This window comes from the organism of the source record quoted next, unplaced genomic scaffold (assembly GCF_019419815.1).
Source record: "Pyrus x bretschneideri cultivar Hongxiangsu unplaced genomic scaffold, Pyrus_bretschneideri_v1 Contig29, whole genome shotgun sequence".
In the NCBI taxonomy this organism is placed as follows: Eukaryota; Viridiplantae; Streptophyta; class Magnoliopsida; order Rosales; family Rosaceae; genus Pyrus; species Pyrus x bretschneideri.
Window position 1 is genome coordinate 3,716,603 of NW_025999601.1, and position 72,089 is coordinate 3,788,691.

General features: G+C 37.4%; 2 protein-coding genes and 2 pseudogenes across 2 annotated transcripts; 2 read left to right on the forward strand and 2 right to left on the reverse strand.

Annotated features, from left to right (window-relative positions):
- LOC103929874 overlaps positions 1 to 1,005 on the reverse strand; it is a 1,637-nt pseudogene extending 632 nt beyond the window's left edge.
- Positions 1,006 to 29,100: 28,095 nt separating this feature from the next.
- On the forward strand, positions 29,101 to 30,998 carry LOC103929862 (annotated as a pseudogene).
- Positions 30,999 to 48,118: 17,120 nt separating this feature from the next.
- On the forward strand, positions 48,119 to 53,303 carry LOC103929863 (glucomannan 4-beta-mannosyltransferase 2). Its single transcript, XM_009339120.3, has 9 exons — positions 48,119 to 48,525; positions 48,679 to 48,777; positions 48,966 to 49,218; positions 50,607 to 50,717; positions 51,162 to 51,298; positions 51,424 to 51,537; positions 51,644 to 51,843; positions 51,942 to 52,184; positions 52,644 to 53,303. Exons 1-9 carry the CDS (start codon positions 48,196 to 48,198, stop codon positions 52,804 to 52,806), a joined length of 1,650 nt encoding a protein of 549 aa, XP_009337395.2. The 5' UTR covers positions 48,119 to 48,195; the 3' UTR covers positions 52,807 to 53,303.
- A 12,773-nt stretch (positions 53,304 to 66,076) lies between these two features.
- On the reverse strand, positions 66,077 to 67,204 carry LOC125479456 (zinc finger BED domain-containing protein RICESLEEPER 2-like). The gene has a single exon (XM_048588739.1). The coding sequence runs from the start codon at positions 67,202 to 67,204 to the stop codon at positions 66,077 to 66,079; it is 1,128 nt and encodes a 375-aa protein (XP_048444696.1).
- Between the last annotated feature and the right edge of the window lie 4,885 nt (positions 67,205 to 72,089).

Sequence of the window (72,089 nt, forward strand, 5' to 3'; positions counted from 1 at the left end):
GTCACTACTGCATAACAAACACATAGTCCCTTGAACATCTTTCCCTTCATTGGTGGTGCTAATACTATTGTTGCCTGTTATCAAAAGGTCATACAATTATTAGTTCCTAATCTAGCTTTAGTCCATTAGGGCGTGTTTAGTAGTGCTTTTTGGCCGTTATTGGCTGAAATATAGACATAAATGTTTTTCGGTTTGATTTTTGGGACCTGAAAACACTTTTCTAGGAAGCGGTTTTAGGGTAAAATATATGTAAGAAGCACTTGAATTTTTATAAAATAACTTATGTGATTCTAACAAAATACTGCGAAACAAAACACTTTGTTGGAGAGCAGCACTTTCGAACAAGCCTATAGTGCTTAAATTCTAAGAATATGAGAGGGAAGTTAAAGGACAATTGGAATATTTTAAACTTGAATCTCAGGAATGATACCATTGCCAAATGTTGTAGCAATGATGGCATTGACATTAATAAAGACCCCAAAAACTCGACTTTGAGTGTTGCCATTCAAGTAATAGTCCTTATGTGGCCCTTTGGAAGAACTTCCAGACAAAAAAGATTTATATTTTATGCTCGGTAAGTGTTCATCTGATTCAAACAAATAGATTACGTCATGTAATTAATTTTTATTTTGTTGAGACGATATTCTAATATATTCTAATTACAAAATGAGTAATTTGAATTTGAGTATCTACGGGTAACACACTTCTCAAACCAACTTAGCTACGCCTAGATATGTCAATTGAATGCATTTAACTTAAGCGACTGTGTCTCCTGTTTCTCAACGGAGCTAAGATATTACCAATGTAGATGCAGGCAGTAATGGTACAAGCACTATATGCCAGGCAAAAAATAAGGACAAACACCAAGTTGATGTGCCTGAGTGAGTGAAAAGATGGGATTTGAGCCAAAACCAGCATCAAACACCCAAATATGATCACAAACTCGTATAGCTTCATAGTGCCACTTGGGTTGGAAAGCAAGTAAACTGCCTGCGTGTGAGTTTATATATATATATATATATATATATATATATAAACATAACAACACAATAATTATAAATTGAAATAAACAGAGATGAAGTAAAGGATAAGTAAAGACGACAATGAAAAATGATAAAATAGGCACAAAGTAGGGAAGCAAACTCACATTAATTTATTAATATTCAACTTCAATGTTACAGGATAGCACCAAAGTTGCAAACAGACACAATACTCAAACACTCAATAATATAGTTCACAAAGCAAAAGTTCTTCGTCGTGATTACAACTGAGCTCGGAGGCTCTATAAATAGAAAACTAAAAGAAAACCCAAACGCTAGGTGTCGCACAAGCAGCGGAGCATAAAAAAGCAGCCTACAATAATGATCGGCATCTTCACTTTTTGCAATGACACTGACAGAGCTACACGTGGAGCAACAAAAAAATTCTTGAAAAAAGCACATACCAACAAGCAGCTATAGGAACCATATGACAACTATTCAAAAAGGAATAAAAACTAACATCTAGATTTCAGATAGATATCATTTTATCTTTTTTTTTTTTTTTTTTTGGAGAAAAAGCATTTCATGCTTTATTTCTTTGGACGTATAGGAGAACATATTTCATAGTAGTTGTCCTCATTATCATTTCCATAGTCTTCATCCATGTTATGCTGAGATGGCACGTCATCAGATCTCATTTCTTTGTCATCTAGGTCATCTAGCTCAAGGATTTTGAGAACCGTTTCTTTTAGGTCTTTCTTCAGACAAGATGGGCTGGACTCAATCAAAGATTTAAGTTTTTCAGTCTTTAATGATGATGATGATGATTCAGGGGAAGAACGGGAAGGTTTAATAGCACACTGCCTATCAAGCAAGATTATTCTGGCCTTGAAAACATCTGGCTTAAGATGATCCAGGTGAAACTTGTCCCACCAACGGATAAAGAGCTGTCTTTTAAGCTGGGGAACGAAATCCCAAGCACCACCATCGTCGTCAACAAAGCCATAGTCCTATTTCAGGATCCAAGGGAGTTCATAAAATATCATGAACCAGAGAAACAACTTTTTTTTTTTCCAGGATAATCAACATTTTCTTTACTAGAATTATCTTGAAAAGAATCAACAGTTACTTGGGGCAGAAAATCCAAATTTGGACCTTAAACAATAAACCATGTTCTAAACCAATTCGGAATCTCTTTCAGACTTCTAAGATGAAAGTGGATGAACCAGGTGTGGGAATAGCAAACGTTTTGGAAACATAACACTACATCCTAAGCTTTCTGGTAATCCCATAAATTATACCCTCTTGGACTCATATCAGGGTTGGAGTGTAGATGCAAATGATAGGGGCTATTTCCCCATTCTTCTAGAGAGATAATTTCAGTATCGTAATTTTTGAAAACGCAATCATGTTGTTTGTTTCACTCCTGTATCTGTGAACAACATCGACTGATTTGGTCTCTATCAGAAGTCTTTCGTACCAATATCTTGGCTTGAGAAATGGATGAATATGATCTTGGTGGTATTTTTCACCAACCTATCTTGGAGATAACAGTAGATCGGAATCCTCTATGTTCATAAGAGGAATTGCAATGATGCATCTGAAAAGATTGTCAGCTACAACCTTCTCCCTGTCTTTGTTATAAGGGAGAGCATCTTGGGTTTGGATTTTGGGAGGACGAAGGAGAACCTCTTTAGATCGAGGTAGAGCCTCATCTAGCGAGGGCTAGATTATGCTCCTTCTTTCTTTGATGTGCCTTGCAAAAATTCACGAGTTAAGAAATCAGGCAAAGAGTTACATTCACCCTTAACATGTTCAATATTAAAATCAAATGCTAACAGAATCCCTTGCCATCTGGCAAATATTTGTTTTAACGCTAAATTTTTAACGTCTTTCAACAATATATCATTAGCAGCCTTACAATCTACCCTTATTAGGAACCGCTTGTTAAAAAGATCGCTTTCAAATTTAGTAATTGCATGGACTATAGATAAAAGTTCCTTCTTAACAGTTGAATAGTTCCTCTGGGCTAGTTTCCAGATACCAGAAATGAAGAAAACTAAGGCTTCTTTGTTGTCTTCAGTTTTTTGTTTCAAAACCCCTCCATAGCCCTCTTTAGAAGCGTCAGTTTCCACTATTTTGAATGCTTCCAGATTTGCCAATGCTAAGTACGGGAGTTCTTTGACATTTTTCTTCAAAAGTCGTACAGCTCGGGTTTGTTCCTCTGTCCAAGGAACATGATTAATTTTAGTAAAGAAAATGATGATTATCCTGAAAAAATGAAGTTGTTTATCTGGTTCATGATATTTTATGAACTCTCTTGGATCTTGAAATGGGACTATGGTTTTGTTTGATGATGATGGTGCCTGGAATTTTGTTCCTTAGCTTGAAAGACAGCTCTTTATCTGTTGGTGGGACAAGTTTTACCTAGATCATCTTAAGCCAGATGTTTCAAGGCCAGAAAAATGTTGCCTGATAGGCAGTGTGCTATTGAACCTTCATATTAATCCCCTGAATTATCATCATCATTAAAGACTGAAAGACTTAAGTCTTTAATTGAGTCCAGCCTATCTTGTTCGACGAAAGATCTAAAACAAAAGGTTCTCAAAATCCTGGAGTTGGAGGACCTAGATGACGAAGAGATGAGATCTAAAGAAATGTCATCTCAGCATAACATGGATGAAGACTATGTAAATGATAATAAGGACGATTGCTATGGAATATATCCTCATATTCGTCCAAAGAAATAAAGCTTGAAATGCTTTTTCTCTGGAAAAAAGAAAGGATAAGATGATGTCTGTCTGAAATCTAGATGTAAGTTTTCATTCCTTTTTTACTAATTGTCCTATGGTTCCTGTAGCTGCTTGTTGGTATGTGTTTTTTTCAAGAATCTTTCTGTTGCTCCACGTGAAGCTCTGTCAGTGTCATTACAAAAAGTGAAGATGTCGCTCATTATTATAGGCTGCTTTTTGATGCTCCACTGCTTGTGTGACACCTGGCGTTTGGGTTTGCTTTTAGTTTTCTATTTATAAAGCCTTCAAGATCAGTTGTAATCACGACGAAAAACTTTCACTTTGTAAACTATATTATTGAGTGTTCGAGTACTGTATCTCTTTGCAACTTTGGTGCTATCCTGTAACATTGAAGTTGAAGATTAATAAATTAATGTGAGTTTGCTTCCCTACTTTATGCCTATTTTATCATTTTTCATTGCCCTCTTTACGTATCCTTTACTTCTTTAGACCTTCATCTAGATTGAGATTATTGATTTTCTCTTTCATTCGACATTGAGGTCTCATATGTCCAACTTTTCCATTTGTAGCAAACAAGAGGTTTTTTTATCTGATCTTTCTCTCCCTTTTTTTGTTTGCGAGATTGAAAATTTCGCTTGCGAAATGACCTTGAAGGTTTTGAGGATTTATGGGGATTTTCTGAGAAATTTTTTAGTTTTCCGAAAGGGTTTCTTGGAAGAAGATTGTCCTTTAGGTTCAAAGCCAAATTGTTTGTGAAATCTCCCATTTCTTTTTATCTTAAGGTTCTTTGCTTATCAAGTTGCATTTTCAGCTTTATATCATTACAAAGTGCTAGTCATTCAACACATATTTTAGAGGTAAGTTCTCCATAAGTATACCTATCATAAGGTATAACTTTTCCAAATTTTTCTCTTATCCGACTTCGCACTTTTTCAGCAAATAGAGGATGTAATCCAGAAAGAAACTTTTCTTTCTAAAAATCAGCATTACAATCGGATCTAAAAAAAGCCTTGGCATAGAAAACATATTTATACCACCTAAAATGAGACAAATTCGAACATTTTAAGTTCATTAAGAGTTCTCTAGACCTATCTTGTTGTAGCTTAGTAAATCCAACAAAGTGTAGGGTAATGGTGTAGATTAGAGTATTCACCGCATCTTCTTGAGCTATTATTTGTCCATTGATTTCTCCTACCTTCATGGCAGCAAGGATTTGACTCTTTGCTTCTTCACTTAGGTAGAAATCCCACCATCCACGCGGTTGACCTATAAATCCTACTATTATAGCCTGTGCAATGGCACTATCAGAATTTACTTGTAATTTATGTCTCATAGTATTGATTATCTTCCATCATACTGGACCTTTTCACCCATATCATTATCTTTAAATTGAAGATCTACAGGGGTTGGCCTAGGATAATAGTTCTTCAAGATAGGTGTTCTCGTAACCTTGTGTCTTTGTCTTATCTTATTCCTTTTTGGGTCTAGGGTTGATTCATCAAATTGCTCTTGCAAATTGGCGATTTGAGTTTCAGTAATGATTGAGACATTTCATTCTGATAATTTTATTGATGGATATTTATTCTCAAGCATCAGGTCTATTAATTTTCAAAAAAACAGTATTGCGTTCAGTGGTAATGTGGCGATGAAGTTACAAGTACAACTAGCCTCGTTTTTAGGGTTTAATCGAGTTGAGAGACATGATCGTTACTTCGAGCTTCCTACCTCAGTGGGGCGGAACAAGAAGCAAACATTCTCATTCATCAAAGGAAGAATTACCAAGAGGCTTAATGGGTGGAAAGGCAAGCGTCTAAGTAGTGTGGGACGAGAGTTGCTTGTCAAGGTTTCTGGTAGGCTTATTTCAGATAACTCTCTATTGGCCGCCGAGGTTGGGCATTTCTGAAGGAAGATTTGTGAAAAACAAGTTCATTTGAGCAACATCAACAACATGCAATTAACAATTAAAAGGCGGAATCATGTTTATATGCACTCAAAAACAAAACTTAACCCATGAACTTCAAAGCCTAGTAGATAGGTGAACCAAGACTCAACTCAAAACAAAGTGAGTTGAGAAATCAATACCTTTGTAGATTCCTCTTTGCATAAGCAAAGGCTAATCACCCAAAGAGAGGGCCTTCATTCCTTGCATCTTAGATCCATGGATTTGGATGGATGAAAAGGTTTCTCCAAGTTCCCAAAATTGAGAACCTCTAAGTCTCCACACCAAGGCATATTGTAGAAGAAATGAGTGACCTAGAGGAAGTAAGATTGCTAGATGTTTTCCTCTAGGGTGGCCGGCCTCTTTGAGAGCAAAGGGAGGTTTTTGTTCTCATATTTACTCCTAAGAAAACCCTAAGGATGAAATGGCTATAAAGATGTCTTTATACCACCTCACAATCGAGTGGCAAACTTGCAATTAAGCCAAGTTCACTACCCTCCTCTAAATGGCCGGCCATATGGGATTTATTGGGCTATTTGGGCATTTGTGAATCATTATTCATTAAGTTGTCATACAACTTAAGTCAATGGACTTGACGTTCGAAGCCCATTGGGCCTTAAGGTCCAAAACTATCCCGAGGTCTTTAACGAACTTATTCGTTTGATTAATTAACATATTAATTAATCATTGCCATAAATAATTAAACCATTTAATTATTCTTACTCATTTCCGTTGAATCTTCAATCTTTACCTTACACGGTGTACGATCCATTAGGTTCCTTTTAGCGAGGCAGTGGGCGATTCAAACTCTTTCAAATCGATTGTGAATTGGAACTTACTTTCAATTCTCCCGTTAGTGATAATACACTTTTAGGGCTTCCACAAACCATGGTTGACGCCTAGCAGCATGTCATGGTTACCCAAGCTAATCAGAAGAGGTGGAGAACCTATTCAGTTTTAGGATTACAAATGCAATACGGTCTTTCTCTAATACAATACTCTTGACCACATTGTTTGGTTTGATAGTTTATTCATGTCTACTATCCAATGTGAATCTTGTGCTTATATGATTACCTTGAATGTGATCTGGAACGCATTCCAACATCTCATTCATACTCTGGCCAGAGATTCTAAATCATATTATAGAGTATTCTCCCTCAAACAGTTTGAAGGTTAGAGATCCCTTGTTGCGCATTCACTTGTCTCCATGGCTAAGTGGCTTAACCCCAACGATGCCGTGGACACCCTCCTGATGGAGTGACTTTGACATAATCAAAGATTAAGGACCTAACCACAAGACAACTGTGATGCCTCAGGTCAAAAGACTAATTTGCATTATCCCAACCATAAGTTCTCATGTGACATGAATATGAGAACTCTTCGTTGATCGTGTTCAGTGAACTCATTCTCTATTGAGCACCTACGTACTTGTCTTGATGTCACACACACCAATGACTCGAGACTAGTCACTCTCCCTGAGAGAAGACATAACATGTACTGATCTTAACGGACTGTCAATGCCCAATTGACAATCCTATGATCAGGAACGTTTAGGATGTGTCAACGAAAGAATGGTCTCATGAATCTAACTTCTTTAGATCGCATTCTTCCAATCACATATTCCTTGGACTTATCGTTTAAGCATATAACATTTATATGAGATGGCTTAAACAATAATCTTTGCCCTTAATATTAAACTAGATTAGTTTAACATGTGAAATGTCCATAAAGTATCATCATATGATTGGTTTTAGGGCACATTTCCAACAATCTCCCACTTGCACTAGAGCCAATCAGCTTAGTCATCAGTGATGATACCTCTTCTGTAGTCATTTCATAAATGGCTGAGTAGTAGGCCTAGACAACGGATATCTATATGTTATCCATAGAAGCAACCTTGAGAATAACGACATCACCATTATACATGATTCTCAATCATGTGGTTCAGTCTCTCATTTGAGTTCGGACCTTGATGAGACCTTGATTCCCTGGCTTGAGTTATCGCCCCATTAGTGTCATACACTTTCTGGTTGGAACCGAATGGAGAGTTCATAAATGAACTTTCCCATCCAAACAACAATGTTGTAAGCTTCTATATGGCAATATATTTTGCATACATGATGGAACACATTAAAGTCATTACTTTTAACGTTTCCACCCAAATATCTCTTTAGTCATAATAAAGAGATATCTCATTATCACTTCATTCATAATGAAGAGATATTCTATGATGGATTAGATTCATAATCTAATACATTTACGCTTCCATTACGTTACTCTAATTCTTCCTCATTCTTGAGGAATCCATCCTTAGTATTTCTTAAATACCTAAGGATTCACTTGACAGTTGCCATGGTTAAGATCCTGGGCTTGCACTGATATCATCTTGTACCGTTCTAGGTACAACTTATATCAATGTTTTCATACAATATGAAATACATAAATCACCTTTCTGCGTATGCATAAAGGATTCTATTTACGCATTATTTCTTTGGGAGTCAAAGGGTACATTCCCTTTGAGAAGAACAACTTCCTAGTCTCACTAGAATTGTCATTCTAATTGAAGTTTATCATCATATGAGAAACTTCCTAGCATCTCTTGTCTATTTTAGGGATTGATATAATCCAATTATATCTTGAAATATATCATTATAGATTTCCATCCCATAGACTATATCTCCCATATACATTCTATCGTTTATAGAATGTTTAAAGTCATAACTTTAACGAAGAAGTATCCTTTTATTTCCAAAATTAATATATCATATATATATATTTAAATTTAGGAATATGATTAACTCCCACTAATCTTTTGTAAACTCAGTAAACAAAAGATTCATTTACATCTTTATGAGAAATCAAACGATTTGATCTTTCTTCATAAGACGCTTATAGCTCCCACTAGCTTGCTAAGATTCATGATGGATGGATCTCTACAACTTACATGTCTTGTGATTCATAGTTTTAGACATATATTATCAAGACTATCTTAATAATGGTTTCGGAAACCCATATTATGTCCAAATATTGAATCACCATTTAGTTGTATCTAGCAATCTTCGAATTAATTGAAACTAAGACTATGTCAAAGATGGTTTATTCAAAGTCAACCATCCTCTTTGAGTGTAGTCACCTTAAGCTACCAATTAGATATTTAAGGTTTCATTATTTCGAGTTAAATGGTACTTTACCATTTCCTTGAGTATATATCGTATATACACTCAATGCAGTCATAAGGATTTTCATTCTTATTTCTTTCGAATTAAGAGGTGTAACTCCATGACATAGTCATAAAGTTCAAACCATTCAACTGAGACGGTTTATAAATCCTTCTCGACTACATTGGAGCTTGTGGTGTAGGAACTAGGTTGTTATATTTGTTGATCACTTTTCTAAACAAATATTGCTTATTAGCACACAACCCCAAATCTTAACATACTTAAGATTTGTCTTTCTTTCCAACTACATCTTATGGAGTTATGAAAATTTTGGAAGATCTTCTAATTGACAATCATATTGTTTTAGAAGTATATATATCCTATATATGGGTAATAGATAACATCCAACGAACTAAATCTTATTCAAGTTCGTTCTTCTCCTAATGGAGAAATACATTATCATATGATGCTATTTTCCTTGATATCTTTCAAGGAAACTCATCTAAAGTGTTACTTTTCCTTGGATCAAATCTAAGGAGGTAAATTCTTTAGACGTCTTACTCATCAACTTACATTTCTTGAATTCTTTGAAACCTTTTGGGTTTTAAGCATCATCGTATTCTAAACAGTTAAACTACCACATCATCTCTACTATAGAGACAACCAATTAAATTACAATAATCTAATTATTGATTAATAAAGAACAATGTTTTGTCAAACAAAACATTTATCCATCTCTACTATAGTGACGGATTTAAGTTCCTTAAAATTGGAATGTAAAGACAATCTTTAGTATTTTCCAATTTCTTTGGTAGTTCATATGAGGAAGTAAGTACAATCCGCTTTCGCAGGGATCTATATTTTATTCACTTTCTGAATGTGAAGTACTTTCTCTTCTCTCATTAATCTTCTACTTTTTATTAGCACACTTTTACAACAATTGTAAAACATAGTTGCTAATATAGAATCATGTATTCAAGTAGAAGAACCAACTGTTTTGAATTATTCAAGAACATTTTACAACACCTTCGAAAGGTGTGTTCTTGACACTTGCAAGACATTTCTTGCAAATACCCCTTCCAATGTCCATCATTTCATAAAGAAAGTTTGTTCCCTTGGAGTTATTTTGCCTTCTTCATTTGACTTCCCTTTTGACTACAATAGTCATGGTCCCTAAACTCCCACTATCTCTCTTGAAACTTATTTCAAATGTGTTATACACATCAAACGATTTGGAGAGTGTGCGGTTATTGTTCACTATATAGTTTACAATAAACTTAGTGAACCATTAGGATAGGGACACAAAGGTGAAGTCCTTGCCTAGTTTCCGTCTCGTTAAGTGTTTTGACACTTCAACATTTAATGATTCAAAATCATCATAAGTCCATGTTGATGGACTATTTTTTTCAACCAACCATTATGTTCTCAACATAATTACAAACTTTTAAGAGTTGTTCAAGGCAACTCTCATTTCTTCATACAACAATTTGTAAGTGAAGAATCATGGCACATAAAGTGTCCATGCCCTTGTGCTTACTTCTCAAGTTCCTTGTTCGTGTAACAAAGAGACAAGCACTAGAGTTTGCATTGTCCTCTTCATGGTAGACTTATCTAACATGTTCTTCCATTGATACATTATCAATAGGAAGATTGTGAGGATGAGACTACTTAGGCACTTTTACAATCCATTCAAGACAATCTATGGGATTGTGGTACCAAGTTCGGAAACTAAAGCGTTCGGTTTTTCTTTGTCAAGTTTTGGATAGCGTTTTGCAAATATATTGGTAAACAAATACATAACGAATATAAATTGATTGATTTTAAGCTATTTGATCCGGGTCTTTAAATCAAAATAGCACCACCCACTATTTTTAGCAAATTCCATATCCCTCATCGGAATTCGAGAGTTTTGTTGAACTCTTAGCGGGGTATGGGAGACTCACCATTACCAAGCCCACCTCACGATGATACGATATTGGTTAGCAAAAATAATGATGAGAGAATAACACTTTACTCATTTACAACTCTTGTAATTACCCATCTAGTTTGGCCTCTAGAGAATGTGGCCTCACGATGATACGATATCGGCACCATTGCACTTAGTTAAGTTATTCCCACCATGCTTAGTTCATGAAGGGGTTCAAGAATAGCCTCACAATGATATGATATCGGCCATCCTCGTTGCCTACACTTACCTCATCATATGTTTATGGACTCCTCCTGAGTGTAAGCATGCACTTTGTACTCCCCCATGATAGGGTGAAGCCGGTGTACAAGTCACAAACGATTGGAGCCCACCACGGTGGAAGGCCACGAAGAGATATTCAAAGCATCTCTCGCTTATCAACTTAATAATGGTTTGTTGAGGGTTTTAGGTCTCATCACATATAAACATACATTTTAATCCAATTAAAACATTTTGGTCCTATTACAACTATTGGTCCATATGATTGATTTAGTAGTATATAATACTCCCACTATGCTTTTAAAACGGTTTTTAAAGTAAGACTATATGGTACTACTAACATAAGATTTGCATTCATTGATGGACTATATAGTTGCCTTAGGGCCTTAGGATGACTATGAACCTTTGATTCGATTCAACACGAGCCTAGTGTTGAATCTCGGTCTAGGGATGGTGATTGATTTTAGTTACGCGTTTAATCACATTAAGGCGTGTTGTCTTATTGGGCGTTGGACCCAACTACTCCAATTTCATGCATATCGAATAAAACAAGAAATGAGTACTTCAAAGTAAATAAGAGCTTATGCTCTTTTACAACAATTGATCAAATCAAATTACTTTAAAGTAAAGAAGAGCTTATGCTCTTTTACAACAATTGATCATATCAAATTACAACCAAAATTTAATCTACACATTCCCATGGTTCAAACAAATTTGAAACAGCCTTTCACATAGCTCAATTATAGTAGGCTTAGGTTCATAATCACCCTTTCTTTAATTAATTAACGCTTTAACTAATTAAACTTGAATGCAACATTTTCATTTGGTTTTTGTATCCATAGAATTGATTTAAATGGAGCTAAATGAAATGAAAATCCAATTCTCATTTAAAAAGACAAAACAATTTTTGTTCTCATTTTGTTTTGGGCCAAAAACAATGACCACAACAATTTGGGTCACTATGTTAAAACAAAAACTTTTGGGGTCACTTTGTAAAAACACAAAAGTCCACTACTTCATGTAATTACAACTAGAACCCAAAAATTTCCACAAAAGCTAAAACTTCATTAAAGGAGCAAAACAATTTGTCCTTTTAGTGATTTTGGACCTTTACGTAAAAACGTAAACTTTTGGGTCAAACTACAAATACACAAAAGTATCAAAACTTTATGTAATTGCATAAAAGCCCCACAAGGACCCTAATTGAGTAGGGTGGCCGGCCATTGAAGCAAAGTATTTAAAAAAATTTCAAAGTTTTTGTAAGTGGGGTGGGTGAAATGGAATAAATCATTACACACCTACCCACTAAAATTTCTTTAATTTTTCAAAACAAATATCTAAGATATTTAAACATAAGAAATATTTCAAAACAAAAACTTTATGAAATAAATCAAAACTTTGAATCAAAACACTAAACCTTTTGTTCTTGGCAAGAACATATCAAGAACAATGAAGAACATCCATGAAAACCCATAAGAGCTCCATGAACATTCTTCACCCAAAAACATACCAAAACCACTCAAACTTAAGGGAAATAACATACAACCATACTAGGGTACATAGGGGTTCCAAAAGTCACTTTAAAACACTTTTAACAAGTCAAACAAGAACCCAAAAATCCACCCTTTGGATTTGGCCGAATTTCCCAAAAAACATGGCACCAAAATTTAGCTCCAAAATTCATGCTCATATGAACTACATCTACAACATTTGAGATGGCAAATTTTCTAACAAAATTTACATTCAAAGAAGCAAGAATAAAGCTTGTAACAATTACAACATTCAAATCACAAACTATGAACTACAAAACCTAAAAGGATTCACCAACTACTAGACTTAGGCTCTTGATACCACTTGAAGGAAGATTTGTGAAAAACAAGTTCATTTGAGCAACATCAACAACATGCAATTAACAATTAAAAGGTGGAATCATGTTTATATGCACTCAAAAACAAAACTTAACCCATGAACTTCAAAGCCTAGTAGATAGGTGAACCAAGACTCAACTCAAAACAAAGTGAGTTGAGAAATCAATACCTTTGTAGATTCCTCTTTGCATAAGCAAAGGCTAATCACCCAAAGAGAGGGCCTTCATTCCTTGCATCTTAGATCCATAGATTTGGATGGATGAAAAGGTTTCTCCAAGTTCCCAAAATTGAGAACCTCTAAGTCTCCACACCAAGGCATATTGTAGAAGAAATGAGTGACCTAGAGGAAGTAAGATTGCTAGATGTTTTCCTCTAGGGTGGCCGGCCTCTTTGAGAGCAAAGGGAGGTTTTTGTTCTCATCTTTACTCCTAAGAAAACCCTAAGGATGAAATGGCTATAAAGATGTCTTTATACCACCTCACAATGGAGTGGCAAACTTGCAATTAAGCCAAGTTCACTACCCTCCTCTAAATGGCCGGCCATATGGGATTTATTGGGCTATTTGGGCATTTGTGAATCATTATTCATTAAGTTGTCATACAACTTAAGTCAATGGACTTGACGTTCGAAGCCCATTGGGCCTTAAGGTCCAAAACTATCCCGAGGTCTTTAACGAACTTATTCGTTTGATTAATTAACATATTAATTAATCCTTGCCATAAATAATTAAACCATTTAATTATTCTTACTCATTTCCGTTGAATCTTCAATCTTTACCTTACACGGTGTACGATCCATTAGGTTCCTTTTAGCGAGGCAGTGGGCGATTCAAACTCTTTCAAATCGATTGTGAATTGGAACTTACTTTCAATTCTCCCGTTAGTGATAATACACTTTTAGGGCTTCCACAAACCATGGTTGACGCCTAGCAGCATGTCATGGTTACCCAAGCTAATCAGAAGAGGTGGAGAACCTATTCAGTTTTAGGATTACAAATGCAATACGGTCTTTCTCTAATACAATACTCTTGACCACATTGTTTGGTTTGATAGTTTATTCATGTCTACTATCCAATGTGAATCTTGTGCTTATATGATTACCTTGAATGTGATCTGGAACGCATTCCAACATCTCATTCATACTCTGGCCAGAGATTCTAAATCATATTATAGAGTATTCTCCCTCAAACAGTTTGAAGGTTAGAGATCCCTTGTTGCGCATTCACTTGTCTCCATGTCTAAGTGGCTTAACCCCAACGATGCCGTGGACACCCTCCTGATGGAGTGACTTTGACATAATCAAAGATTAAGGACCTAACCACAAGACAACTGTGATGCCTCAGGTCAAAAGACTAATTTGCATTATCCCAACCATGAGTTCTCATGTGACATGAATATGAGAACTCTTTGTTGATCGTGTTCAGTGAACTCATTCTCTATTGAGCACCTACGTACTTGTCTTGATGTCACACACACCAATGACTCGAGACTAGTCACTCTCCCTGAGAGAAGACATAGCACGTACTGATCTTAACGGACTGTCAATGCCCAATTGACAATCCTATGATCAGGAACGTTTAGGATGTGTCAACGAAAGAATGGTCTCATGAATCTAACTTCTTTAGATCGCATTCTTCCAATCACATATTCCTTGGACTTATCGTTTAAGCATATAACATTTATATGAGATGGCTCAAACAATAATCTTTGCCCTTAATATTAAACTAGATTAGTTTAACATGTGAAATGTCCATAAAGTATCATCATATGATTGGTTTTAGGGCACATTTCCAACAATTTCTTACATAATAAGAGAGGTGGTAGAGAAGGTTTCTTAGCTCTTAAGTTGGGCCTCAGTAAGGTGTATGATTGAGTGGAGTGGGCGTACTTAAACGGTTGGGATTTGCGAATGCTTGAGTCCAACTCATTATGACATATATGTCATCGATGACGCATTCTTTTATGGTGAACAGAAAAGTGAAAAGATATCTTATGCCTTCGCAGGGGTTGAGATAGGGCAACCCTCTTTCACCATATCTATTCATTCTTTGTGTGTAAGGTTTGCCAGCTTTAATTATGAGGAAAAAGAGGGAAGGGGTGCTTAATAGGATTCATATTGCAAAAATTACCCCATGTCTACACCATTTGCTGTTTGCGGACGATAGCTTTTTTTTTTTTTTTTTCATGAGCCTTGATAGAGGGTTGTAAGGTGATCTAACACATTCTGGATATTTATTTTCAAGCATCGGGTCAGGCTATTAATTTTCAAAAAAGTAGTGTTGCGTTCAGTGCTAATGTGGTGATAGAGTTACAAGTACAACTAGTCTGGTGTTACGAGTTACGACATTTGGCACATTGAACGTTGAGTGATTTTATGATTGGATACTCACAAGTGAGTTTCAGAGTTCAGCATTCTGACGGCCGAACTACATTTACCATTAAGACGTGCATCTCCTTTAAGTACTTGTGTCCATATAGTCTGGTGTCGATTCGACGTGCTTATACTTTCACGATATAATCACTGTGACCGAATCCGGCACCGACGATTCGTGAACTTCGCAGAACTAGCAGCCTTATCTTCAGGCTTGAGAATCCAAAGGCCGAGACTTGTTCCTTCCTCGTCCGCAATCGCAAGATCAAGAAGTCAGCAACGCGCTCAACATGACATCAACAAATTTTATTCCTCGGCCAAGCTTGGCTGACAAGTTAGCACGCCACGCATCAATCGAATGACGTAGTTAGCTCATTAGTTACTCGGCATGCGCACCACGTAGGCTTTGTAATTTTTAGGGTTAACATTTTGGCATGCCTAGTGGGACATTGTGCTAGACCCTCGGAGTTCATAACCATTGAGACATGGTTCGTAAAAAAGAAAACAATCATGGGAAAGTCAACAACCGACTTGCCAGTACAAGGCCCTGGACAAGATTTGTCACAGGTGCAAAATCCCTTCATTGTTGTGCCACCCAAGGTGGCAAATGCGACACACCGAAAGAAGGAAGTTTGTCTCAGCGGACAACCTTGCAACCCAGAAATTCCTAACCAAACTGCAGGCATTTTCATCGAAGGAATAATGGAAGATTGCAACGAAGATGGTGGGGAAAACTCTGATCCCCAACTAGGTCGTTTCTTCGAAGACGACTTGATGAACAATCTCGGCAGGTCGAGTAGTCGATTAGTCAGAAAATGAATAATTTGCTCGAAGCAATACAAAGCAATAGTAATACACAGACCAGATTGCTTGAACTATTGGTCGGTAAAGCCTTCAAAGATGGCCACGTCGGCAAACCTCGACAGCTTATCTTTAAGAATGTTCCACTACACGCTGAGAAAGGATTCGTTCGGTTCCAACCAATCGACTTGGAAAAAAGAAGAGGATCAAGCAGTAGATCAGACGAACCCAACCAGGGAGTGGAAACAGCATCTGTCAATATGACCGAGGTCCAAATGATGATCGATTCGGCCTAAAAAAAAGGGCTGAAGTTCCCAAAGTTCATCCATCTAAACCCGGCTTATGTAGAGGAGTTCGAATATCCTAAAGGCTTCAAAATCCCAAATTTCAGTCTTTTTGCTGGAGAATCATCCTTATCTTTGTTAGAACATGTGGCTCGGTTCACTGCGCAATGTGGAGATGTTAATAGCGACTTCCATAAACTACGACTATTCAACTTCTCACTAATGGGTTCAGCATTTGCTTGGTACATAAACCTCCCACCTAACTCCGTCCAGAGTTGGGAGGAATTGGTCAAGAAATTCCATGAACAATTTTACCGACCAGGGATGGAAATGTTAGTTTCATCATTAGCTAGGATGGCTTAAGCTTCAGACAAATCGCTAATGGAATACTTAACAAGGTTCAAGTCGGCCAGGAATTGGTGCCGAGTACCTCTCCCTGAAGTTGAATTTGTCAGAATCGCTCTAAACGGCCTGGACGTGGAATACAAAAAGAAATTCATGGGGGCAAATATACGAGATATGTACGAACTGGCTCATCACGTTGAGCAATGTGATTATTTGCTCCAAGAGGAAAAGATTTCAAAGTCCCCGTCCTGGGGAACGATATACAAGAATCCCACGATTAGCTACGCATTGGCTGAAAGTGAGGATCCCCAATACGCCAATGTGGACGCGGCTGAAATAGTAATAGACAAACTATACGTTTGTAAGGCATTAGCTCATATCAATCCCAAGGATGCCAAAACCCGCTCGGCCTCTGAAAACACGATTAAAACATCAAAAGTTTACACTTTCGATATCATCAAGGCTGATGCAATTTTCGACCAGTTGTTGTTAGCAAAAATCATAAAACTTCGGCCAGGACATAACATTCCTAAGGCCAAAAAGTTGAAAGGCAAACCGTATTGTAAGTACCATAATTTGAACAAGCATGCTACCAATAATTGCGTCGTGTTCTGTGATGTGATTCAAAGTTGGATTGAAAAGGGTAAGTTAAAATTTCCTAAGAAACAGATGGCGGTTGACGTCAATCCTTTTCCCTCGACAACAATTGGCATGATGGATGTTCATCTACCTAAACACAAAGGAAAAGGGAAGGCCGAATTCGTCCCAGTGCAATATATCTGTAAGCAGAACGGTCAGTCGAGACTCAAGATTGATTTATTTTCAAATAAACCACCCACGGAGTTTTCGGGACCGGCCATAATCGAACCTATGTCAGGTTCTAGTTCCAAAGAAAATGAATCAATGGTTTTATGCGGCAGTTATAAAACACAAATTGCCTTAACTGAACCTAAAGAGAAAACACCTCACGCTCCAACTTCATGTCAGCCGTGCACGACCACAGTAAAACCTCTGAAGAAACTCAGTGCCGGGCAACGCCGACAAGTGTTCAAGAGACTCAGCCTACATGTACGAACAAAAGATCCAACCCCAGTCAGACGACATCTTGACTTTGACGCGCCATTCTATAATGAGGATTACTACTCGCGTAACTCCAGTAGTTTGAGTGCATCGGTGGGTCAAAAAACCTTCAAGCCACGTGACCAACGTTGGTATAGTTACAATTCTCCAGCTGGTATGTATACAGCGTTATCCAAGTCTCAAAAACATCGTCGCCAGCGGATAGATTGCATGGCTCGATGACAATAAGCACAAGCTAATTCGACTACCCGATGACAGCTAAAAGAGGCAGCAAGAAGCGGCCATTGTGGCCGAATTACTTCAAGAGAAAAAGGCAGTTGATCGCGACTTTGAAACCACCATAGAAAAGCCCGAAAAACGCATCAAGCTCCTTCTTCGGGCTGAAGAGATGAAAGCTCGTTTTGAGCATTTCAGACAAGAAGCCGAAACCAAGTTTCCCCCTTTACCCCCACAAGAACCGTTAATAAAAGTCCAGCGAAATTACACCCTCAATTTCTCAATGAATCCTTGGAGTACATGCGAGAATTTCATAAGAAATATTCCGCCAATGACTTGTACGGACTGCCTAAGGCATGTCAGGAATCTCTCGACCTAGCACTAACTTGTCCTGATGTTGAACAAATTATCCAGAAAACCACCGATCCAACAATAAAAGCGAGGTTTCAGCATATACGTGAGGCTTGAGTCCTCGGCTTTGAGGTTGACCCATACACAGATATAGACACTGCTGAGCTTCCTTTTTCCCTCGAAGACCTTCAGCACTTACGATATCATTTTGAAGTCTTCTCGGCCGTGTCTCTCTTCGGCCTTACTGCCGATGAGGAGGAACGTGTGGTGCGTTTAGATGCATACCTGGACACAAGGAACGCCCGAATCGCCTATGAGGAACGCACTCGTAAAACACTACAAGAACAAAATCACTCTTCGACAATAAAAAAGTTCGAGAACGACGACCAAAATGAGATAGGTTCGGTCAACGCGCCACAAGAGCAGGTACATAGCGGGGCAAAAAATGATCCGGTTGAGGATACTCCTAAGACTGATACCACACTCGCTAACTAGGAAGACGACAACCAAGACTCGATGGGTCATTCAATCCTTGAGCACATGGAAATCAGCATGGTCCATGTCATGCCGGCTGAGTTTCAACCAACCCACCACCAGTCAAACTTCTTGGATGAAGATGTGGTTGCCGAAGAAGCGACACAAGTCGATTTCATCGCTACCAAGGAGAATGGAGAAATCAGTAAAGACGACAAACTTAAAGCAGCCTTGGTCGAATTGTTTCCTCGCTCTTCTTCTGTTAATCTCCAACATCTAAAGCCATTATACATTACGACTCGTATTGAAGGATACCTCATTTCCAAGATGTTTGTCGATTGTGGAGCCATAGTCAACATTATGCCGATTTCCATCATGAAGGCATTATGCCGCTCCAATGATGAGCTCATACCATCATGAATAACAATGAGTAGCTTTATCGGCGACAAGTCCCAAACCAAAGGAGTGCTCCCGTTAAAAGTAAGTGTTGCAGGTCGAAATCACATGACTGCATTCTTTATAATTGACTGAAAGACCGAATACAATGCATTGCTTGGCCGCGACTGAATCCATCAAATGAGCTGCATTCCTTCATCGCTATACCAGGTCCTCATCATTTGGGACGGCAAATCGGTGGTAGTCCATCAAGCCGATAATCAGCCGTTCGAGATCAACATGATTCAGGCCCGTTATTATGATGATCACGTCGGCTACATTACCCTACAGGGTTTTAATGAGAACGAATAGCCGACTCGGATCTTAGTCCAGAAAGCCATTGAGGTAGGCACCGAGACTACATACCAGGATTCGGCAAGACTCGGCTTGGCAGACCTAATCACCAACACCGATGACTGACGCCACCAAACAAGGAAGACGCCTAGTCGTGGTTTCATCCACCATGGAATATCTGCTGGCTCACTGGTATGCTATTCCTAAGTAACCACACCGGGGCATAAACTTAATCAAATTTTTGGCCGAGAAAGATAACAGCTCCGTTTTATCGCTAGACAAAGTTTAGGCCATGCTGGCCGACCTCGATGACAATCGGCCCCAAGTCAAGGATCCATTAGAAGAGATAAATGTTGGCACAGCCGATGAGCCACAGCTGCTATTTATTAGTGCGTTACTACCTTACCCCATGAAGGTCGAACTTAGTAAATTACTCAACGAGTTTAAAGACTGTTTCGCGGAGAATTATCATGAGATGCCGAGCCTTGATCAAAACCTCGTCGAACACGAATTACGCATTAAAGTTGGTTGTAAGCCTTTCTGACAACCCCCTCACCGATTCTCGATTGAAGTACAGGTCGGCATAAAGGATGAATTAGTTTGGCTTTTAAAAGCCGCGTTTATTCGGACCGTTTGATACGTCGAGTGGTTGGCCAAAATCGTCCCGGTGCTAAAGAAAAACGACGCTCTATGCATCTGTATCAATTTCCTCAATTTGAATCTGGCAACTCCCAAGGATGAATACCCGATGCTGATCTTAGATTTATTAATTGATTTTGCAGCCAATCACGAAATGTTGTCCTTTATAGACGACCATGCTAACTATAACCAGATTGTCATAGCTAAAGCTGATGTTCACAAAACAGCTTTTCGTTGCCCAATGGTACTCGGCACGTACGAATGGGTCGTTATGCCATTCGGCCTCAAGAACGCCGATGCCATATACCAACGAGCTATGAATACTTATTTCATGATTTGATCGGTACAGTCATCGAAGTATACATAGACGATGTGGTAGTGAAATCGAAGAGTCGCTGAACACATCTAGATGATCTTCGGTAAGTGTTCATTCGTATGCGCCAACATAATCTCAAAATGAACCCGGCCAAGTGTGCATTCGGTGTATCGGTTGGTAACTTCTTGGGTTTTCTTGTACACCATCGAGGCATTGAGGTAGACGAAAATAAAGCTCGCGCGATCATCAGCGCCCCACCTCCGACAACCAAGAAGCAACTTCAGTCGTTACTTGGGAAGATAAATTTTCTCTGCCAATTTATAGCTAATTCGGCAGGGAAACTGAAAGCATTTTCTGCGCTCTTGAAACTCAAGGACTCATACAGGTTTGAGTGGCGAGAAGAACATCAGGTGGGTTTCACGTAAATCAAGGTCTCCCTTACAATGCCACCTGTACTCGTACCGCCTCGACGTGGTAGGCGTCTCAAACTGTATATTTCGGCAGCCGATGAGTTCATTGGTTGCTTCCTCTCGCAAGATAACGATGTTGGGCGTGAACAAACTATCTTTTATCTCAACCGGAATCTGAATTCGCCTGAGATCAATTATTCACCCATCGAGAAACTCTGCTTGGCGTTGTTTTTCGCCGTGTCAAAACTTCGACATTACATGCTCCCATCAGTTACACAGGTCATTGCCCAAACAGATGTTATTCGTTACATGCTTACTTGGCCTATCGTCAAAGGCCGAATTGAGAAATGGACAATAGCTTTATCCGAGTTTAGTTTGCAATACATACCCCAAAAAACCGTCAAAGGACAAGCTCTGGCCGATTTTTTGGCCCAACACCTTTTTACTTACGGTTTTGGGGGTACCGAAGTCTACATCGGTTTAGTTGAAAGACGAGATAACTACTGGGCAATGCATTTTGATGGTTCTAGCACCTTAACCTCGGTTGGTGTTGGCATCGTCATTCAATCTCCCGACCACTATCGTTGGTATTTCTCTCTTAAGTTGGACTACAGCTGTACGAATAATCAAGCCGAATATGAAGCTCTTGTCATCGGCCTTCAAGTTCTCCACGACTTACGAGCAACCCGCGTTCTCGTCCGTGGTGATTTCGAACTAATGATTAACCAACTAAACGACATTTTTTTGTTGCATGAGTTGTACTTTGGCGCCTTATCATATGGTTGCCACTTACTTGGCCGAGTCGTTTGAGAGGATTACATTTGAGCACATTTCGCATGTTCGAAACATTGACGCAGACGAGCTCGCCCAAATCACCTCTGGAGGGCAAGTTAGGCCAGGCAACACCTACAAAACTGTGATCTTACCCAGCCTTGGTTAATTAGCAAGTTTTCCAGCGCAATCACGTGATACGCACGAAAGTGATGTCTTTACCATCGTTATTAGAGCGAGGAGACCCTGTAGAAGTATGTGCTGTAGAGACGATACCAAACTATTGAAGAAGGGTGATTATACGATATCTCGATAACCCCAACGACAAACATGACTAGAGGATAAGAGTTCACGCCACAAATTACGTGTTATATCAGAATAAGTTATATCGAAAGGGTGAGGATGGTTTGTTGTTATTGTGCCTCGGCCTACAAGAGGCTTGCCAAGCAATGGCCGAAGTACACGAAAGGATTTGTGGAGCTCACCAATCTAGACATAAAATGCGTTGGTTGCTTCGCCGACACGGCTACTTCTGGCCAAGTATATTGAAGGATTGCATTGAATATGCCCGAGAATGCATATAGTGTCAGATTCACGGACCTATACAGAGAGTCCCGGTCGAATTACTCCACTCAGTTACCAAACCATGGCCGTTCAAAGGATGGGTAATGGACATAATCGGCAAAATCACGTCGTCTTCTGGAGCAGCAAAACACGCGTGGATATTAGTGGTAACCGATTACTTTACTAAATAGGTCGAGGCAAAATTATACGCCGAATTAACAACTAAAGAAGTTTGCAATTTTGTAGAGGAAAATATCGTGACCAGATTTGGCGTGCCAGAAACGATCATAACTGACAATGGCACAATCTTCACAGCCGATAGGTTTAAGGAATACACGGTGAATCTGAATATTCGACTTGAGCAGTCCACGCTGTATTACCCACAGGCGAAAGGGCAGGCCGAAGCAAGCAATAAGGTATTGATCGGCATTCTTGAAAAAACAGTAAGAGAGAGACCTGGGATATGGCATTTAAAGCTAAATGAAGCATTATGGGCCTACCGAACTTCACCTCGATCAGCCACCGGAACAACTCCTTACGTGTTGACCTACGGACACGACGTTATGTTACCAGTGGAGTTAAGTATAAACTCATTACGAGTGATTGAGCAAAGTAGTTTGTTCAGTGTCAAATACAGTCAAGCCATGAGACAAGAGTTAGAAAACTTTGAAGAAATTCGGCTTAACACTTATAATTTATTGATGGCACGGAAGAAGGTTGTCGAGCGAGCTTATAATCAACGCGTCAGACAAAAAACGTTCGGTGATGGAGAGTTGGTTTGGCAAACTGTGTTGCCAGTGGGGATTAAGGACCCCAGGTTCAGCAAATGGTCGCTGAATTGGGAAGAACCGTTCATCGTCCACAAAGCTCTCGGCAAGAGGACATGCCACCTTAAAGATCGAACTAGTTTAGTTCACAACTTGCCAATCAACGGAAATTTTTTAAAGAAACAATATCCACTCACGTGGGAGATGCGAAAATAAATATCATTGTATTGAATTTATAAAATGACGTACAGATACATTTATAAAAGACTTTTAAAATTCTAAGGGGTCGAGGGGAGAAAGGTTTCAAGAGCGGCCTTCAACTCCAGCCACCTTACTTTGCTCAGTATGATCTCAGCCTGCCTCGTCTTCTTATTAAGTTAGAGCTGCTGGATCTGCTTTATGCCGGCTGCGAAAGTCGTCAGTTGAGCTTTATTTGCCTCGAAATCCCTTTCAAGCTTTGAAGCAACAACTGACATTTGTTGTTGAAGCTCGGCGATTTGACGCTGAAGCTCAGAAATTTGGCGATCAAAACCGATCAGCTGCGTCTTCTTAAATTTTATTGCCTCAACCTCTGATCGACTAGCTTCATGCGCAATCTCTGCCGTTTTCAGGTCGTCCTCAGCCTGGAAAGCTTGTTCAAAAGTGGTAAAATGTTGCCGAGTACGCTCCAGAAGATCAGACAGATAGGCGACATTCTCCATGCTCAGGAAACCGCCATTTGCAAGATCGTTCAGGCACCCCCTATGGAGTTGAGGCCCTTGCACCGAAGGACCGGAGAGGCAAAAAGGAATAGCAGTTCTTGCAGCTTGACAAAAACATGGGACGAGGCCACGGTCTCTACAAGCTCGGCCGATGCAGCAGAAGAACCAGCCATGCCAATGGTGCTCTGAAGAAGAGCGTCAAGCTCGACCTCCCACGAAGGCTACACAAGAAAGGATTTTTAAACAGGAGGAAAATTATAAGAACCATAACAGAGGGAATTTGTTTTAAACCTGCCAAGACGAAACCTCGGCCATGTCTTCTGGTTTATTGCTCGAACCCGGAGAGCTTAATGGCCGAGCCTAGTATTTAAGACCACTCCTCAATTCACGCGGCCAATGGAGGTTATCCACGTTCGATGGCCACTGAGGCGGCCAAGAAATGTAGATAACACCATTTGACACGTAGAATTGTCGGTGAAACAAATAGTTGGGCATTTGACATTTAATATTTTTTAGGTTCAGTTTTGTTATAGTAAAATTGACGAAAGAAGGGGGTCGAGCCTTACAAAAGTTGAAGTGACTCTTAGGGAGGGATGCTGAAGTCTTGATCTTGCGAATGAATCGGCATCTCTACCATCATTTCGGGCTTAATGGGTGGTCTTTTCCTGCGATCAACTGCAGGAAGGTCGACTGGGTCGACCACCTCAACCGTTGGAAGACTAATGGTAGGAGTTTCGACTGGTTGAGGGCGGTTCGCCGATGGCATTTCATTGCTTTCATCATCCTGAAATAAAAAGCTATTAATTCTTGTGAATCTGATAAAATGGAGAAGGTTACTGACGACATAAGCATACCTCTACCAAGATGATCGTTGATTGTTTTTTCGGAAGATTTGTCCCGACGGATGGGGCCATTTTTTCCAGGACGGGCACAACCGTCGGCCCCGGAATTGCAGGTTCTTTGACCAGCGGAGCAGCCTTTCAATCAACCACGGCCCCAAGGACGAGTCGGGCCGCTTAGCAGGATGATGTTGGCAGTTTTTCCGTTGGGGTTTGGACGATCGGGGCGGTAAGAGAATCATCAGGAGCAGTCGTTCGAGTAGTGTGGCTGGAGATCATGTGAATCTCCCGTTCCCCCTTCTTCGCCAATTTCTTGACTCGTTTTAAGGGTCGGGGAGCTTCACCAGCCACCTCAGCTTCCGGACAAGGCTGTTTGCTTTGCGAAGTTGCACGGCGGTTTTGTTTTTATTGGAGAAAGCAAATTTTTTCTTGGCCCCAGCTGCGGCAATCACGTCCACTTTCTTCGACGCTCGACCATCTGAGAAAATGAGATTAAATTAGTAAGTTTCAGTGACAGTAGAAAAGAAAAATAGAAGGAAGGGTAGCCATATACCTCAGGTTGGCTCTTTGGATTGGGGGGTAGAGGTTTTTCTGGGTCGATCGTCGAAAATTTTGTTAACGACGTCTTCGACCGAAACCCCAAAAAAGGCTTGAGTGCACTCTTCCCACCAGTCGCCGAGAATGTCAGTGCCAAAAGATTCAGGAAGAGTTGGTCGGAGGCAAAATATTTTGCACCGATCCTTAAACTCTTTCTCAGAATCTCTACACTTCCTCTCTGAAGAGCCAAAAAGACGTTATTGGCTTAGGAGGGAACAAGAAGTAAGTAGAGGTACCGGACAACCTTAGAGGCATCCAAGTTGTCGGGCAGTGAAGTGGGGGTGGTAGACCTCCCAACTTGCTCGGCGAGAGTCACAACCAAGGGGAAGGTCACGTGTTAACACGATCTATCCCCAATTCTAACGAAGAGCAACATCTTCACTTTCGCTCTATGCCGGTGACGGAAGCCTAATAAAGCAAGGGTGTTCTTGGCAATGACACACTAAAAACTCATCGTTAGAGAGAACATAGGCCGAAGAAATATTTGAAAAATTCTTCAGCCTAGTGAGGAGGCGCCGGCCGGGATGCCAACTGAAGGCCGAGCGAGGTAGTGGGTTGGAAGCTGGAAATCTCTGGCTGAAGTGTGGCGAAATAGACTTGTAGCCAGAGTTGGAAGACCTAGTGAGGACCATTCTATTTGGGTCAATTTTGCCAATAGTTGCCTCGGCCAAGCAACGAAGAAGATTGGCGAAAACGACTGGGCTGAGCGCTAGGTTGTGACCACTGGCCAAAGCTTCGGCCACTGGCATATTTTCGACCAGGCACTTGTTGGACTTAGTACAACAAATAAATTTGTTGTACTAATAAAATAGGAAGGCTTCGTGTTCTCCCTTCCGTAAACTCACCTCTCATCGGCCAGCGAAGTGGAGGATGAGGGTGTTGTAATTGAAGAAGTTCTTATGTAGCTTCTGAACCTCTTCTTTCGAAGGCTCTTGATAATCTTGACTTAGCGTCTCAATGGCTCGTTCGTCGAAAAGCGACTTGAGGTCGAGATTCGACAGGCATCCAAAGAGGGTGGCATCTATCAGGATGCCAGAAGAAGAAGTCTCAAGAATAGCTAAGACGTCGAGGATGGTGGGGCCAAGAGGGTGAAAAGGAAGGATCATGGTGTTGGTGCCCGAGCACTAGAGACTTAGCGCTGCCATAAGAAGTTCCTTATCTATGACCAGCTCTATGGTCGAGAGTTTAATGGCATCATAGATGCCAAGGGCCTTTCATTCTTGACCAAAGAAATTTTCCATTCGAACGACCCAGGCTGCCCAGTTGGCGTTGGTCGTAGGCTAGGCTTATTGGGGTTTTGATAGGTCCCATTTTGACCAATCAAACCCTTGCAGCAAGGGTGTCAGGCAGTGAGCCTTGAAGAGTATGGTGATGGACGATGGTACTGCATCCTTGAAGAGCGGCCCCAAGATTTGATGAGTGGTGCTCAAATCGTTCTCGAAGCGCAAAGTTTTGAAGGCACTCCGATCGATGAAGCCTTTGCATTTGGCACATTCATTGGAGAGTTTGGAAATGAAGGTGTTGGAAGCCATTGTGGAGAGCTTAGAAAGATTTTCGGGAGGATAATTTGGAAAGATCTTTGGGATGAAAGCTTGAGACTTTCTAGGATTTTTTAAGGCAGAAATGGGTAGTGGAGTTTCAAGGTTTCTGAAGGTGTAAAATGCAAACGAAGGAAACTCAGGTATTTATAGGCATTGGGGAAGATCGAACGTTTGATCTTCAAAAAAAAAAAAAAAAAAAAAACATTTGATTTTCAAATTTTAGGGCGAAATCGACTGGGAAATCCCTAATCATTATGGATATCTTGGGAATCTCGAAGGAAAGATCGAGGTTTTCATGGTTTGAGAACGCACGCTTGTGTGTGGCGGCGGATTTAATGCTGTAATGAGGAATAGACATTTCAGCTGCCGTACATTTTCGAGGGTCATGATTAAAGATTGCTAGGTTGACCAAGGGGTTGACACACGGCAAGAAGTGCAGGGGAATTCGGATCGTGTGATTGTGCTTCATAAATGCACTTGATGGATGGGACGTGTGAGGCTTTTCGTTATCCCATGGTTATCTCGTAGAGTTCACTTCTTCAAGGTCGTAAAATCGGCTAAGGATTCTAAGCCGAAGACCTCAGAAGTGAAGGGGTAATGTTTAGGCCCAAAATAATATTATTGGGCCGAGTATAGGTTTATGTTCGGCCCAATGCTTTTCCAAATGTACTATGGGCTGCCTGGTGGTCTTGGGCCATTCAGTAAAGATGGTTGAGTCCTATTACAAGAAAGAGTAGTTTGGATAAACAGATGGGTCGAAGAAGTTCCAATACGATAAGGAAGCCTAGTGCAATATGGATTCTCGACCGGCAATGAATACGGCCTTAACAGGGGGTGAGTTCAAAGTTCTAATAGGAATAGGATTAGTCGAGATAAAGTTGGAACAAGAAGTCTTAGTCCGAATATGGTTTCAGCTTGATCTTGAGGAGGTTTTGTTGCTATAAATAGAGAGCAGAGTGCATCATTCAAGCCTCCTCCAATTCAACACACAATTACCCTGCGCAAACCTCTTAAACATCATGAGAATTTTTATTTTCTTTTTCCGCCAACACACCTTCAGTTTGGATAAACAGCACTGTGAAGGCAACCGGTGAACATCTTCAGTTTGGATAAACAACACTGTTGATGTAGAATCAGCCAACCGAGGAGCACCTTCAGTTTGGATAAACAACACTACGTCGAGGCCGACTGGTTATCTATCCAAGTCTCGGTCGATAAGGGTTTCCGAATCCTTATTGGCAGAGGTCATCTTATTAGCCTTCTAGGCGAAGTAAGGTGTTACGAGTTACGACATTCGGCACATTGAACGCCGGTTAATTTTATGATTAGATACTCATAAGTGAGTTTCGGATTTCGACATTCTGACGGCTGAACTACATTGACCATCAAGATGTACATCTCCTTTGAGTACTTGTGTCCATATGGTCTGGTGTCGATTCGACATGCTTATACTCTCACGAATATAATCACTGTGACCGAATCCAGCGCTGACGATTCGTGAACTTCGCAGAACTAGCAGCCTTGTCTTTAGGCTTGGGAATCCAAAGGAAGGCCGAGACTTGTTCCTTCCTCAGCTGCAATCGCAAGATCAAGAAGTCAGCAAAGCGGTCAATGCGACATCAACAAATTTTACTCCTCAACCAAGCTCGGCTGACGAGTTGGCACGCCCCGCATCAACAGAAGGACGTAGTTAGCTCATTAGTTACTCGGCCTGCGCACCACGTAGGCTTTGTAATTTTTAGGGTCAATAGCTTTAGAATTATCTTGGATGCAATAGAAGGTCAAGTATGGGTAGTAGATTAAGGAGAGAAGAGATGAAGCTTACCTTGGGACAAGCTTACTAGCCTCAGTCACAGTGACTAGTTACGAGAAGAGTTATAGAGAATGGTTCGTTTCAATGTTGGAAGTGTGGATCATTAAAGTTCAAGGAGATAACCCTAAATATTGGAGAGTTTACTCTCAACATCTGGTGCATGCCCTATAACTTTAAGGTTGAACAGTTGAAGGATATTCAACCGGATTTGGTATCTTGAAAGGCACATCATCTTGGAAACCTCCGAAGGTGGTAAGTTCTTTTGTTCAAATGATAGGGTCAATTCCGACTTGTACTTGAATTGTACTTTTATACAACAATGTTTTTTTAGAACAAAAATGAGATTCACCGCATGCTAACATATTTATGTGGGTGTTAAATACTTTTTTTCATTTCTTCTTATAGGCTTGATAATGGCATGACCTTTATCATTATGGAATTTGGCGTCGTTCATAAATTGAAAGAAGGAACCAATGGATACCTGAGAAAATCTTTGAGTTCTTGTTCTGTTTGTCTTGGCTCCATGTATAATATTCTCCATGGTTATTTACTAAATCGTTTGTTTCCCCTCACACGTTGTATGCAGTAATCACTAATGAGGCTTGAAATATGCCATCAGAATCTGATAAGTGGGGATGGAATCATGTTACTGTGTTTGGCAGGTTTGACAAAGGAAGTGGTACCAAAAGGTGGAAATGCAACCACTGTAACCTACGTTATAATGGATCTTATTCTCGTGTTAGAGCCCACCTACTTGGGTTCTCCGGTGTTGGAGTCAAAAGCTGCCCTGCAATAGACAGGTATTTAAGAGAATCCTTTCAGACTTCAGAGGAAGAGCGCATAACTCACAAGACTAAAAATCTTCTGGATGTACAAAGCCTAGCAAGCGCATTCGGACATCACGGCCAAGTCTTACCTGTGCCACTAAAGAAGATATAGATGAAATAGTAGCCAGATTCTTTTATGTTCATGGATTGAATCTCAATGTTGTCAACTCTCCTTACTTTCATGACATGGCTAAAGCAATTTCTACTTTTGGCCCTGGATACGAACCCCTGTCAGTTGATGAGCTTTCTGATTCTTTCCTAAGTAGAGAAAAGGGAAGGATAGAAAGATCTTTGGCTCTAGTTAGGGAGTCCTGGGCTCACACAGGATCCTCAATATTGTGTTTTGGTTGCTTAGAAAGTATGCTTGGCTGCTTCCGCATTAATATATTCATCTCCAATCCAAGAGGTCTTATGTTTTTAAAAGCAGTTGATATAGATGATGTTGATGGGGCAGAGAATGTATTTGCAGGTGTTCTTGATGATACTGTTATGTAATTCAGGCCCGGAAATGTGTTTCAGGTAATCTCTCATCTAGGCAATGCTGGCAAATGATCTGATTCAGATGTGTTGTCAAAGTTTCCTCAGATTTTTTTGTCTCCGTGTACTTCACACTCTGTATGCATGTTGATGGGAGAAATAGCTGAAATGGACTCCCTAAAACCCGTTGTCTACTGTGCTAAGGAAATTGAGCAATGCATTACCACATATCAGCACTTTTCTTCATGTAGGTTCAGTCGAAATCCAAAGGGAAGTGTTGATCCACTTTCTGTGAAGTTTGCACCTTCTTTCTGCATCGTTCAGAGGATTTTTGAGCTAAAGCAACAACTTCAAGAATTGGTTGTCAGCGAAGGGTGGAAGCAATGGAAGATTAGTGCATCAGATGACATTTTAAGTATTGAAGCTGCCATTTTAGGGGATGACTTCTGGAGCAGCGCGCATCTGTTGTTGCAAGTATACGAGCCATTTGTAAGATTGCTTCCTACACTGGATATTGATAAACTTGTCATGGATGATATTTGTGACTGGTGGATTCAAGCTCTTGAAGCCATCAAATGTAAGGATATTGATTATGGCATACAGAATCAGTTGAAAGAGCTGATAGAGAACAGATGGGATGCATTATTTTCTCCACTTCATGCTGCTGGTTACATACTGAACCCTAGACATTTTGGGAAAGCCAAAGATAAAATTGTCATGAGAGGTTGGAAAGCCACCCTAGAAAGATATGAGCCGGAAAGTGCAAACAGGCGGGTGCCAAGAGAGCAGCTCAGCTCTTACTGGCGACTGAAGGGCTCCTTCGGAGATGAAGATGCTGTGGAGTGTAGGGATAAAATGGAGCCAGTTGCATGGTGGGAGAACTTTGGATTTGAGACGCCGAACTTACAGACACTAGCTGTAAAAATTTTGAGTCAGGTTTCAACCATTGCAATGTGTCAAAAGATATGGCAAGAATATGAGTTTCCTGGTCACGAAACATCCAACCGATGGAGAATGGATAGAGTGGAGGATCTTGTTTTTGTAAGAAACAATATTAGACTTCATAGCCAAAGAAATATCTCGAACTCGTTATCTGGCCAGAAACATGTAAGTTTATGCCCGTCGTCTGGAGCGAAGACATGGGATGGTGCTCATCTTGATCAAACAAAGGTGACTGTAAGTATTCATGACGAAATCTGTTAGTCTTCGTTACTTTTATGCTCAAAATATTGTAACCAAGGACTGCATAAAGTTATGGTGGGAGTTTTTTCTTTTATGGGCAACTTGTGATTCGGGTGACATTTTGCAAAGAGTTCTTCAGCTTTTATAATGCAATATTTGAAATTGCTAAAAGACCTTTTTTTAAATAAAAAAAATATTTTATTTAGTAACTAAAAGTGTTATATATAACAAATGTATTGATATAGGTGACAAGCTTAGCTAAACTAAACTTTTCTTTGATCTGGGATGCACTTTGTTTTTTATTTATTTAAAGGAAATAGATTTCCACACTTTCTCCCTCTGCATGAGGAGAACTTGTATGGAATGGATGCATCGTCACGGTAATGTTCAGTGCCAATAATAAAAGACATTTGTTAGTATATCTTCACATATCCACGTGTATTATTGGCACAAGACGTCATATTGACAGTGTACTCGTACCATATAAGTCATCTCTTTGCACTATCTTATTCTTGAACAAGTCAAAAGATAATTAAAGGTAAAATAAACATGAATGTGCAGAAAGCAAAAAGGGTGGGCGAAATTAATTTATTTAAACCAAAAATAGTTGTTTTCTGTTTATCTCTGGCAATAGAACTCAAAAAGAAAATGTATTGATGTAGGCTTGGACCAATTTCTAGTCTGGCCATGATTTCTTGATTGGCTAGTGGGCCGTTAAGTCCAATTTCCCTGAATCCTTAAATCCGAACAATTTCTTATTGAGCTAGTGTCTCAATTACGTGACAAAAAAAGGGAAGAAAACTAAATTGTAAAAATGCTAGCAAACATACTACTAACATAAAATGGGAAGAAAACTAATTTATTTTTTTATTTTTTTGAACAAAAAATACGATCTACACTAATGGAGGAGGGGGTGGGATTAACCTCACAATGAGCTAGCAATAATGTGGTTCAAATTCGCATTTGGTGAAAATCGAACCTAAAACCTCTCACTTACAAGTTAAGAGGAATAACATTAGATTGTAGTAATAAGAGGCACAATTTCTTTTTTAAGTTTTATTTTTTTATTTTTTATGCTAGAGATGGAGAAAAATATATGTGAGGGAAATGGGGATGAAGAAGGATGAGAGGGTCTTGGAGGGAGTGGGGACAAATGAATGAGATCGTATAAAAACAAGAAGTTAAAGGTGAAGTTGTTCTCACTTTTCGACTTTAGTTTTCAATTTGTTTGCCATGCTATATACATTTGACATTGCTTCGAGTTCCACCATCCTCCATCCATCTTTATTCCTCCTTTATTCCACATACTTTTTTTTTATCTATATGTAGCACAAAAAGGGAAAAAAAAAATACATAACAACATAATTATGCAAATGAGCAATAAACACATGAATTGAAGCACATACGAAATTGAGCCCTAAACTTTTGATCTGTGTTTTTCGTATACATTCATGTATTGAAGTAATAAGAAACCTACATGAAAATGTTATTGATATTCAAAAAAAAAAAAGCAAAATAACGTTTTTGGATTACTGGTAAAATAAGCATATGAATTGAGGTACATATGAAATGAAGGAGCCTGGGAAATATGTCCATATTAACAAATGTTAATTAGACCAAGGCACCTAGGCCTAGATATCAATTTGTCATTGTTTTTTAAAATCCTCTCAAATCCAAGTTTGACTACACCCCTTAAATATCAATTTGTTATTGTTTTCTGGGTTCAAGTCAAGTACATCTGAACAATGTTAATTAGACCAAGGCACCTAGGCCTAGCATAAATCATGGCACAAATCATTGCACGTACATGATAGCCAAAATTGAGGGCTCAAGTATCTTCTTTACGTGGAAATTAAACAAAAGTAAAACCGGCTGGTTATGCTGTAAGAGGACAAATTTGCAGTTAAAAGTTTGAAAAAGTGGGATTAGATTTCATAAGTGGGACAAAGGGCAGTCAAACACGACTCAAAAAAATCTGGTGTATTGTTTGTTTACTTAGTGGCCACCATATCAGAACAATTTGTGGGAGATTTTAAACCTAACTTGCCACAACTTTATCAAGAAAAAAGAAATAGTACTAATATTAATTCTTACATATTATGGTTCATGGGCAATAAAGAAAAAAAAATAAGAGATAGAAAAGGTCATTGAATTATCTAAAGGGGTCGACTTCTGGTTGACCTTTTCCCTTAAGCCCTTTTCTCCACATCATAGAAAACTCAGGCAAAAATTTATCTAAAGACGTCCAGAAACCAAAAACCCTAAACCCTTCCCTTGGTGCATAACGATGTTATGTTTTTGTTTGGAAAAGAGTAAGTTTTAATTTTTTAAATGTACTATGAAGTTTTGAAATTGTATCAATTTATATTTTTTTGTTTGTTCCGTGTTATATAGGAGACTTGATATGGGTTGACGTATAAGCTCAATGATGATTTTTCTGTGCGTGCATGTAGTGCAAGCGTGCATTACCCGTTAACCTAGCAGCCACAACGGCAATTTAATGAAGAATTACATGGTTAATAGCCCAAGGACATAAGTTGGTCTAATTTTAAAACCTAATGGTGCAATATGAGAAATTAAAACTCCGTGAGTTTTGAAAATTGATACACATTTAAATGGTGTAAGTCCTTTTGTTTTTGTGTTTTTTTATTTTTTTGTTTGAAAGAAAGTACGATATTCATTAAAGAAGAGAACACGTACCAGACAAGAGGATAGTGTGCATCAAAGGACCTCAATAAAAATCTTACCAAGATTTCAACCAGACGAGGGAAAAAGAGTGTCCCGCACAAACAACTTAACGATAGTTTCCTATCCTCCAATCGAATTTAGATTACATCAAATAGCAACAATATCAAATATTGAGATGAGGAGCCTCCCCAAGCAAAAGATCAATAATCGACTCTGAAGGGTGATCCACCCATGTGTTCACAACTGTGCCCTGCAATCCAGCCAGTGCCAATCGATGAGCAACGGCATTCCCCTCACGACGGATTAAGTTCATTGAGACGTAGTCATAACGACGAACAAAAACTCGAATATCATTGATAATGGGTCCCAGCAGGGAATGATCATCACCCAACCCATGCATTTTAAGTTTATCAAGATTTTTCTGTTTGAAGTTTATCAAGGTTAATCATAAAATAATTAAGCATTTAGTACAAATTAAGAAACTATAATTGGAATCTTTAAAGAGCTTGGAGGTGCTTCTAACTTCTTAATTTAGAACTTTGCTTGAAGTACTACCTACACGAAATGATTAGTAAATCATCGCCCATATATACACCATCAAGAAAATAAATAAATTTATATATATATATATATGAATATGATTTACAATACTACAAATTGCAGGTTCTCGATCTTTCATTAATTAGTTTAATTCTCTCTCTCTTGAAGTAGTACTGCAGTGTCATGTTTAATAATCACTCATTTTTTAAATCGGACCAACAAAAGAATAAACACTTTCAACAAAAACAAAAAACAAAAAAAAAGAAAAAGAATAAACACTTATTTCCAAAATATGATGTGATACTCTTATTATTGTGTGATACAACGAAGTGATGTTTAACCAGAACACAGTCATATTAATTATAATAACGATGAGGGAGATGATGTATGTATCGACATTATTCACAAACACCTCAAAGATCCTAATGCCCAAATTTGTTCTGTTCTGAGAAGTACTGTGTGTTGTCCCTGCCCCGTGATAATTCCTCCAAAGTTTAGGGTTAGGGAATCAAGGGTTCCGATCTCGATCAGTTATTTTACCATGCTTTGTCTCCATTGCTGTGAACTTAGATTTGCACAACTAGAAAACATATGCAAATTGCAGATTAATTCTAGCATATATAACACAGTTGCTTAATTATACAACCCTAGCACATACATAATGTAGAATTGTATGCTGTAATAAACATAGTGTGACTTTAGCCACGTTATATTTTTTTCCTTTTTTTCTTATTAAAAAGGGGACCAACTGGTGGTTTCGCTTCGATAGTCTACCATTTTGAAGCTGGAAAGATTTACAGAGGCTTTTCAGCCACGTTATATTGACAAATTGTTAATTTTTTAGAGTCTTATTTAATTATTTAAATATGTGTAATTTAGGTTGATGGTCCACGTCAATAATTAATAAATGTATTTACAAAACTTCTTGAGTGTCCCTTCTCTCAATTTTGTTTTCTTTCACTCATTTTATGGTATAGATCCTGTTAACTTACATGTTTTTGCCGGTATGAATGGGTGTTAGATTGTTAATACAACAACTAAAAAAATATTAGGGAAAAGTCACAAATTAAATAGGGTTTTTATAACAAGTTGAACAAGTTAGCTTGATTTATCAATTGTCAGATACAAAAGGCTTGAATCTTTTAAGGTGCACTATCGTATTTAAATTTCTGACTCGGCCTTGCAAATAGTTTAACAACATATATTTAATTATGTGTGTATATACACATAAATATTATCGTTCTGAGCACACAAATAGATACAAGCAAGGGAAAGCCAAGCAAAAATAACTAATGACACTTGCAATGGAAAGCCAACCAACGGCAGGCCTTGAGAGTGGATCATGCATCCACTAGAAAATTAATTAATTAATTAATCTAAATCATTGTTATATAATTTTAACAAAAAAAAATCATTGTTGTATAAAAAAGAAAACAATTGAATTGTTCTTATTCTGTATTTTTTTTTTGTTAGATAATAGATTTTGTTAAATTAGATGTTAGATTAGTCACAGACGAAATTCGAACTCACACATACAAAGCTCAACATCTTTCCACCACTGTGGTAAAGGGTCACTTGCATTAATTTGTATTTTGTAACTCTCACAGAAAGTATGGGGCACCACAATATACACAATTACATGCATATACATACAATCTCTATCTAACTAACATCCAGTGAGGAGAATATTATTTGAAGTCTACATGTCGGTTAACTAGTACTAATCATGTTTGGTTACACTTCATATCATCTGTAGAATACATAAATACACACACACACACACACACACACACACACACATACATACATACATATATATATATGTATATTTATATACATACACACTTCGGTTAACTAGTACTAATCATGTTTAACAAAACACATACATATTATCGTTCTGAGCACACAGAAGGGAGGTTTAGCAAAACACTCCCGATACTGTTCACTTTTAACGAAAAACCACATTTATACATTTCCCTGATACTATTCACTATACCTTTAAAAAGGGCTTTTCATTAAAAGAGAAGTTTTTTTGAACTTTTCGTTAGTTTTTCTAAAAAACTAATGACACTTGCAATGGAAAGCCAACCAACTGCAGGCCTTGAGAGTGGATAATGCATCCACTAGAAAATTAATTCATTAATTAATCTAAATCATTGTTATATAATTTTAACAAAAAAAAAATCATTGTTGTATAAAAAAAAGAAAACAATTGAATTGTTCTTATTCTGTATTTTTTTTTTTTTTTTTGTTAGATAATAGATTTTGTTAAATTAGATGTTAGATTAGTCACAGACGGAGTTCGAACCTACGCCATCATGTAAGAGCTCAACATCTTTCCACCACTGTGGTAAAGGGCCACTTGCATTAGTCTGTATTTTGTAACTCTCACAGAAGGTATGGGGCACCACAATATACACAAATACATGCATACACATACAATCTAGCTCTATCTAACTAACATCCAGTGAGGAGAATATTATTTGAAGTCTACATGTCGGTTAACTAGTACTAATCACGTTTGGTTACACTTCATATCATCTGTAGAATACATAAATATATATACATACATACATGCATATATATATATATATATGTATGTATATTTATATACATACACACTTCGGTTAACTAGTACTAATCATGTTTGGCTACACTTCATCGGTAGAATACATATATATACACACACAGAGAGACAGATATGTGATGTAACATCAAAATTTTGATGAACAAGTCTTTTTTTTAAATTAAATTTCTTCTGGGGGTTTGCAACTTGAGAGGGCCACGAAATGTCAATGGACATAACAAACACGAGAATTAAAATGGCCTCAACGAAAAAAATATTTAGAAAAGCACAATCCTCTATAAATGGAAAAATAATAGTATAAGGCTACCTGCCACCATGAAATATGACTTGTCAACTTGGTAATACATTAGCTAACTTGTGTTATCGTAATTTATATAGTAATTATACTGTCATATGACTGGTAGTTAAGAATTATTGGTTGTAATGTTCAAGTAATAAAGTATTAAATACAAATGCACATGGGACTAATAACTTTAGTGGTAACAACATTTATCACACACATTCACGAAAAAAGAAGTTTGATTCTTAATTTCTTGTCATCCCTTATCTTCCCATTAGGAAAAATTACAAACTAGTGCATTGCTTACAAAACTACCACACTAATGTGTTATGTTTTTATGTAGAATAATAGAAATTGGACTTGTTTGATGCATAATATGGAAATAACGTGGATGCAAATGTGGATTTTGGAAGCAATGTATTTTATATGCATACATACATACATACATACATACACACACACACGAAAATTAGAAGATAGATTGCTGTCCATTAAATGATGTATACCCCAATGGTTAGATTATGACTCTTTTACTAGAAATATGTAGCCATATGAAAATAGATTATTATCCGTTGGTTCATTAAGAAAATATATATCCATTTAAGTGGAAACCCTCTACATAAAATGTTACAGCTCACTCCCAGTAAGGTCATTTCCAATGGAGAGGGCTAAAGGTCCAACAGACAAAAAATTGCTTGGTTTGCCAAAAAACTCATCTCGAACTGATGGCTGAGCTATAATTTTATAGAGCCCACCAGACCATTATTTGGCCAAAGAGGGCCTTAGGCTAGCTAAATGTAGGACCCCCCCCCCCTCTTAGCCCTTTTTTTGGAGCCTAGCCCCTCAATTGCAATTGATTCAAATCTAATGGTTAGATGAAAACATCTAAATGTAGTTTAATTAAATTAACTAATAAATTTAAAGTATAAACTTAAAACCAATCATTATTGAGGGGCCTTCGGTTGGAGATGTTATATGAGTATAGCCTAACACAATTCATTTAAAGATGTTTTTTGCAAGACTATAATTTTAGACGGGGTTATATTTAGTCTTTTCAGTTGGAGATGATCTGAGATATTGTCCACCTTAGGTCCATCTCCCAATGTTTTGTTCTTGAGTTTTCATACCCAAAATATGTCTTGCTAGGAAAGATGAGATATGCACATATAAAGCACATCCCCTAAGTGATGTGGGATTTGATGCCCAGACCGAGTCATCACATGAAATCCACTAAAGATTAGTTTTGCCCACAACATAGATGCTAATGACTTTCCCATTGTCGCTAGTGCACGAAATGTTGAAGCTTAGAATACCATATGCAAGTGTACTCGTGCATTGTTGTGGGATTTAAAACATTAATTGTTGAAGGTGTAGAAAGTTTTGAAAATATATGTGCCGAAGAGTAGTGGTTATATACATATATTACATTCATGTGATCATGTAATCCTTACGATCATGTGGAAGGAAAAGAAGCTAGCAAAATTGGGGATATTGGTATGCCATAGACAGGGGAGTGCTATTTACATTCATATATTACTTGATAAAAATTGAGGATGTTGGTAATTGTTTTTCAAAAGCTATGGTTCTATCCCCGGGAGTCTTTTATGTCTATAATTGTATGGGTTCAAAAAAAAAAAGATTTGTTCCACTAAAGACATCCAAATCCGTAACTCCATTAATGGTGTCTCCTTTGTTCTGTACGACAATGTTGAATTGAAAATCAAAAGAAAAAGGAAATTCAAAACAAATTTGATCACTGATGAATTGAATCACCCTAAATTGCATATGAATGAATTGAACGACATATAATACCTGACAACTTTGTGGTACATTCGCTGTGCCATATTTAAATTTTTTGATAATTTAACTATGCCAGATTTCATTGAAAGCCACCAAAACAAATTAACAAAATTAAAGTTGGGTTCGTCATATTCTCAATTCGGTAAGTAAAGTCATGTGGAATGCTTGAAAATAATCCAACCAACATCCAATTTAATACATACGTACCTAATTAAAACATAAGCAAGAAACCATTTCCAACTCCTCAATCATTCATTAAACACACTAATACAACACAAAAACTCTCAATCATTTATCGATGAATTACTTTTATCCAACTTAGCATGTGGCTCAAATCCATATTATGCAATGCTTATATAGGACATAGTTCTCTATTGGAAAGACACATCCCTTTCTGTACTCTCCAGCGTTCTTTTAGGCACAAAAGCTAAGTAGCTCCTATCCTAATTAGGAAGTGATAAATCCCAAATCATGCACCACAACTTCATGTGCTTGCATCATTAGTATTTGTCAATTTACCAACATAATTACCGCCACGCCAAATAATTAATTAAGTATGCTTATGAAGAGGTTCTACAGACTATACCATAGTTTTTGTGTGGTATCACCTCAAAGTCAGCACATAATAAACTATGACTTCAGGTGCTTGCATCATTAGGATTTGTCATCATTGTAGTCATCTTACCAACATAATTATCATCACCCCAACAGTAAAGTGGTTAGGTTTAGTTTCGATTCAAGTGATATAGTGATTAAGTTTAAATCAATATTTGTAGTTAAGCCAGCTGATTTCTGATTACATGTATGCAATTGAGCCCTCGCGATTTCGCTCTCATCCTTTTCTTGTTTACATGTTCAACAAATGACCTGAATGTGGTCATACTATCAGTCTTCCTTTCATCTCAACATCTTTTGTGATTGCACCGGCTCACTTGCTCTCTCTCTCTCTCTCTCTCTCTCTCTCTCTCTCTCTCTCTCTCTCTCTCATTGAAACAAAATGGTTTTCTCACCAGCTCATCAACCAGTACACATTGTAAGCCATTGAACTGGCTCTAATGTTCAAACAGTTTTAGTCTCCACATTTGACATTTGGCATATTCTAACCTTGATCTTCATGTCATTTCTGTCAATGCAAATTTCTGTCGTCTCTTACTTTGATGAAAATACACTTGCAAAACAACCAACACATTTGATCAAAGACCTAAGCCTCATGCGCCCACGAGGTGGGGAGAGGGCGGTTAGGCCAATGGATCTCCGATGCCTAACTTAGTTTCTCTGAAAAAAGTAAATGTTTAGGGCTTTTAGGGGTAGCTAAAACTTACCGAAATTTGATAGAATTGGAGATATATATAGGGGAGAGGGCCAGCCATAGTGTTAGAGTTTTACCCTACACATGGCGGCATCCTATTGGCCAAGGTGTATGGAAATAATATTCTCAAGATATTAAATATGAAATAATATCTTGAGATAATTGAGTAAATATCCCTAATTGATTTAAATAGGGATTACTTACTTGAATGGAGTCAATCTTCAATTGGGAATGTATTAAAGATAGAATTTGGGTAATTAATTCTCATCTTTAATGTTTTGACTTTTCCTTACCAAGGGCAAGTGAGTTGTGAGCAAACGTATTCAGCTGCATGGACCTTCAGGGGTGCTGAGCTACACGCGGGAGTATCTGAGGAGTCTGCCCATTTAACGAGAGCAATCTTGTCTTCTTGAGCAAAAGTTCATGTGTCCTCTATAATTTTAAATTATTTTAGGCTCCACAATTTTTAAGAGACTTTAAGTCACGAATTAGTAAGATGCTCATTGTCTTGTAAATTTGCAAACAAAATATACATATCGTTAGAAAGAGAGTGTGTCTAATATATATATATATATATATATATATATATATATATATCAATATGTTGGCAATATGTAAATGTTTACACACTTGCAGTGAAAAAAATAATACAGTGGTGGGACACTCAAGTTATTGAAATAGTAAGGAAGAATAAAAAGAAAAAGCTATGGAAAATTTTGATAAGAAAGCATATATATTTAGTGTCAAGAAACCTGAAAAAAAATCTCTTTCGTTCTTTTTTTATTTTTTTAAACAAACGAGATTATTTACATTAAAATATAGAAAAGTAGCTCATTATGAACTAGCAATACATGATGAAAAAAGCTTCACCAGTAGCTATATTTATATTATATAAATTAATTAACCCAGACATCTCAACTTTTAATCTAGGGCTTTTGTGTACAGTACTACTACTAAATCCCTTTTTCTTTTTCTTTTTTTTTTGTCGGTCTGCAGTACTACTAGTCTGCTACTATATACTATATAATATCTAGTGTTCCTCCAAACCAACCAACTGCGTTTTTCTCACAAAACTTTTTTCTCAATGTGCTCTTTCTTTTTCACTCCACGTGTTGTGTTTCTTCCTCTTTAACTTTTTAAAGTCACCAAAGAGGTCATATGGGATTTGTTTTTCTTATTTTTCTCTGGAAACAAGCAAGTATTCTTTTCTTTTATGTCAAGAAATTGATAGTTTTTCTCTCTTTCTCACCAAAAACACTACTAAAGAGCTAGTAGAAGATTAATCAAATTGAATCAGACAAGAATGGCATATTATTACATGGGGAGGTCCCAAAAGACCCACTCTTAAAATGGGGGAGTAGGTCACATTGTCTAACTTTTTGGCACATTATCCTCTTTTGATTAGCTTCACCTTCCCATATAGTTTTGGAGAATTTCCAGCATCCAAAGTAGCTAGAGATCAAGGTTTAACATACCACTCAAATTTCAATTACCCCAATGAAATAATTAGCTTCACCTTCCCTATCTAATGGGAGATGTAAATGCCTTGGCATTTTACATTTTTTGTTCGCCAATAGTTAATTTTCAAAGAGATGTAAAATATCTATTTCAGCCGAAAAAAATAAATAAAAGTAAGTTACTTCTTTTTTTACATCTCTTGAAAATATAAATGAGATGTAAGTGAAACGTAACTGTGGGTTTTACATATTAAATTTGCATCTCTCGATTAAGATGCTCTAACAAGATCCATAATACGAAATGCCAAATATGATAAATTCTGGTGCAATCAGGCCTTCAACCAATGGGATTGCGTCCAAAAACAACTACCACCCATCAATGTACACATTAGATGGATATGTGCACTGTTATAGGCAGAGAGATGACATGCATGTTTTCTGTTAAAGTCCATAATCAACTATCATCCATCACGATATTAAAATAGGAAATCATTTCTCATGCTTTTATTTTAATTTATATTTTGAAATTTACTATTATTATAGGGAGAGCGAAGAGTTCGAAACTTTTACTTTAATTTAGAGAAGGGAAAGTTTCGAATCCAGAACACTTGGGTAGAAACTCAACACCATTTCTCAAACTTTGAATAATGAGATTGCATCCAAAAACAATATTCATTAAACTGAATATATCACATGGACCGTGTCACACTAGAATATTCATATATTCTTACATTTGAAATATATATATATCAGCCACTTTGAGTTTGATTATTATTACAATGGTTGGAGAAGATCGGTTTTATATAGGGAATTTTAACGAAAAACCTACGGTACTGTTCACTTTAAAGAAAAACCACATTTTTACACTAAAAAGTCAATCCTGTTACAATTCACTTTACCCTTTATTTTGTCCTTATCATTAAAACTCAAAATTTTCAAGTCATTGTTATTAGTTTTCCTTTTTATATATTAATAGTATGATCCATCTATTTTTCTTTCTCTTTTTTTATTTTTTTTACTAGGTGAGTTTTTTTTTTCACTCTCTTAAACAGTTGATCATTTACAAATAGGAATAATGCTTAAAAAAAATTTAAAAAAAATAAAAACCTAGCCAATATCTAGTAAGAAATACAGAAAAAAAAAAAAAAATCCTCAGCCACTGATCCCCTTGATCGTTGCCCTTGGGGTCAGTGGCAATCTCTCTTTGGTCTCCTTCCTTTTTTCCCTTTCATGCTTTTTTTGTTGTTATGGTCGCTCTTTTGCTAGTGAGAAAAGACGTCGTAGTTGTGGTTGCTCTCTCCCTTTGTTGAGGGGAACCTTTGTGGTGTCTATGGCTTACGGATTGCACTTAGATCCTTGAGCGGCGGCTTTTGTTCAGAGTTAAATTTGGTTTCCATTTTTATTTATCTTTGTGTGCATGGCAGATGGCTGTGAGGAGGGAACTCAACATTTGTTGGAGATGAGTCATAGCAGTGCTCTTTGCTAACAATTGCAAGTTTAATAGAGGTAGTGCGGTCTCTTCCTCGTGATCTCTCTACAATGGTTCTACAAGTTATTTTTTTTGTTGATTAGTTGTGGGCTTTCCTAGTGGTTGAAGAATTGTATTGTATTCATGAATCATGATGAGTTTGTAATTGTGAATTTGTATGGTATTTCTTTTAGCTTGTGTGACCTCTATGTTATCCTCGACATGTCTTTCCTACGTACATTTTCGATAATTTCTAAGAAATCAATTCTTGTTACTTTAAAAATGGAATCAAACTTATGAGTTTAATAAAGATTGCACCACAAAACATGCATGATAAATTAACAAATAGTTTGGTCAGTTTCAATTTTTAGCATTTACTATGAGTTGTACACTCCTACTCCTAATAGTTAGTTGGTGCAAATAATTAATACTGGGAATAGGGTTTTCCCATCCATGATTTTTCTGACAAAAAGAACAAGTTAAATGAAAAAAAAATCCACAGTTTTGCCAAAATGACAGACATGACCCTTCAATCAAGGTTCTGGTACGAATGCTTGCATGGGTTGTATTGGCTTAAACATCAATAGTGTAAACATTAACCTGATCGAGTTCTGAAATTCATGTCATTAATAATCCACATGATTAAATTCCTTAATTGAGTTTCATTAGCAAGTTTCACGTTCCAATAGCATGCGCGCAGCTGTTACAATGGGAAGACGATACTTTCACAACTTAATTATTAGTGTTATCGCTGTCAATTAAAACAAAATTAGAGAAATGCTAAAAATTTCTCTTAAGAGTGGAACTCTTTATGAACGTTCTGTCACTTCATGTTTTTTACACAATGTTGGCATGAAAATTAATGTTAAACTGTGGGTTAACAGAGTCCTACTTTAAGAAAGTCTCCTTAGCATTTCTCAACCAATTAATCTCGATCTATGACCAGTTGTAAGAATAAAGAGTCTTTCCACAAACTATATGTATATGTAGGGGATGCCGCTTTACTGTTCATGAAGCGAAATTATCGACAACATATTGATAGCCACTTCAATAATATATTGACACCAAATCGAAAATATATAGCGAGAACATGTTCTCAGCCCTTTTACTTATTGTATCTGTTAAGGAATTCCTAAACCCTAGAAGAAGTAACATAAATATAAACCTCTATATACGTAGATACCAAAACCATAAAATTTGAGCTCTCTCTCTCTCTCTCTCTCTCTCTCTCTCTCTCTCTCTCTCTCTCTCGCTCTCTCTCTCTTACTCCCTAAATTTGATACACAACAAAAGGAGAAAGCGGTAACAAAATCATCCTTAAGCCAGAAGACCAAACACCCTGTCTAGTGCAATTATGGGCGGAGTGATTGGATACAAGTTATACAAAAACTAGCCCTTTTCACTCCGTTGATAATGGTAGCTGATAGGTTGAATTGATCTTGTACACAACAATTAGTCTTTCAAGGTTGAAAATTGGTGTCTTTATCCACACTCAGCATTATTCTGTCAATTCATTATATAGGACTTTCAAGTTCTTGCACATATATATGATACATATCATGCTCATGCATGGGTTTATGAATTTTAACCGTATAAAAAGAGAAAAGAACAAAGGTAGGACCTTCAAAAATAAGAGCTTTAGTTTTCATATGTAGTGGTATTCCTCTTTTATTCTCGATTACGAGGCATTTTTTCTTTGCTTGAGTTCTTAATTTGTGTTTGTATAATTGTCGGTTGTATTTTCTAGGATAAGAAATTAAGGTCGTCAGACCTCTCATTCTAGGATTTGTGTTAGTCATAATGAGTAAGCCATAGTATGATATTAAACTCATCATTCAGGGAAGTAAAACTTAAAATCTTCTACTTACAAATCTAACGAGGCTACTTTGCACCACTAAATAAACCCTCCTTATGGACAAACTTTTATTGAATTGGAATGATCGGATGGAGGGATTAGATTGTAACTTGAAAACCCTACTTCTAAAGAAAAAAAATCCAACTCATGTTTTGAATCTCCAAGCATGTTAGCTTGGTCAAGAAAAGTACTTTACAATTTACAACTAACTAGCACAATAAAAAATGACAAAAAATAAATCTCGAATCCGACTTGTACCACAGAATATGCTTTTCAGCATATGATTTTGATTTTTTAAAAGCTTGGACCACAAGGGTTCATATAATAGTCCCAAATGAAATCTTCACAAAAATGTTCGATTGTCCCTTTTCCTTTGTAAAGGCAAATTATGGAACAAACACAAGGATTGTACCTTAACCAAAACTTAATCTTCACCGACGGGGTCACCCATGCCTTATATATCCTCAAAATTATTTGCCTAGCAAAGGAAAAAAATGTTCGAAGAGAAGTGAGCACAACTACTAAATTACCTAGCCCTAAAAAGGGGCAAGGTCTATTGGAGGAAAAAGAAAAAAGAAAAAAAGGCCTTACTTACAAAATATAAAGGGCAATAGTTAATTTGTTAACAATTTATTCAACAACTTTATACTCGTACGCAACTGGTAGATTGCTCTAGTGGTTAAGGCGTTCTTCATTCCACCACGTTCTTAGTTTCAAATCCTCCTCCCTCCCGTTATTGTAGAATATAACTAGTACTAAAAAAACAATCGTTATGTGACTTAACCCAAGTCTCTCACCTCCATAAATTGGTTGTTCAGTGCTCATAAGCGACTATACTCTTTCAAGGAAAAATTGAATCGCTGGATCATATTAATATAATGTTTGATATAGTGTTCGTTATTTGAAAATAGATCGTTATTATATGATTTTCACAATGAAGTTTACATATACGAAAAAAGGTTAACCGTTTCAATCTTCAAAATGTTACAATTAATCATATAAATAAGCTTTATCTCTCATCATCTTTCTCCATTTAGAAAAAGAAAACCACCTTATTTTGCACGAAGACTCTTTCTATTTTTTTCAATGAAAATGATCGCTGCAGTATATGAACGAGATCTCCAATAATTTAAACTGGGATTAAACTTTACAAATCAACAAAACAGTGAAATTATATTTTTACCTCGAAAATTTTATAATTTTCTTTGAAAAATTCAAAAAGTTAATAGAACAAATTCACAGCGTCCACCTATTCATATGCTATGGCATGAGCCCATTGCCAAAGCCAGTGCAGCTTAAAAAGGGAAGGATAAGACGGTTTTATATCAACAAAAAAAAAAAAAAATCTGTAATTACAAAAGTGATAGAATCAATGATCCTTTGTACTTTATCATTGCATTTTTTTTTTGGTGGTGCATCTATCTACACACTTATTTTTATTTTTCATACATCACTTGTTAATTTTTGTCCTTTGATTTTTTTTTTTTTTTTCATTCATTCAATCCGACGACTAAGATTGAGATGGTGTATGAGAAGTAAAATGATTTGCAAAATTCATTTCCCTATAGACTGGTTGGTCTAGCGATACTTGATCTATATTTAGATTGGAAGAGTAATTTCTGCGCACTCCTCTTCATTCTTGGTCTTTGATTCTTGTTTGATTTGTTTAATCAAAAGGTTGAACAAATAAAATGACGTACAAAATTCATTTCCCTATAGACTGGAGGAGCTTCCACAAATGCAATGATTATCTATATTTCCAGTGAGTTCGATATTAAATTGGGAGGCTAACTACATTTTACATCTTTAACGTTTGAAGTAATTTTTAAAATGGGTCATGAGATTTTAATTTTCACATTGCACCATAATGTTTTGTAATTATATTATTTATACATTTTGTGTATTAAAATGTCTGTTTCTCCACTAAATTGATGAGTGTTTTAGTCAATTGGGTATAAATATGGCTTCCCTAATTACGAGTTCCATGCCCACCATGGCATTAATCTAATGAAGGTTCAAATAATTTGGTAGACAAAAGACAAAAATTGCTAAAGCCTCATGGCCCCAGGGCTCGAGGGCGAGCTTTATTTAAGAAAGAATGGGGAGTGAATTGAAAGGCTTCTGTTTCTGTTCTTGGTCGCCCAAAAACCTAAAGAATGCTAAATGTAATTAGCAATAAATTGGGATTCATTCTGCCTTGGTGTGACATAGGTTTATATATATATTATGATCATGTATTTACCCTAAATAGTGAGGGATATGTTATATGAGTGAAACTTAGACTTTTACTTACAAGTAAAAAAAAAAGTAAGCTAAACCGTAATATTAAGTGACTATTGCAGCATCATTAATGACTTGATCTGGAAGTAATTATTTATATCTTTTTTTGTTTTTTGCTTTTTTTTTTTTTTGTTTTTGATATCCTTTTTTGTTTTTGTCAAATAAGTTAATACCCATTTCATGACAAAAAAGAAAAAGAAACTATAACAATTTACCAAAAAAGAAAAGAAAATATACCTTGTAAATTGCAACAAGCAAGTAAAAAGATGGGCAAAATAATGAATAGGTTCACAGTTAAAGAGAGAGGATTCTCTTGATTGCACAGGGATGATACCTACCTAAAAAAAGACAGTGAATTAGAATACAGATAGACTGGCAAAAGTAGGAAAAAATTAATAAAAACAAATTAATATAAAAATCCCAAATAGGACCAAAACTGACTATAAAATACCCTCTTTTTTCTCTCTCTGCCTCACAGTCCCCTTCATACACTCTCTTACTCCCGCACCACTGTCCTGCCTTCTGATTCATTTTGCCAGAGGCAGAACTGGCATTGGTTTGGCACAGATCTTAGAGAGAGAAAGTTAGGTCAGAGAGAGAGAAGGAAAGCTCAGATTTCGTTCTGTGCTTTCCACTTCTGAGTGAAGAGAGAGGGGGAGAGAGAGAGAGAGAGAGAGAGAGAGCCAATCTGTATTGTTGTGCATATTAATTTCCCTTTCTTGGTTTTCCTTGAATTAAAGGATTTTCCAGCCCATTGAATTGATTCATTTTCCTCCGTATAAAACCTTGAGCCACATTCACTTTGCCCACATTTCATCTACCAAAAGCAAGAGAGAGAAAGCAGAGGAGAGAGATCTGAAGAACAACCGGTTTGTTCATTGGCATCTCAATCTCTTTCTTTTCTAGAGAGAGAGAGAGAGAGAGAGAGAGAGGAGAGAGAGAGGGGTGGGTACAATGGCTGAGACCACAACCCAAGTTCTGATACCAGAAACGTTTCAAGGGACGACAAATGACATTGCAGGGCAACTTGGGCTGATTTGGGAGCTAATCAAAGCGCCATTGATAGTTCCTCTGCTGACAGTTGGGGTCTATGTCTCATTGGCCATGTCTCTCATGCTCTTCTTTGAGAGGGTTTATATGGGAGTGGTCATCGTTCTGGTCAAGCTCTTCTGGAAGAAACCAGAAGAACGCTACAAATACGAGCCCATTCAGGATGACCTTGAAGTAGGAAGCTCCAATTTCCCTGTTGTTCTCATCCAAATCCCTATGTTCAATGAAAGAGAGGTATATAAACACACACACATATACATATAAAGATATGATTGTTTTTGCCATTTTTATTTTCTGGGTTTGTGAGAAAATCAAACAAAAAGCCTTAAAGTATGGTGCTTTTTGTGTCTGCTCAATCTCACGATTGTGTTTTGTGTTTGGGGTCAGGTCTACAAGGTCTCCATCGGAGCTGCATGTGGACTTTCATGGCCGTCCGACCGTCTCGTGATCCAAGTCCTTGATGATTCAACCGACCCTACAATCAAGGTATAAAGAATCTCATCCTTTCAATGGGTCCCTTTCCTTTTAGTCCATTAGCAGAGCTCCAAGGATCTCAATTTGTCTGATTTCAGACCCAATTTCTGACATGGGGTTGTTCCAATGCGCAATGTCCAAGTGGGTTTTCAACAAAAATGGCAAATAGATTAATAAAAATTAATCTGAAATTGTTGCAGCAAATGGTGGAGCTGGAATGCCAGAGGTGGGCAGGCAAGGGCATAAACATAAGGTACCAAATCAGAGAAACCAGGGGAGGCTACAAGGCAGGTGCCCTTAAGGAAGGACTCAAACGCAGCTACGTCAAACACTGCGAGTACGTTGCCATCTTCGACGCCGACTTCCGCCCCGAGCCCGACTACCTCCGCCGAGCCATCCCCTTCTTGGTCCACAACCCTGACATTGCCCTTGTTCAAGCTCGATGGAGATTCGGTAATTAGCTTCTGAATTTTAATTCCCATACCTGATTTTTTATTATTAAATTACATTATTATTATTACTATTTTTAAATTGTTAATTATATGATATTATTTGTTTTTGCTTACGCTTTAATTGCGCTAATTATTTTTTTTCCGGAGAGTGTCGGTGGTCTTTTAATATGCTGAGAGAGAGAGAAAACCATCAATCACGGGGTCGGGCCCACTTAGCAGCCCTTATTGGTCATCTCTGATTTCGACACCTGTTTGTCTGCTTGCCTACATCAAGGGTATCGATTGGAACCCACATGAGGAAGTATTAAGAAAGCACTGATTCAGATGATTAGTGTGACTCTTTTTTAATTTGCCAGTTTTAGGGCCATTAATCAGAATTGCCCTAATTTAAAGCCAAATATATGTTATTATATCAGATTGTTAATCGGGTCAGTGAATTGCACACTGTAGAGTTCAGCCGTGATTTAGGTATTAGCGTTCCGGTTGTGATTCAGAGTCTGGTAGCACAATCATTGTAACATGTCGTTTCATGAGATAACGATTTAACCTTGATTGTTTCAAATGACGTGAGAGTGTCCTTAACATAGGACATATGAGTCCTTATCCTTCCCTAAGTCACAGAGTCAGCGTCACCTTCATGATGTGAACCGGCACGATCATTTGCTGGAAATGCGGGGTAGGTTTGTCTTTTTACTGCAAAACAACAAGTAAGGTTCTCTTGTGACATTATAAGTTGGCGTAGGTGAACCCGGCTTGTACGGCTCAAACTATTCAGCGAGATGCCGGAACCGGATCAATTTCCGGAACGTAAATGGGTCGATTTCGTCATTTACTTTCCCAAGGGCGACCCTTATCTGCTGGGGCACTGTCCACTTGGTGTTGTATTGTTTGTTGTGCCCATGTTACAGTGGTCTACAGAAATTTTTTGATGCTACGAAAACCCAATACGATACATCAAGTGTTGTAATATAAATATTTGAATTTTTTTAAAAAAATCTTCTGTATGATCACGCTTAGTAGACTGCGCCGTGATTTCGACACTGAAAATTTATTAATTCCCTGCTTTACCGACACTTGGTTTGTCGTGCTCAAGCTAGCATGGCCGACCCTGAATTGTGTCAAGTGATAACGAGACCAACACCCTCCTTTTCCTATTATTAAAGAGGTTCACATGTTATTATTTTTTTTCATTAATTTCGTTGACATTATTTTAGTTATTTTACATGTACACTCTTCTTTTTGTCAGTTATGTTACACCTACTTACTCTAATATGCGAGTTAGGCTAATCGAACAGCATAATATGTTTGTATCTATTTCTTCGTAATTTAGAGTAACTTAAAATATCGTTGTGCTCGTGCTAAATTTGGGTATGTGGTTTGGTCCTGCAGTGAATTCGGACGAGTGCTTGTTGACAAGAATGCAGGAGATGTCGTTGGATTACCATTTCACGGTTGAGCAAGAAGTTGGGTCAGCAACACATGCTTTCTTTGGCTTCAATGGTATACTTCCTATATATTTTTATTTTATCAAAAACCATTTCTTCTATTTTTTTTATTTTATTTTCAGTAATATATCTCTTTCTTTATTGTTGCTTGTTAGTTAAAAACACAGATGGTTGGTATGTGAGAAAAGTAGAAAATTGATCCGAGTCAGTGGAGGGAGAAATGTTATGCTGCCATCATCTTCCTCATAATTAGATAATAATTATCATGATCATCATTAATTTACGATTTAATAGGTTTTGGAATAAAAATATTTGGAATCACAGAAGTGAACTGTCTTGCATAAATAGTCAACTGAGAATCTATGAAGGTTGCAATTTCATTGTCAAGTTACTAATAAGCCACAGTAATTGCTAATTACTTCTTGTTCAAGTAACTTTCTACTGCATTTATTTATTTTTAGATTTGTAGCCTTGAAGTTGACATACGAATACATTGCAGGGACTGCTGGTGTATGGAGAATTGCTGCTATCAATGAGGCAGGCGGGTGGAAAGACCGAACGACAGTGGAGGATATGGATCTTGCTGTCCGTGCTAGTCTCAGAGGCTGGAAATTCTTGTATCTCGGTGACCTACAGGTATCTGTTAACCGAATGTATATACAACATTGTACAAATTATTTGGTTCATGATTAGCACTTAAATTTCATGACCATCCAATTACATGACACGAACACAATTTCTGATTATTGTGTTTGTTTCAGGTGAAAAGTGAACTTCCTAGTACTTTCAACGCCTTCCGTTTCCAGCAGCACCGATGGTCTTGTGGTCCTGCTAATCTGTTTAGGAAAATGGCGATGGAAATTATCAGAACTAAGGTGAGTTCAGTATAGTTGCACTATTCACATGTTCTTCTAGTGCAGTTTCTTCTTCTTCCTTCTTATTCATGGCTTCTAATTGTGTTTGTTGTATGTACTGCTGCAGAAAGTTACACTGTGGAAGAAATTTTACACCATATACAGTTTCTTCTTTGTCCGGAAGATCATTGCTCACATGGTGACCTTCTTCTTTTACTGTGTTGTACTTCCTCTGACCATTTTGGTTCCTGAAGTTTATGTTCCAATCTGGGGGGCAGTATATATTCCTTCCATCATCACCATTCTGAACTCCGTTGGAACTCCAAGGTCTTGTAGACTCTACCCTTCATTTCTTGATCAATTGTCTTTCGTTACGTGTTCTTCTATAGGATTAAAGTACTTAATATTCTTCTTGAACATTACAGGTCAATTCACCTTCTGTTTTACTGGATTCTTTTTGAGAATGTGATGTCTTTGCACCGGACCAAGGCTACATTGATTGGCCTACTAGAGACTGCAAGATCTAACGAGTGGGTTGTCACTGAAAAGCTCGGAGATATTGTCAAAAACAAAGCAGCAGAGGCTGCCAAGAACAAAACAGCAGATGCTAACAAGACTAAACCTGCCAGCAAACTCTTCAAAAAGCCACGATTCAAGTTCGGAAACAGGTAAAATTTCGCTAACACCATCTGTTCTTCCTATTTGACTTGCCGTTAATTCTTATTTTATTTTGACCTGTGCAATGTGCATAGAAATTTGTAACTATTTGCATTGACACCACATTTTTACTGGCAAATAGAGAACCCTGTCTTCTTTGCATAACTCCAATAATTGGCACAAAACCAATCACATGCTCCTTAAGTTTTAATTATTTTCCAACAAACCTAATCCCGCAGCCCCAAGTAAGAATAATTTTTTCGGTTGTACCCCTTTCGTTATTGTAAATCAGAATCTTTGCATTGGTTAATCAAACCTAAGGCATCATATAAATGTACTGCTAGTATATGATAGGAGTTTATTAACAGTAAAATTAATATTATCTGTTGGTGACAAGAAGACATCCCAAATTTGTTCACCTACGCTTTATTTTTTTATTACCATTCTCACCTAATATTCAATTTTAACAGGCTTCACCTATTGGAGCTGGGATTCGGGGTGTTTCTGTTCATCTGTGGATGCTATGACTTTGTGCACGGGAAGAACAACTACTTCATATACCTCTTCCTCCAAACCATTACGTTCCTGATCTGCGGATTTGGCTACGTTGGAACCATCATCCCCAGCTCATAGTTAAATTCTATATAGATTTAATAGACACAGACCGGTTATTGTTTCTCATGCCATGCCAGCATCTTTCTCCTCTTCAACACAGATTTAAGTAAGTGCAGTTCATTAAAATTCATCGTGCTGGTGGAAAACAGAAAGGTTCTTCCTGCGTCTTCCTCAACGAATTTCATGTCATCGTTCAAGTAAACATGGAATTTTTCAGAGAAAGAACAAATGGTGTTAGTAATTTAATTACATTATACAGAGTGAATTGTGAAGGAAGAGAGGTAGATGTCACTTTCTTTTTCAAGGACAAGGAGATAGTACTATCTTCTTTCAAATAGATTGCTTGTAATTGTGAAGTTTTGTTCTTTCTTGGGTTTGCCTCTTATAGTTTTCCTTGGATTGTGGGGAATAAGCTCTTGGGTGGAGAAAAAAACAAATTAGTTGAACTTGTAATCATAATTTACTTATCATTTGATAATCATCATATATGAGTAGTGATTTTAGATCGTACCAAATCGATCCCATCTCAATTATTGCATAGAGTAAACATTTGCTTTTGTATCGGTGGGCGTTACATGCATCAGCAACTAGGAGTCGATCATCTGCTTTTGTATCGGTGACTGAGATAAATATAGCAAAGTCTTTATTCGGAAGAATTTGGAAAGATTTCCACTATGCTCTAATATATGGCATTTCACTAGAACGAATGATTGGATGTCGATTAAGTATTCAATGAACAATATAATTAAACGGCCAAAAATATTGGTGTACGCGTTTACTATACGAGCATCTCAAGAAATGGCTAATGATCATCAAATTTCTTTAGGCCTACTGAATTTTGTGTGAACATTTTACAAGAATAAAAGTTACATAATACGAACATACTGTCATCGTCGCATTCCATACTGTTGATTATTTACAAAGCTCTGGTATTACTAATAGTTATTAATTAATAGCCAGCATGCAGTGCAATGCAACAAAATTTGTAAAGGGGCATGCACGTTTCCTGTCTGACTTGGAGTCGGAGATTTGTCGTTGTAAGGACCCCAGTGGCATATGGAAATTGCGGGCAGTGACACAAAGCACTAAAAGCGGCATCCAAGAAAAGGAATTACCTTCCCTCCTGAACATTTCACCAGGAATTCCTGCTGACACCAAATTTCAAAGTGGACACGTGTCCATCCGAGATTGGGTGTAAGCAGAACCTCCTGCTGAAATTTCAGCAGCGAAGTCTTGTTCCCAAAAAAATTGATGAAATTCATTGACCAATCACCCTTACAACTATGCCTGGCAAACAGGTCATGATTTTTGTATTTGTATCGTTTTCATATCATATTCGTTATCTTAACGGGCTGTATCCTTTCAAATCTGTTGTCTTAACATGTTCTTAACAGGTTGTTGGGGGGACTTTTAGGTCGAGACGAACTTGGGCTTTGAGAGCGTCCTCTTGTCTCCCTTGGTTCGGATTCGTACCAAGTCCCAGAATATCTCGAAAGAGTTGGCTTGTCTTAGGAAATACCTTGATGATATCAATGACTCGAAGATAGCATGATTGATCAAGATAAAGACTTGCTCAAGTGAGGCGTGGTGTGAAAGCTAGAAGATTACTAGTTTAACATGAGAGAGAAAGAGTTTGCATTGTTACATGGCTTTCTCTTCTTGCATTCATTTCTATCTCTCTGTATTACCCCTCCCTCTAATGGCTCATCTCCCTCATTTTGTAAATGACGGGTTCTCATCTAGGCTTCAAAGTAATCTCCATTTGTGGCTTGATATTCCCTTTCCTTTCTCCTTAGCCTTCATATTATTTCCCTTTTGGTGTAAGGTAGATGTACTGTTGAGACCTGTTGTCACATCTTGGCCTGGGCGGGACCACTTCCCGGGCCTGACTCCACCGTAACACGATATTGTCCGCTTTGGGCCCCGACCAAGCCCTCACGATTTGGTTTTTGGGAACTCGCACGAGAACTTCCCGATGGGTCACCCATCCTGGGAATGCACTCGTGCGCTACCCGTTTAACTTTGGAATTCCCATGGAACCCGAAGCCAGTGAGCTCCCAAAAGGCCTCATGCTAGGTAGAGATGGGAATATAAATATAAGGATCACTCCCCTGGGCGATGTGGGATGTCACACCTGCATTCTGCTTTTTCATGAGGTGCGGCTTTCCCAAGCTGACCTTTCGTAGACGCTACTTCTGGTAGCGTGTTTCACGGCTTTCGCGTGTTGGTTATCTCTACAAGTTGGGAAGGGAAAGTTAGCATTAAATGCCTGACTTGCTAGGTTAGCATGCATTTAAGCAGAAATCTAGTTCAGTTCTAACGAAAAGGGTTGGCTTGCTAAGGAAAGAGGTAAACTAGGCTAGTTCTCTCTTAATGTTTGCCTGCGTGAAATGCAAAGGGTATGGACTTGGATCCTTGGGCCCCCAAGCAGCCCAAAGCCTTTTATAACCCTGATTCCGCTTAGGCCCAATAACCTTCTATAACCATCCACACCACAATTCACTTGACAAGCTTCAAATATGTGACTTGGGCTTAGCATGAATAGTGACTAGCATAAGGAAGCTTGGCATGATGAATAGGCATGAATATGGCGTGATTTATTTAGATATCCGGCTTAATTATTGTGGCGTAGCATGTTTGTAAATATATTCCTTATCAATCATGCACCTTGGCATGTGTTTAGGTTTGAATAAAGGCTTTGCATGACATTTGGACCTTGAGACTTGGTTGGATTGGTGTGTGACATTTTTGGGCCCCAACACAGGTAAACCAATAACGACCCAATTAGTTAACGGCTTTTGTTTAGTTAACAGGTCATACTTGTTATTGGTACTGTTGGTCTTCCTGCTATTGTGGCTCTGCGCCAACAAGTGAAAGTATTTAGACATGAGGGGCATCAATTAAACTCTTGTCCTTGCGTAATTCTGGCACTACTTTGTCCTTAGTAATCAGGTTTTGTCGCTTCTTGGAGGCGATTAGTCCCAACTCAAAGGGAATGGCATCTTGGATTACCAGTAATTTATTAGTTGGATAATCATTTGGGCTCTTCGATTTGTTCGTTTTCTTTTTAGAAGATTTGTGCTGACAAATTTCTTTACGACGCTTTTAGAACGTTTCAATTTCTTCTTCTCCAACCTTCGGGTTTTTAGGACTTTCACTAGATATTTCCCATATTTAGCATCCACTTTACTCTAAGATGGAATTTCGATGGGATGATTGGTGCATAAATCAATTATGGCATCCCGCCTATGTTCCCTTGTTCACTTTAGAGCTATGAGCTATTTTCAATTCTGGTGTTCGAAGGGAATAATTTTGCAAGCTGTATCAATTAACTAAGGGTGGCACTGGTCAATAATTGTGATGTTGATGTTGGAGCTGAGGCCGGTGGATGCAATATTTCGAATTCTAAGTCAGGACATATCATTTTCTTAATTTTCATTTACAATCAGGACACTTTGTACTAGTCTTTGTCGTGGCGCGGCAACTCGATAATATAGGCAGGGCATATGACACTGGATCTTGATTGAAAAAAGTAATAAGGATCGGAGCTCTTGTCGATGGTAAACTCCTGGATACCCAATTCCGCCTCATACTAGTTGTTTAGAAGCTTGAAGCAGGTGAGGATGCGAAACGACATGAGGGTTAAGTTGTAGAGGAGCAACATCAAAGCAGTTCAACACTTGCTTCAAGAAGGGGGAGAATGGAAAGTTCAAACCCAGGTCTAAGTACTAGGGGTGGATTCTAATGCATGGATGTTTAGGATTGGAAGGTTTTGGCATAAGATTTTGGATGTCATTGTGACCTTCTTATTTGTCAATTTAGCTGTGCAGAAGATGTTAACGGAGTCTAACAAAAACTTTCACTTCTTCCTCACTTCATACCTTTACCATTGGAGGCTCAAACTGAGAATTGTAGTTAGCGGCAGGAGCAGGAAGTTTGTTTGAAGGTGAAGCCATTGGTTCGAGTGAAAGTATTCAAAGAAATTGAGCAAAGAGATGTGGACATGGCTAAAATTTCAGACTTGATTTGCAGAAGTAAAGTTCAAGACCTTTTCGAAAGAGTTTGGCGGTTTTTGTAAAGGCCAAATAAGAGACCTAAGAATGTTTAAAAGGAATATTTCGGAGTCAACTAGTCATTGAATATGGATCGTCAACAACGAATCCGACGATTGGATTTTCCTAGAGAAAGCGACGGATAAAACTTCATTTTCTGCACACGCGCAATTGCAAAAATTCTCATCATTGTGAAATTGAAGGCACGGTTCACAAGGTAGGGCGCTCGAATACAGAACGTTTCGATGTCCAAAGGTTCGCAAGAAATGAAGCTAGGATGCCACACGTCTAAAGGGAGAAAATGGTATGTAGTCCGACTTACTCTGAAAGACATGGTCTTTGGGTAACTGCCCCATGCTCATGGGAAATAAGTGATTTCAAATGCCTAGTTAGGGGAAATTGTGAGACCAATGATTTTTCCAGTGCCAGAATAAGGTGGACCAGAATACACGTACCTTAGAAGTCCGATCATGAACCCAATAGCCTTAATTGCAAAGTTGAATAAATGGATCAGTAACATCATGTTCCGGAATTAGTCGACTTTGTTTAGATAGACCATGATTGTTCCGCAAGATTCAAGAACCTAATCCAGCAAGGAATCAACAAGTTCCCATAAACTTGGAGTCCTTACACTCTAAGGATTGGCAGTGCCGCAAGTAATCACACTCTTAAGAGGATGCAATATCTACGACTTCCTAGATATCATTTGGGATTTTCCTGGTTTAATAAGGATTCTACTATTCTAAAAGGTCATCTCCTCGACTAATATAAATACGCTTTTGTAGGGTTTATCTCTGGTAACACAATCTCTGCATATTTATTCTTTTGCCCACTTGAGTCTTAATATTGCTAACTAATTTGATCGTCAAAGAGCCTTTGACTGACATACCTCACCTCTTTAGCTTGCTTATGAGTCATGACTGTTTGTTCTGTCACAAGTTAATGAGTTTAGGACGATGTGCAGATTCAATTTCAACATTTGTGACAAGTGGGGAAGGACATTCTAGAACATTTAAAACACTTTTCGTGCCTTGTCTCAATCATATATTTGTACCCAATGATGATACTCATCATTTTCTCAGTGTTCACCTCTACTGCCTTGTTGTGTTTAAGTAATTAACTGATCAAAAGATAAGTTTAATTTTGGAGATAATAGGTTAAAATTATAAAGTAGCTAACCACGGTTTAGGGATTACTTGTTCTTCAAGGGTCATTACCTGTCTTAAACTTTTTCTTTGCTTGCATCAATGAGTGTCTCGGAGACCTGCAGGCAGTATAATAACCTCGCTCCAATGCAGGTGATGTAACAATAATAATTGTTTAGATAAAGTTAATATTAAAGGGAGATTAAAGTTGTTTATGAGAGGAGCAATTTTTTTTAATTAACTTGAAAAGTAATCAATAATTATCTAATTAGGTAAATTAGTTTTTTGTAACTTTGAAAGCAAAGCAAGCTCCGATAGGTCTGTCAGAAAGAGATAATATTAATATGGCAGAAATACAATGGGCTGATTAATTGGATGAACAACCATCTTTCATCAGACTTTTGATCAACTGAGAGAGTCACCATGCTTATAATTAACAACAGATATGGAGTTGCTGAGCAATAAGCCTAAATATATAATTTTTATTAGGTGGTTCTATTCATTTTTATCTCTCACACATTTTTTTTAATTTTTAATCATCGGATCGAATGAATTAAACATGATTAAAGTACAAAAATTAACAAATGGTGTGTGGATAACATCACCAGTAAAAAAAATTAATAATGTTGACACTTTTTAATAGGTCCGACATACAATAGTAGGGTTCATTTTTAATAAAGAATATGTCTAGAAGTGTGCTAGTTTTTGTATGGTCAAATAGAATTATCGATATTTTTTTTTTTTCTGACGAACAATAAGACTTTTACAATGAGATAGAGCACACACACAACAGAGATGCGGAATCATAATGGAGTCAAACATAACTAAGTATCAAACTCAACGTGAAAGATATTTCAGTTACATGTGTGATTTGAACTTTAGACTTTCTTAAACAAAGTAAAAATAACTACCATTAAGCCAAATGCTATTTTATTTTTCTTACAAGCAATATTTTACACTAAAAGCAGAAAAAAAAGAGTTTTATCTAAAATGCAGCAGGTTAAAGTGAAAAACGCCAACCACCGAAACAATCCACCGCTAAGCCAAATTCTATTAAAAACAACTGTGTGTAATGGTTTAAGCATTACATTTAATTATTGATGAGGATATCATATAAGAAAGGGCAAAAAGATTAATTGATTTTTTCTTGGGTAGGGGGCAATCAAAGAGAAGCATATCCTCCGGTTATTGTTTTCCACTGCACTAAATTAATAGGGAATTATTATTAGTATTCCAAAAATCTTATTCTACACTTTAAATTTTTTATATTAGGAAAGAAAAATACATTTGTGAATAGTGTAGAATGAGATTATTGGAGTGCTAATAACAGTTCCCAATTAATATAAATAACACCAATTTGGATTTGGACTAATTATCTTTCTGTCGGTTCAAGACATAGTGAGACTAATTAATCAATTATTTTTATGTTTTCTATTAATATTTGATTAAAGTACTTTAAATTTAGATCATCCTGCTTTAAATTATTTTTCTATATTTCCCGAATCTATAATGTAGGGAAGTTGAAAAGACAACTAATATATGTACACTGATGCAAGTTTCTACTAGAACATGTGCAACCTTATAAAAATATGCTATCGTAAGAAAATCAATTATTTAATTTTTTGGTCATAAAGGTATGTGATATGTTGGAGTTAACCACAAAATTGCCGACACTTCAAAACATGCTTTCAACTCGTATGCATCATTTTACTCTCTCAAGCACTACCATTTTAAGGTGAAATTCATGGAACTTGTTTTTAGTCTTTGTAGCGTTATAGTCTAATAAACGATTGTCATGTGTTTAAAAAATCACTTATTATTAATGATTTAAAAAATGAACACATAATGAACTGGTTACATGAGAGAATTTCTCCATTTTAAAATATAATATACTGATGCGGAAAAACTTTAAATTACATTTTAGGTTTTTTTTTCATATTACAAATTGCATTAATATGCGTCGCTCACACATGCATAAATGACTAATAACTGTTTGATTGGTGTAATGTGAGTTTCATGTTTAGTTTGGCACCAATCAATGACTTACCTCGCATTATAAGTTATAACTAAAGCAATGTGTATTATTTGCTAAATTTGATCTAAACTAAGAAAAGCTTTCATCAAGCAAGTCTAGATTTATGGGGATCAACCTTTTGTTAAACAAAAAAAGAAAAAGAAAAAGAGAACCAAAGGTATATATCCAATGACCAAAATGTTAAAAAATAAAAATAAATAAATAAACCAAGGAGAAGAAAGTATGCACACACACACACACATATACATATATGTATTAATGTACAACAAAGCTTTGGGTTAAGAAGTTTTGTAGGAACCACAAATATGTGAACAATAATGTGAGAAACACACAATGTGGGATTGCTGACAAGATTAGTTGGCAAAATAGGACAATGCAATGCCTGTAGATGCAAACCTGCCTGCTAAGAGCAAGTGCCAAGTGGAGTGGGTACTCCTACTCCAATTGAACATGGCCAGCTAACACCTACAATATTAGCAAATGGAATGCCACCGCGTGTAAAACTACTGTTTGAAGAATGTTACAATCAATCGTCTACATATAAAATGTGATGTCGTTAATCTTCTACGTAGACGATTGTTTATGCATTATAAGTCTCAAATACATGAACAGGCTGAAATCGTCCACGTATGTCTCCATGCCAGTGACCATAGCGCACTCAAATTGGTTAGAAATTATCTCAAGAGTTGGTCCTCACAGTCCCACTACCACACTGATGCCATGCGCTGGCTTCTCTTGGGCTAATTGGTTTTTGGTTTGAGTATTGTCTTGTATTGACCATTGCCTCAATCATGGACTGAAGCATCAATTCTGGTATTGACGTATCTGCCTTTGGAAATACCTTAGGCCCATTTCTTCTGCGACGATGGGGTCAACACCCATTTAATAATATTCCACATGTTTCTCACTCTTTCTATGTCTCTCACCTCATCATTGGAGAACGAAGCATAAAAAATTCTGCTCTACACTGCTTTCGAAAAGTTAAAAACGTTTTTCTGATAATGTTTGGCAAGAGAATTTACAAGTTTTTTTGTTCAGAGAAACACTTCACAGGTGATTCAACATGTTTTTAATTAAAACACTTAGAATAAAATCGCTTATGAGTGGAAAACTTTCTACATAAACAATCGAAACAAGCCCTATTTAAACTTATTTACCTTTTTACACCTTGTAGAGCTGTCACATAAATAGAGTAGTTTAGTTGTGCATGTGACTTGTTTTTCTGGTTGGACCAAACCCCTTTCTTGTAAGCTGTAGCATAGAAATTAAGCAGATCTAATCTAAGCAGTTAGTATATCTGTGTATAATACACACACACACACACACACACACATAGGTTGACACACGCCACTGAGAACAAGCGTGTAACATGTTGAGTCTGAGATCTGAATCTATGGATGTTGATGATGATGATGTTGGAGTATATGGCAAACAGAAGGAAGAAATATTAAAGAGCCACATCGATCCACAGTAATTAAAATATAAATTATAAGAGAGTGATCAACGGGTGAAGCATGTGTAAGCATCACAATATGTGTATGTGTATATTATATATAACACAACATATCCCCTGGAATTAATGCAGAAATGGATGGCCAAAAGTCCAAATTTCCTGCTGGAATTAACATGCTTTGCACGCAATTCTAACCTTTCCCTTACCCTTTTGTTTAATTGGTTGCTTGCATTTATTTTCTAGGGGAGAAAGAAATTGATGAAATGGTTGGTACTATTTTTACAATTTAAACACTAATGGAGTATTTTGTAACTGGTAGTTGTAATTACTAAGTTAAATTTAAGACGTCTCACTTATAAGTGAAGAACCTTCAAATTGGACATAATTGTTTTTGTTTATTATTCAACATATCTTAAATATAGTTAAGTCATTTATCTAATTAAAGGATTTGTTTGGAAGTACTTTTAAAATAACTGAAAGCGCTTATGGTGAAAATATTTTTTAAATCAATCCTTAGTAAAAATCTAAGTGGATCCTAAAAAAACATTTGAATTGTTTCATACAAGAAGTACCTATCTAATGCTTCTTCCAAAAAGCACTTACCATGCTTTTAGAACTCAAAATAAATTTCATGAAAAACGTTTTCAATCATTTTAAAAGCATGTTCAATCAAGCTTAAATTCTGGACACCAAATGACAGAGTAGTGGATGGGAGTGAGTTGACAAAACACAACTTACTCCCCCTCAAGGTTTTGCTAACTAATTACTCCCTATACCCAACCCCAACCCTTTACTTGCCCATCAAAAACCCAACTAAGTTACTCACAAAACCCAACCCGTTCATAAACACACGCAAACACTTAAAATTGATGTAACCCAACTGTTACATTGTACACGATTAGTTACCACCATACAAATGTGTTAACTTTCTTTTATAAATGGTAAAAGAGTGTTATGGTGTACACAAACCGTTAATACAACATGAATTCGTCTGAAAATTTGCTATTTCAGCTCGGATTATTAGTGGTAGGACCCAATAAGAGTAAGAACATTTTAGTAATTCTTAGACATCTAAATTGGACCATAGTTTAACATATTTTACATTGTAGTAAGGGGACATTTTAGTATTTTCGAGTCATTCATTTCTTGCATTGGATATGTTATCGAGATGTATTGATGGCAGTTAAAAAGGACTTTCTTACAAAAATAGAACTTTTTAAGTGTGTGGAAGATAAGAAAGTGGTGGATTGCATTGGTAGATAGAGTTTTTCTTTTCATTCCATTGTGTCCTAAGTTCAAATTCTATCCTCTCTCCTTGGGCGTTCTATAGTGGTTTTAGATGAGTGTGATACCTACATTAGAAATCAGACTGCTTAAGTTTGATTCTTATAGCACTATTGTTACACAAGTCCCGAACCTTCCAAAAGTGAGGGGTATGTGTTGTTTCTTGACACTCTTTATTTGTTATGCCAAGCTAAGCTTTTTAAGTCCGCCATCAAATCTCAGAATTCAACTCTCGACAGGCGGTGAAAGCTACCAAGCTAGAGTGAGTTTACTCTAATAAGATCGTTAATACGAGCTTAATATTGATTATCTTTAAATATGTTCATTTATTTATTTGGTCAGATTTTTTTAGTACAAGCGTAATAAACGATGGCACCGCGGAATGAGAAAACTTAAAAAGGAAGGTGAAATAAGCAGCAACATAATAAAAGAGAGTCCAATCCAACCTATAATTGTATGGTCGAGCGACCCCATCATACTGCCGGTCGGCCCTCCTAATCCCCATCCTCGCACTCCGCCCGCTCGTTGTCAGTAATCATGTTATATGCAAAATGATGCGAGTCTTTATGACATGGCCGAGAGATCATTGATCATTGTCTCCTTGCCCACCGACACCAACCAAAGTATACATGCCATCTTCTGAGCATGCTCTAACTAGCCAACCATCCACCAAAGCAATGTCTTTAACTTTCTTATATTTTGGACCATTCTTTTTCCACCAACAGTAAAAAATCACAAAGTGAATGACAAAATGTAGCACCATTTGATTAGAATTAGCCCTTTCAACTCAACAAAAAATTAATCAAGGTTAAGTAAAAGGAAACATGACAAATTATTAGGTGTATGATGAGCATGCACCATAGTTTATAGTGGTGAGCTAAGGCCATCTCCAACCAAAGGGTCCAGAGAGCCAGAGGGCCGAAAATAGCCCGAAAACCGTCTCCAACCGAAGGCTAGGCCAGAGGGCTGGAGGGCTGGCTGCATGCAGCTAGCCAACCAGCCAACCCAGGGCTGCCAGAAAAATCAACTTTCCTATCGGTTACAACCGACAGGAATACGTTTATATTAAATATATAAATGTATTCCTGTCGATTATAACCGACAGGAATGCTTTAGAAAAAAAAAAAATCAAATGCAATGGCTAGCTGACGTTAGCTAGCCGTTGCATTTGAATTATTATTATTTTTTTTTTTTACAGTTTTATTATCATTTTTTATTTACAAAATTTTTCCTATAACTTCTATTTTTCATATTTTTTTTAAATTCTATTTTTTTTTTCATAACTTTTATTTTACAAAATTTGTTTCATTTTTTTTTTAAATTCCATTTTTTCCTATAACTTCTATTTGTTTCATATCCTTTTAAAATTATATTTTTTTTCCTATAACTTCCTAAGCCATTATACAACATTAAATTAAATTAAGTAACATGAAACAACATTAAACAATATGAAACAACAATAAATAACATTAACTAACAAACAAATTATACAACATAAAAAAAAAAAACATTTAACAACATGAAACTTAAACAACATTTTAAAAAACATTTAACAACATAAAACTTAAACGCCTACTCCATACTTCTTTTGGCCCAAAGATGTGCAACAAGATCCTGTTGTAGGTAGTTGTTTGTGGCTCGAGAACATATCATTTTATAGCGCCTCATGTACTTATTTATAGAGATACTACCAGTTCTTGGATTGAAAGGCAAATTAAGCCCATCATATATTTTTGCACGAGCCCTTTTTGACCTATTTGGATCTTCTTGGTCATCATTGGACTCTCCATCAATATACCCATCTTGCTTATCATCCACTATTATATTGTGTAATATGATGCAAGACATCATGATGGAGTCCAAATTTTCTCGATTCCACCCTCTTGCCGGCTCGCTAATGATCTTCCACCGTGCTTATAGAATACCGAAAGCGCTCTCAATATCTTTCCGGTATGCCTCTTGGTGTAAGGTAAACAACTTTTCTGCGTCATTCCTAGGGTTTGGAATTGCTTGGACAAGTGTCGTCCACTTTGGGTAGATGTAGGGATGGTTCGGTATGGGATCCCATACCGAAACCCTTGTCCCGATTCCCAAAATGAAATTTTCAGGAATCCCAAATTCAATACCGATCTCAAACCAAATTTTCAGGAATCCCGAAATGGTTTTGGGCTTTTTGACTAAATTTGACATATTATGATTTTGGGCTAAAATTCAACCTTTTATATTGAAAATTTGGGCTATGGGCAATTTGCAATTTGAATCTGTGCAATCTGCCAATCTGCAATCTGTGCACAGATTATCTGTGGAATCTGCCAATCTACAATCTATGCACAATACCATAGTGATCTGCCTATTCAATTTCTGCTAATAACATATGTGATCTGCCTATTCAATTTCTACTACACATGACATGCATGCAATAAAAATAAATTAAGTAACAAATCCAAAAACAAAAAAATTAGTTACAAGCCAAGGTTTTAAAATAAATAAAGTAACAAACTCAAAAGCTAAAAAGCAAAGCTTAACGTTTATGAAGATTGTTGGCCTCTTCGGCCCCTTCAGCCCTTTAATCTTGTTGATGCTTGTGGTTGCTCCCTTCTTGTTGGTACTTGTACTCTTCCCCTTGGTTGAGCCTTTCCCCTTGATATTGATGGTTGAGCTCTTCCCCTTAAAATGGGTGGTCGTGGAGGTAGTGATTGATTAATTTGATTTTGACGTTGAACCTTAACTTGAGATGGTCGAAGAGGTGGAGGTGGAGGTGGCATTTCATTTTCTTGTGTTGTATTCTCCTCACCTCCCAAATTAGCCATGCCTAAAACAATAAACCACAAATCATTTAGATTGAATTATAGTCTAATAGTAATAGATAATAAATACTAAGAAAATAAAAGAGGAAATTAAATTGTTTGCTTACTTTTTTTCTAAGCATTCAAGCTCCTCGTAGAAATATAATTCGTCAAGTGTAAGCTCCTTGTAGAAACAAAATTCTTTTCCTCTAAGGCAATCACTAGTACACACTAAAGCCTCAACCGTTTTAGGTGTTAAGGAAACTCTAAAAGGATCAACAACTCTCCCACCAAGACTAAATGCATTCTCACTAGCAACGGTGCTACTAGGAAGGGCCAATACATCCTTAGCAACTTTACTAAGAGTTGGATATTGACCACAATTTCCTTTCCACCAATCCAAAAGATTGAAACCCTCATATGTTAAGCTTTGATGTGGATCATCGAAGTACATATCCACTTCATTGGCTATCTCATTTTGTTGTGCCTCCGCTCTCTTTCTTTGGATCTTCTTTGTCATCCTTGAAGCAACATCAATATCTACCATCACACCCCCCCCCCCGGGCCCCATCATCTAGTACACTTGATCTTTGCTCCACATTTGAGGTAGCACTACTACTAGTACTACTACCACTACTACCACTAAGGACCACTCCCTCCTTATATGCATTATACAACTTGGTTACATAGCCTTTAACCCTTACTTTCTCCTCCCTTATTTTGTCACATCCATAGCCGAGCTCTTCTAGATTTGTCTCCAACATATCAAATTTGTACCTTGGGTCGAGTGATTGGGCCACACAGAGAATATGATTTACCTTTTCAATGTCACCCCAATATTTGTCAAACTTGAGCTTCATTGAGGTAGCCACACTTCGCAAATTGGCATTAGAGGCATTTAAAATTTGTTCTTTTATCTCCACTTGCAAGGCAATCACCGTGCTAAGTATTAAGTGTGACGTTGGAGTAAGGGTTGCACTCAATGTCAATGTGGCATCATAAAGTTTTTTGAGAAAGTGAGCAAAACTCATCAACCTTTCCCAATCATCCACCTCCGGAGGACCCACCCGCTTGGCCTTTTTTGTCACCCCATCAACCTCTTTCGAGACCTCCTCTTTGAAGTAAGCAATAAAAGAATCACATTCAAATGCCTTCTTAGAGAACACTTCTTTAAACTTGAAAGCACTATTAAGCATTTGATACGTGGCATTCCACCTTGTGACAACATCAAAAGGGATACTTGACATCCTATCAAATCTCAACAAGACACAATATTCCCTAAAAAACTCCAACCTTGCTGGGGATGAGTGTATAAACTTCACACAATTTCTTATGGCATCAATCTCCCTACTAAGCTCCGCCATTCCATCCTTAACTATCAAATTGAGGATGTGACAAGCACACCTCATATGCAAGTGAGCCCCGTCAAGTAAAAGAGTACCATTTGACTTGAGTCTTTTTTTCATGTATGCAATAGCGGTGTCATTTGCACTAGCATTGTCAACGGTAATGATAAACACCTTGTCTATGCCCCAATCATTCAAGCAAACCTCTAGGCATCTTCCAATATCATCACCCTTGTGAGAAGTAACTTGGACAAAGTTTAGGATCCTCTTATGCAATCCCCAATTAGCGTCCAAAAAATGGGTCGTGATGACCATGTAGTTTATCATTTGAATCGAGATCCAAGTATCAGTTGTGATACTCACTCTCAATCCCTAAATCACACTTTTTATTTTTGCCTTCTCTTCAAAATACAACTCCAAAACCGCCGCCGCCACCTTATGCCTATTAGGAAGTTTGTACTTTGGATTCAAGTCACGAATAAAAGCTCGAAAGTCCTCTTGATCAACCACCCTAAAAGGCATCTCCGCTATTATAATCCACCTCACACATCTCCTATCAAGTTTTTTTTTATTGAAAGTGTGAGTGACAACCGGACCTCCCATCCTCACTTGTGTCAATGTAGGTTGGTTCGGATCCATATTCTCAAAGAGACTAGAACCCGTGCATTTCCTCAAATGTTTAAGAATTCCCACCGTCCCATGAGTTCTAGGGTGTGCCGATACTAAGAGTTTGCAATGCTTGCATTCGGCCATGAACAATCTCTTCCCATTATTATCGGTCATCGTTACCCTCTTAGCATCATTCCACGCCGGACTTTGACCCTTTCTCGTATTACCCTTTTTCAGAGGAGGACCATCCCATTGTCTCACTACTTCTTCTACTTGTTCTACTTCCTCTTCCCCCTCTTCCCCCTCTTCTTCTATTTATTCTAATGCACTATCCTCCTCCACATCCGGATCATCATCCCAACAATCTTCATAATAATCATTATGCAAATAATCTTGATGTAAGGAAGTGCCTAATTGAAGGGTACCACTAGGTTGGGTTTGTTTTCGTTTTCCTAATACCGAGACCATAGGTGTACTAGATTGGCTACTAGACCCGTCCATCCTAACAAATAAAATAACAATGCACATTAATATATCACAATCACAGTTCAGCATATATCCAAATCCCAATCAATAAAGCACAATAACACATATCCAATTCAAATGCAATAACATTAACATATTCAATATAAAACCATTTTTCAAATATGTAATAGTTAACAATGCTTTGAAGATAAGCTATCAATAATGCAATTATCAATAAAACTGTTGCAGGACATCGTCTGAAGCTGATGCAGTTTTATTGATAACTTAAGTCTGAAGCTGATGCAGTTTCACTGAAGAATACCTTAACCTCAGAAGCTGGATTCCCAAATTGGTAGTGCTCCTCTTTTGCTTTGTTGTATCGTTCAATTACTGATTTTATGTTGTATATGGACAACAAAATAAAATTGATATATCATAGTAACATTTTAGACTAACTTTTTAATCCACTTCCCCGCAATCAATATGTTTTTAATCCATATTCCGAGTCCAATACTAATCAACACCATTTACAACCCATGGCCCTCATCCCCTCACCCAAAAAGAATATAAAACAAACAAAGAAAGAAGCAAAATGCCTCGATCTGTTCGAATGCATATGACCCAGATTTCATATATTTAACACAAACAAGGGAACAACAACAGCAGCTTGTACCACACTCCATTAACTTTCTTTCGAATATTAGCCCATAACTAAGCAAAACCTTAACAAACTGTGCCTTGACGTGCAAACAATTTCCATTTTATAACCCCATCCATTCCAATAAATTTAAACTACAGAATCACATGCAATTAAATATGCTAAGAATAATTATAAAAACTTATTAATTAATCGAGCATCCATTTTTATAAAATTATGGAACTGGTGCACCATATATGAATAACCCTAAATCAACTGCAGTGACAAATTTTACGAAAAGAACGAATGGGGTACCTGAGTACCTCGCTAAAATCCATTTGAAAAATTTACAAAAAGAAGGAATGGGGTACCTGAGTACCTTGCCAAAATTTACGAAAAAAGCTTTGATTGCATAAGGTATTTTACAAAACATTTAAGTCAGGCTCCCTCCCCCTTTCACCTCTCATATTCCCTCTGTAACCTCTCCGTCGATTCTAAATCCCTAATTCCAAAAGCCCTAATTCAGAAACCCAATTTCAAATTCTCTAATCGAATTTGGAATCAAACAATTTGTATGAGCTTTGGTTGAGTTCATTGCAGGAATTTCTTACCTTTTGCAGTGAGGAGGAGTGCGGACTGAGATTGAGAGCTCAATTCAGGAGCCGAATTCGGTGGTTCGGTGAAGGCACGATACAGGTGAGGACTGGGGATTGAGAGGAATGAGGACTGTTGTGGGTAGATTCGGGATTCAGGCGACGGATGTGGGAGGAGAGACAAATCGGCGAGGAGATACTGAGGTGAGGTTAGGTCTGAGAGACTCTTATGTGTGACTAAGTGAATGTCGAGAGATAGAGAGTCAAACACAGGTTGATAACTTCGATTATATGCAACGGTTGAGATTAAATCTCAACATAATCCAAAGGCTATTAAAATTCTAATTATATATTTAAAAATTAAATAATATTTTTTGTTTCGGTTCGGTTTGGGATTACCAAAATCCCAAAAACTTGAGACCGATTCCCATACCAAAATGTCAGGATCGGTTCGGTATTGGGTACCAAAATTTTCGGGAATTTCGGTTTGGGAATTTTTCGGTTCGATTTCGAGAATTTTTCGGTTTGGTTTGGTATTTTTAGGATATTTTTTTCCAACCCTAGGTAGATGTCATCTGACAAGTAATACCCTATATTGTATTGACGATTGTTGATGTAGTAGTCAAGTTGAGGTGCTTTACCTTCTGTCAAGTTATTGAAGAGAGGTGATCGCCCAAGAACTGTAATGTCATTTTGGGATCCAGGAACTCCAAAGAAAGAATGCCAGATTCATTTGACATATGAGGTAACCACCTCTAACACCACAGTTGGCTTTCTCGACCTTCTGCTAAAGCCTCTTTGCCATCCGGTGGGACAGTTCTTCCAATCTCAATGCATGCAGTCTAATAACCTTATCATGCCCGAAAACCCACAGTCTTCAGCTTTGCGAATGAGCCAATTCAGATCTTCTTGATTTGGCTCACGAAGGTACTCGTCTTTGTAAACCTGAACAATTGCGTCACAGAATTGTTCAAGAGTATCAAGGCATGTAGACTCAGATATACCATAGGTTTCATCCATCGAATCAAATGGGGAGCCATAGGCCATCATTCGGAGTGCGACAGTAACTTTCTGATGAGGTGAGAAACCAGGGCGGCATGCTCTATCCCGCTTCTGTCGAAAATATGGATTAACCTGCTGGACATCACGAAGTAAACACTCGAAGACATGACATCTCATCTGGAAGCGACGTCTGAAATCCTCTTTTGTGTACACCAAGTTGGGGTTGAAGTAGTTGTTCATCAGATTAGCATGTGACATCGCTCTGTTTCGTGGTTTGTAAGAGCGACCAGCAATAGAGCTACCCTATTGAGGTTGTTCCTCAGTTGGCTGACATACCATGGCCCCAACCATGGCTGCTGCTCTATTTTGTTTGTTGCGCCTTACTAGAACTTCTTAATTAGACTGTTCATCTTCTCGTCTCATTTGCGCCCATTTTGCTTCCAATTTGGAATTGGATGAAGACCCTCAGTTGGAATCCGAAAAGGATCCAAAGTTGGAATTCATTGCAAACTTGAATTGAAATAGATTGAATTCAAAGTTGTGTGAATTATAACCGAATATCCACCCTATTCATAGCAAAAGAAAAATTCATATCCAACGGCCAGCTAACGTCATTTAGCCGTTGGATTTGAATTTAAGTTGTAATTTTTAAATAATAAATTATGTCTGACCCTATGGCCATTTGGTCCTCGGTTGGAGACGGTTTTTTGTGACAGGGCTAAAACGAGCCCTATGGCCCTTTGACCCTCGGTTGGAAACGGAGGCAAATATAACCCTGTATTGTTCATTAAAATATTAATTTCTTGGAGGGCCAAAGGGTTAAAATGAGCCCTCTGACCAATCCTCGGTTGGAGATGGCCTAAAATACCCCTCATTAAAAATATAATATATAAAGTAGTGAGACCCAACTCATTTATGTTATTGCTATCACTATCGTAGTTTAATATATTGGTATCACATTCAAATTTTTCCGACCCACTGTAAGGTGATTCCTCCATGCTCAAAATATTAGTATAATGCACTTTTTTTCCAGCCTAATGTGGAAGGCCTTAGTGTAATTTAAAATAGTAATATTGCTCCAAAAGAGTGGCAGCATGCATTGTGAGCTATACTGCTAAGAAGCTATTTGGTAATCATTTCGTTTTCAGTTTTTGGTTTTCACTCTTACTTTTTGAGAACTGAAATCTTGTCGGTAAGTTGGTAACTATTAATTTTTAATAAAATGAGCATTGAAAACCAAAAACTGAAAACTGAAAGGCAAATTTTGAAAACTCAATAAAGTGTCTTTCATTTTTTAAAAACTAAAAACTGGAATTAGTTACCAAACAAGATTTCAGTTTCCCCAAAAGCTCACGTAATTCCTTATCAAGCTGGTAATAAATAGCTACTCCAAGTATTACCCACCTGCCAAGAGAATTTATAAACAAATATAGTTTTCAAATTGAAAATGAAATTGTTATCAAACAGCTCTAAATGAGCCTTAAACTCAATTGTATAATTTACCACCAAAACTAGAAGATCCAACCCAAACGAACCCTGACAGTACCCACAAAAGTAAAAGTCTTAGGCCCAGTAGGCCCTGTAGTATCTGGTTGAGTTTTTGCCGTTTTGAGCCTTTGGACCCTCAAATGTATCAAAAAGAAAGAAAATTAAGAAACAATATGCCAACAAAAGAAATGAACGAAAGCAAAATAGTTGAGAGAGCTTGTGAATGAAATAAAATAAGATCACATACATTTAGGACAAGAAAAAGTTTTCACAAAATCAATGTGGATTTTTACATTCGAATTCTACATCTCCTACTAAGGGGCCCAAATTTATAAGAGTCTCGTTCTCCTCGACCTCATTGTCCAAGATAAATGTGGTCACCAAGCGTTTGATCTTAAGTCCAACG

Coding starts and splice junctions, on each gene's coding strand:
- LOC103929863 (XM_009339120.3), top strand. CDS start 48,196: ATGGCTGAGACCACAACCCAAGTTCTGATACCAGAAACGTTTCAAGGG. Junction 50,718..51,161: donor TGCTTTCTTTGGCTTCAATG/GTATACTTCCTA, acceptor AATACATTGCAG/GGACTGCTGGTGTATGGAGA. Junction 51,538..51,643: donor TGGAAATTATCAGAACTAAG/GTGAGTTCAGTA, acceptor GTACTGCTGCAG/AAAGTTACACTGTGGAAGAA.
- LOC125479456 (XM_048588739.1), bottom strand. CDS start 67,204: ATGGTCATCACGACCCATTTTTTGGACGCTAATTGGGGATTGCATAAG.